The sequence below is a fragment of the Platichthys flesus genome, chromosome 8 (assembly GCF_949316205.1).
Source record: "Platichthys flesus chromosome 8, fPlaFle2.1, whole genome shotgun sequence".
NCBI lineage: Eukaryota > Metazoa > Chordata > Actinopteri > Pleuronectiformes > Pleuronectidae > Platichthys > Platichthys flesus.
This window is the reverse complement of record NC_084952.1, coordinates 26,748,859-26,809,806: the sequence shown is the minus strand read 5'-3', so window position 1 is coordinate 26,809,806 and position 60,948 is coordinate 26,748,859. Positions and strand designations below refer to the sequence as shown.

The window sequence follows — 60,948 nt, the reverse complement described above, 5'->3', positions numbered from 1 at the left end:
CTTCTGTTGTAAATAAAGTTGGTTTAAAAAAGCCTAGAGTAAATCATGTCGTAAATGGAGTCGGATGGGTTCTCTTTTTCTTACGAATTCTAATTCCCATCATTTATTAACCTCGTAAAAATGTTCATCAACGTCAATGTTAGGAAATTAGATTTTCTAACTTTTCTATTGGAGCCCATGTTTACATGTGTGAGGTGGAGCCGGATGTGACGTCAGCGCCTCTGTGTACAGCAGCTGATCGGAGCACTCCACGTCACCGTTCCTTATATTTTAACAGGGAATTGGGAGATCTTCTGCTCACCTCAAATAGCAGCGCATGTAGATATTCTCAACCTACACGAGGCCGGTTTGCTGCAGCTGATTTACCGCAGACCTACCTCTAATGCTAAGCTAAGTGGCTAGCCGTGACCGTCAGCAGGGTAGATGAGCCTAAGCACAGCTAGACAGTTAGGGGACGTCCCCAGCACCATGACTGCGTAAGCCGCTCAGAGACGTTTACAGAGCCAGACTGACCACTTGTCTTTTTACAACTTAGTGCAGCTCAGTTCGTCTTGAGACCATCTGGAACATGTGGCTCAAACTGTTCTTTCTGCTGCTCTACTTCATTGTGCTCTTCATGCTGGCCAGGATCTTTGAGGCGGTGGCCTGGTATGAAACGGGCACGTTTGCGACTCAGCTGGTCGATCCAGTGACTCTCAGTTATAAGCGGCTGAAGACCATTTTGGAGTGTCGGGGGATGGGCTACTCCGGACTGGTTGAGAAGGTGGACGTCAGCGATCTGGTGGAGAAGTCAGGTATTGGTCAGGGTCGCCAAACACCTCCTACACTCGTACCTAGATTCACATCGGTCAATTCATGATAGAAGCGCTTCACAAACGCTGTGACGTCTTTAACATGCGACGAATGCAAAAATGAAAAACAAAACAATAAAAATATTATATATACAGGGTTCCTATGGTCATGAAAAACCTGAAAAAGTCATGAAATTGTAAAATGTTTATGTCCAGGCCTGATAAACTGCTTGAAAAAATAATGGAAATTTTTTTATTATTATTTTAATGTCGTTCATTTACGCTGAGCATTAAATAGTTCATACGCTTTTAAAAGAAATACGCTCAAAATATAAGCAGGCATACGCTCTCATATTAACGGAAAAGTTGAGGAAGCGGTGAGGAAGCAGGCGGGATAAAAGTGAAGTGTAGATTTAACCATGCTTGGCTACAAATGGAAAAGTAAAAACTATTGTCTCTCATTCATTTGTGTAATTTAAGGTATATTGTATGATTGAGTCATGGAAATACGTTAGTCAAAATGCGTGTGAAACCTGTATACACTCCTGATCAAAATCTTAAGACCAGTTAAAAAATTGCATGCATTTGCATTTTGCACTGTTTGATCTTAGGAGGTTCTATGTAGAGCTTCAAAATGCAAAAAGAAGAAATGGGAACAAGAGACCAAAAGTTGTGAGCAGGCAATTTATTGAAAACAACAATTTAACTCAAAAGTTTAAGACCACAGCCTTTAAAAGCCAAAATCTGTGCAAAAATTTGGATTCCATGTCATTTCCTGTCAAGTAATCACACTTTGAAGGTCTCTTGATGGCAAAGGCAAAAAAGCTCACCGTCTTTGAACATGGTAGGATTGTTGAACTGCATAAACAAGGCCTCTCACAACGTGCCATCGCTGCTGAGGTTGGACGCAGTAAGACAGTCATTTTGCATTTCTTAAAAGATCCTCAAGGTTATCGAACAAAAAAATCAAGTGGTATACCCAAAAAAATCTCAACGGCGCTGAGACGGAGGATCCGAATGGCTGTCCGTCAAGACACGGGACGATCCTCGTCCCAAATTAAGGCCATTACTGGTGCTGACTGCAGCCCAATAACCATCAGACGGCATCTGCGAAGGAAGGGCTTCAAAAACAAGAAACATCTTCAAAGGCCACGTCTCCTTCAACGCCACAAAATTGCCCATTTAGACTTTGCAAGGGAGCACCAAACATGGGACATTCAAAGGTGGACGAAAATTTTATTCTCTGACGAGAACATTTTTTACCTTGATGGTCCTGATGGCTTCCAACGTTACTGGCATGACAAGGAGATGCCACCTGAGATGTTTTCTACGCGGCACAGTGGAGGGGGCGCCATCATGATCTAGGGTTCTTTTTCCTTCATTGGAATAATGGAGCTCCAGGTTGTGCAGGGGCGTCAAACACCAGCTGGCTATGTGGAGATGTTGCAGCGGGCATCCCTCATGAATGAGGGCCCTCGTCTGTGTTGTAACGACTTGGTTTTTCAGCAGGACAACGCTCCAATTCACAATGCCCATCTGACCAAGACTTTTTTCCAGGAGAATTACATCACTCTTTTGGACCATCCTGCGTGTTCCCCTGATCTTAATCCATTTGAGAACATTTGGGGATGGATGGCAAGGGAAGTTTACAAAAATGGATTTCAGTTCCAGACTGTGGATGCCCTTCGTGAAGCCATCTTCACCACTTGGTGCAACATTTGCACTAGCCTTTTGGAAACACTTGCATCAAGTATGCCAAAACGAATTTTTGAAGTGATCAACAATATTGGTGGAGCTACTTATTACTGAGTCAGTTTTTGACACTTTAATTTCTGTTTTAGGAGTTTTTTTTATTTTTTTAGCGGTGGTCTTGAATCAGCTGATGACCAGCCTACTTCAGGCCTATTCCTCCGTGAAACCAGGATATCGGTGCCCGGTTATTCAAACTCTTAATGATGGCAACCCTAACACTCTCTGACCGACTGACCGGCGCGGAGATATGCGGGTCCGGTCTGACCGGTCTAAACAGCCAGGCGGGAGACAATTTAGAATAGCGGTGCGCGGCGGCTACAGGGTCTGCTGCAGTGATGCCAACTTGGCAACTTTGTCGCTAAATCTGGCATTTTTCCAAATCCTCATGGCGACTTTTTTTGTGAAAAGCTACAAGTGACAAATCTAGCGACTTTTTCTGTCGATATTGGAGACTTTCTGTTTTTTTGTAAACTGACGTAAAAGCACGTATCGTTCTGCAGTTACTGTCCACAACGAGCAGCGAGGGCTGGCGCGAGCCCCTTCGGCGTCCCAACACATTCACAGGCGGTCAGTGTCCCAGTAGCCTTGCGCAGCAGTCCCAGCTGCAGTCAGTGCAGAGAGGAGACCCACACTCCGCGTCCTGCAGACTGCAAATGAATCGCGCGTGTGCAAAGCCGCCACTACTCCTGCCCTGGCTTACAGAGCGGGATGTAAGTATCAATGTATCTTCACTGTCACTGGAAAACATGAGTCATTGAGTTCAGTCTCTTCATCGATGCAGAGTCCACATCGTGATGCATCTAAGAATCAATCAATCAATCAATCAATCAAATTTTATTTGTATAGCCCATATTCACAAATTACAATTCATCTCATAGGGCTTTAACAGGGTGTGACATCCTCTGTCCTTAACCCTCAGCAAGAGTAAGGAAAAACTACAAAAAACCCTTTTAACAGGGTAAAAATATGTAGAAACCTCAGAGAGAGCCACATGTGAGGGATCCCTCTCCCAGGACGGACAGAAGTGCAATAGATGCCACGTGCAGGAGAACATCATCAATAATCAAAGTCTCTAGCAGCATTGATGAAGCACAGTCCATGCTCAGCAACCATCTAGACCACGATCCACCATCCAGACCAGACGCCACTTCAGTCCTCAGTCACCGTCCACCGCCGCCCACCAGGAGGACCCATCACAAGCCACCACTGCGGTCCTGGTCCACCGCCCGTGCCCAATGCCAACGCGACACAGGGTCCGCCACCAGCACCACGATCAGCCCACATGACTCAGAATCCGCCACACTGGATCCAACACCGCGACCCCCGGTGCGCGATCCACAAACCGTAATCCATGGTGCGGCCACAGAGGCCCTGGATCTGCGGGTGATAAAGCAAAGGGATTCCGGGGAAGGGGGATAGGGATGGAGAAGAGGAAGGAGAAGCTGGAAAGAGAAGCTCCGTGTGTCATGTGTCATAAAATAGAACAAGTAACGTTCTGGCGCACTAATTAGCTCTAACTATAAGCTTTATCAAAAAGAAAGGTTTTGAGCCTACTTTTAAACGAACAGATGGTGACTGCCTCCCGAACTGAAAGTGGTAGATTATTCCACAGCCGAGGGGCTTCTAGATGTTTCCAAACCTCTAGTGTGGAACGTGGTGAAACTAAACCCTTTCAGGGCCCTGAAAACTAAACCAAACTTATGATAAAAAATAACTTGCTCTGCCAGAGTGCCTCTTTTGGATAATTTTGCCGGTCCCAAGCCCAGAAAAAGGAAGAGGGTTGAACGTAGAGCTAGCAATTCCGCCCCACTTAACAGCCTTTTGATTAAATTTGATATTCTTACATTCGACAATACAGGACAAAATTGATTTGTGTATGTGGGTCTAGATACAGCATTAAAGTCATTTTGTTATTTTGAGAAGTGATGGCCTATTTTAATGGCAAGATACAAAATAAAAAACAATAATCAACAGAAGAATACGGAAGAGTATTGCATTCACTTGAAATATATATATATATATATATATATATAAAAACAAAGAACAGATTTTTTTTTCTCAAGCGAATGCAATACGCATCCGTAGAAGAAAGCAATTTTTTTGTTCTAAACCTATTTAGGGTGTTTTTTTGTCACTTTTTATACGTCCTACAGCGACCATTATCTTTAAGCAAATTAGGCGATGACGTCATTCAGCGACTTCTAGCGACTTTGAGGACAGCCAATAGCTACTTTCCTTACTGAGGAGTTGGCAACACTAGTCTGCTGCTGCCCTCCCTGCTTTTCCTCTCGCGCTGTTTTTTTCAACGCCAATCGCCATTCACACAACTCCTTCACTTTACTGCTGCTTGAGAGTGAGAGCCAGTCAGCTGGGCCACTGAATGCTTTGCGAGACTGAATCAACTCAATTATAGTAGTTTGGAGATTGTTTGACCCCATAATCGTAATCAAGATTACATTTCAATTAATCGAGCAGCCCTATTCAGGGGTTAACATTGTTGCCGCCAAATCCAATACGATTGAAGTAATTTGGACACCTTCTTCAAGCTTAATAATATAATAAGTGGTAGATTCTAGGCAGTGGGCCAATTCAAGTGCGTTTTCTGATTCCGCCTGTTTACATTGGTTGCATCGATGCTCCAAACATTTTTGCACCAGTGCATAATGTATGTGCTATGTATGTGTGTGCTGGTCCATGTTTGATTTCACAAATCAATTAGATATCGATTCACAAGGTCTTGAATGGATTTTCCCAATTCGTTTTATTCTGCAGAACACAAAGAGACATCAGAACAGATGTGAGCAGCTACATTCACTGGCTACCAGTGGCTGCCTGCATCCGCTTCAAAATATTAGTATCTGCTTGTTGCTCTTTCACTGCGAGCTAAACACTCATCAAAATCACAACTGTTTGCTGTCCTGGCTTCTAAATGGTGGAAAGAGCTCCCCATCGACTTCCGAACAGCAGAAAGTTTACACATCTTGCGCCGCAAACTAAAAATATAGCTCTTCCGACTCTACCTTGAATAAAATGAAATGAAAAAAAATATACCAACAACTTTGAAATAACAATTCAGTGGCACTTACTTATAGCACTTTGTAGTTTTGCTTTATTTTTGAAGAAATGTACTTTCTTAATTCTTGTTGTTCTTGGTTTGTACCCTCGGGGTTGAATGCACTTATTGTAAGTCTCTTTGGATAAAAGTGTAAGCTTAATGAAATGTAATAATTAGTAATAGTGAATGTAAATTACACTCACTAAATAATAAGCACTAGAGATTCATCTTTCTACAGCGAAGAACCTGTTTACCTTGACCCACAACTGTATTGCGGTGGCCAAAAGTTTTGAGACTGGCACAAATCTTCATTTTCACAAAGTCTGCTGCCTCAGTTTTTATGATGGCAATTTACATATACTCCAGAATGTTATGAAGAGTGATCAGATGAATTTCAATTAATTGCAAAGTCCCTCTTTGCCATGAAAATTTACTTTATCTCCCAAAAAATATTTCCGCTGCATTTCAGCCCTGCCACAAAAGGACCAGCTGACATCATGTCAGTGCTTCTCTTGTTAACACAGGGGAAAGTGTTGACCGGGACAAGTCTGGAGATCACTCTGTCATGCTGATTAAGACAGCAGTTCAATTGTTGTGAAGAAGGCATCAGGGCGCCTAAGAAAGTCCAGCAAATGCAAGGACCGTCTCCTAAAGTGGATTCAGCTGCAGGATCGGGGCACCACTATCGCAGAGCTTGCTCAGGAATGGCAGCAGGCAGGTGTGAGTGCATCTGAACGCACAGTGAGGCGAAACATTTTGGAGGATGGCTTGGTGTCAAGAAGGGCAGCAAAGAAGCCACTTTTCTCCGGGAACAACATCGGGGACAGACTGATATTCTGCCAAAGGTACAGGGATTGTACTGCTGTGGACTGGGGTAAAGTCATTTTCTTTGATGAATCCCCTTTCAGATTGTTTGGGGGCATCTGGAAAAAAGCTTATCCGGAGAAGAAAAGGTGAGCGCTACCATCAGTCCTGTGTCTTGCAAACAGCCAAGCATCCTGAGACCATTCATCTGTGGGGTTGCTTCTCAGCCAAGGGAGTGGGCTCACTCACAATTTTGCCTAAGAACACAGCCATGAATAAAGAATGGTACCAAAACATCCTCCGAGAGCAACTTCTCTCAACCATCCAACAACAGTTTGGTGACTAACAATGCCTTTTCCTGCATGATGGAGCACCTTGCCATAAGGCAAAAGTGATAACTAAATGGCTCGGGAAACAAAACATTGACATTTTGGGTCCATGGCTAGGAAACTCCCCAGACCTTAATCCCACTGAGAACTTGTGGTCAATCCTCAAGAGGCGGGTGGACAAACAAAACCCCACAAATTCTGACAAACAGCATTGATTATGCAAGAATGATGTGCCATCAGTCAGGATGTGGCCCAGAAGTTAATTGACAGCATGCCAGGTTGAATTGCAGAGGTCTTGACTCTTTGCATAAACTTGATGTAATTGTCAATAAAATCCTTTTGACGCTTATGAAATGCTTGTAATTATACTTCAATATACCATAGTAACATCATACAAAAAGATCTAAAAACACTGAAGCAACACACTTTCTGAAAACCAATACTTCATTCTCAAAACTTTTGGCCACGGCTGTATAAAAAATGTTGTTGATTATAAATAAATGTAGTTTAAAGTGCAATAAAGTTATCACTGAAACTATTTTACAACTCATGATTCTAAGGCGCACATCTGGTAAAAGGTCGCAGTAGCAACATGCATAGTATTGTAATTATACTTTGGTGAATGTGTTGTTGACATAATAGGCCTTTTTATATTTTGGTTTTAATCAAATCAATCATTGATAGTTATATATTTCTAAAGGGGCTATTGGCATGATATGTTCACCAGTTGTCAGTAACAACCCAAGTAATCCATACATACAAAGAAAACCTAACAAGTAAGTACTGAAATACAGTAATGTGTAATAAAATGGAATAAACCAGGGGAAAAGTATTGATCACATTAAGAAAGGGAGGGTCATAAGGCATGGAAAGCCAAGACACCAGCGGAATTCTATCAATAATTAGAAAGCAATCCTGCCCCTTGTCAGTGCAAATTTATATCAGCTCGTTTAGTCCAAACTGATGGCCAGTAAAGAGGTGTCTCATTACCAAGGTGTCACATAAGAAACATCTCATGATGGGTAAAAGCAAAGAGCTCTCTCAAGACCTTTGCAACCTTGTTGTTGCAAAACACACTGATGCCATTGTTTAAAGAAGGATTTATAAAGATCTGAATGTTCCAGTGAGCACTGTTGGAGCCATAATCTGGAAGTGGAAAGAACATATTTTCACCATAAACCGGCCACGGCCAAGTGCTCATCGCAAGGTTTCTGACGGAGGAGTGAAAATAATTATGAGAAGAGTTGTCCAAGAACCAAGGACCACTTGTGGAAAGCTTCAGAAAGACCTGGAATTAGCAGGTACAATTGTTAGTTTGTAACAATTAGTAATGCACTCAACCACCGTGGCCTGTATGCACGCTCACCATGCTGAAGAAAAAGCATTTTGAAGCTCGTTTAAACTTTGCTGCACAACATTTAGACTGTGAAATACTGGGAGAATATAGTCTGGTCAGATGAGACTAAAATCAAACTTTTTGGAGGCCATACACACCACGTTAGGCGGACAAATGGCACTGCAGATCACCCCAAAAGCACCAAACCAACAGTGAAATTTGGAGGTGGGAACATCATGTTGTGGGGCTGTTTTTCAGCATTGGGCACTGGCAAAGTCCTTGATAAAAATCTGCAGCCATCTACCAGGAAGAGGAAGATGAAACCAGGATGGACATTTCAGCTAGACAATGATCCCAAACACACAGCTAAGGAAACTCACAATTGGTTTCAGAGAAAGAAAATAAAGCTGCTAGAATGGCCCAGCCATCACCTGACTTGAATCCAATAGTTCATCTATGGAAAAAACTAAAGATCAAGTTCATAGAAGAGGCCCACGAAACCTTCAGGATTTGAACACTGTTTGTGTGGAAGAATGGGCCAAAATCACACCTGAGCAATGACTGCCATTACTTAATCCATACAGGAGGCATCTTGAAGCTGTCATTACCAATAAAAAGGCTTTTGTAGGAAGTATTAAATAAATTTCAGTAAGCGTGTTCATACAATTTTCCCTATGTCATTCCATTTTATTACACACTTTTGTTTGGATTCTTTTGTATGTATTGATTACTTGGGTTGTTACTGACATCTGGTGAAAATGTCTTGTCAATAGCACATTTAGAATAATTTTTACTGAGAAAAAAGGTGACGTGTTCAATAAGTGTTAACAGCAGTAAAGATTTGTTATAGAAGTCACAATTAATCCCGGTGGGCTACAAGTTGTAAAGTTCAAGCTGTTTACGATTGAGGTCAAATTGGTAAACACCTACCATTGAATGTTGTGACTGTTAAAGTTACTCCATTTACTAATTCTGAATTGAATAGTTTGGTCAGAAACATGCACAAACATTGTCATGTGAATGTTTTAAAGCAGCATGAAATTCTCTTTGAGTTCAGCTTCTCTCTTCTAATGCCCCTCTCACAGCAGACGGCACGCTCCCCTGCCCATCCAGAAAATGATCCTGTGCTCATGCTTATTTTTGATCAGGAAAGAAGGGAAGAACCTCAGCGAGTATACAAGAGTTCAGAAATGGTTATTGAAAGTGTTGTTCATATTCTCTGTGAATGCTGAACCGAACAAATCAGTTTACAAATGATGAACGTGAGTGTTGTTCACTCCAGTGATAGTTTGGTTTCTACCAGCTGGACTTTCTTTGTCCTCCTCCACTCTCCTGCTGACCTACTCTCACTTTAACTATTAAACACTCATCAGTTTGACTCGCTGCCACTCCTCCTGTGATGCGAGTTTCATTCTTAAGTGAGGTTTTCAGTCACAGCCTGGACCTCTGGCTCTGTGGTTTGCACACATTCTATTTTTAGTTTATTTAAAATAAATGTAAACTGTTACCAAACACGATCAAACAGAAAAAGGAACACTGTTGAATGCACTCTTTTTTTGCTTCGAAGTCTGTTAATGTTTAGGTTCTTTGAGAACTACGCCACAATAGTAAGGCCTGTCTTATTTATTTTAACTTTTTATTTATAACTTTAAAATAAAAAGTTTGCTAAATGTAACTTGATGGTTTTCCCCATTTTTGCATGCAAATAAAAAAAATGCGATCTCCATTACCTGAAGCATGAGGACTTATTCCTGTCTTGTGAATTTGAATAACAAATAATTATCTATCCATAAACCAAGTTAGTGATTTGATGGATGAATCAGACCCCTTACCTTAAGGGTGAGTCGCCCTACCCAGCCCCCACCCAACTAAGGTACAAGTCTAAGCAGAACTCTTTCCCCCCTGATATTTGTGAAGTAGAGTGTGATCATTTTTAACTCTATGCTCCAGGGAGGGAGACCTTATTAAGTACTAATAACCTTAATAGTTATACCAGTGTATACCATTATATAACAATAGTAGAGGAGCAAAACTACACAGAGGTAAACCAACATAATTCTAATAATATCACTTATTAGATTTTTTTTTGTGAAGAATATAGATCTCAATGTTTGTCCAAAGCAAAATTAATTCTACCAGACATTGAACTCCTATTAACATTGCTGTTGTTGTATTTATGTATTTTTTCTTAGTTTTCTTTTGTTGAAGAACTGACTCTAGGACTGTGTTTTGTTAATTAAATCTTACATCCTGAACAATGTTATTGATTCCATTTAAAAAGTCTTTCTAATGGAATTTTGCAGAAGCAACAAATAGTAATATAATATATAAATGATATTTTAATTTAACCCTCATTATTTCAAGTCTTTTAATCACTCACGTTCCAAATTGACAACCTACCTATTTTTTTATGACATCAAATGAATAGTTGATTGGAGTCAAAGAAGAATGGTTTGCATTGCCTTTTTAGGTTTGATATAAAATGGAAAGATAAATCTGTGGCCCTCCCCCCACAGGAGAGCTGACACAAGGGGAGCTGTACTCAGCCATCAAGAAAGAGAAGGAGCAGACGGAGCCAGGAGAACCCAGCAACACACATTTCAGTGGAGAGATGCACTTCTATGAATTAGTGGAAGACACTAAAGATGGGATCTGGCTGGTTCAGGTAAAAGTATGGGTGCATGATTAAGTGGACATAATTATGTAAAAATGATTAAATCTGATTGCCACTAATTAATCTTAATCTCTGTCTCTTAATATCTTGATTTTGATCATTCTAATAATATTCTGTTTAACTTTTCTGTCTGAAAGTTCACAGGTTTTATGGAGAATTATATACAAACATTCTAATGCTGTGAACCAGACCAACTGGGAATTTCATGCACTGTCATTACTGAATCCTCTTTCTTATTGAACTCTACTGTCAGTCTTTATTGAGCTGTACCCTCTTACTGAACTCCACAATCTTTTTCATTAAACACTTCTTCAGTCCTCATTTATTGATCCCTTCAATATTTCCTATTGATAACCACCACCATCTTTCTTATCAAAGTCTTGAGCATTGGCTTTTGATGACTACAGTTTATCACACTGAACACATGAACTCTGCTATCTTTCTTATTGAAAACCTTCTTTCCTATCAAACTCATGAGCTTTAGCTCTTTATTAGTGTTATTATTAAAACAAGCTTATTAAAAGTTGTGTTAAACTTGACAATATCTTACTTGATTTTCATAGATACGTCATAGTGGCAAGCCTTCAATTGGATGGATGCTGTGGAAGTTTAAAATTAGCTATTATCAACACATTGATAGGAGAATTAAACCTAATGAACTTCAGATGTGGGAAGCGTGAAGATAATGGCTTTGATTTCCAATTTTGAACAAGCTCCTTTTTTTGTCGGGAACAAATAGCTTGAACCCAGATTTGTAGCTTCTGGCTATATTAAGGTTCCTCTTCCGAAGAGGTAGAAAACATTATTTTGGGGTGTTTTTGTAATTATCTGTAATCTGCTGCTTTGGCTTAAATGACACCAGATTTAGCTGAAAACATTCATCTTTACTGTATATTATGTGCACAGGCTTCACAAGAAACATGAGCCCTATTAGTGAGCTGATAGCACTCTAATTAAGGACCATTAATGCAATTTGGAAAGGACATGTCTAGAGTTGGCATATCAGGATTTATGCACTGAAACCTTCCAATGGACCAGCCCTGGGGGAGACATTGTGAAAAAGTGTTAATAACATCAATGTAATGGTTCGGAGATGCCAGATTATGGCAAAAATACTTCACACGCCCATGTTTACAGATTTAATTGTGTACACTACCTGAGTGAACAGCATGGTTCAGCCGTGCCTCAGCAGTGTGACTGCTCTTTTTGAAGCACTCAAACGTATAACTGATCTTTATAATGACCTGCTAAATTCATATTCATTTTCATTGATAAAAAGGGTACTAATTCTTCTGCAACAATTATTTTAAAACATTGCCTTGTGTCATAATCTGCGGAAATAACTTCTATCATGTCTGCAAGAGTGTGTGTGTGTGTTTGTGCACTTGACTCTGTCGCTCTTTACTTTCATCAATGATGTCGGATAATAGATCTGGATCGTTCAGGTCACTTTAACCTGATGTCCTGGCTTTGTGTGTTGTGAGGCAGGTGAACAGCATGCACGTAACATGTTGGAACTTTTTTTATAATGTGTTTAAATATGTGTCTCAAACTTGTGAGCGATTCAAATAAACACCAAGTAAACTTCAACTTCTGTAGGGCTCCTAATAAATTATGGGTAGTGATTGGGTTTATTGTTAACATGTAAAGTGAGTGCAGGTGAGTGAGGGGGGAGGACATGCGACAGGGTAATACGGTACGATCTAAGGATACTGGGTCTACAATGTGCGTCTGCCCTGATCCTGCAGCTGTGGTGGTAATAGTTTTGCAGCAGTCTGCTCCTGTAGTAAGTTGAGTACATAGCCCAACTTTTACTTAAGGAAATACAGTTGTTATACCAGAAGCCTCACATTGCAGCTCTGCTGCAGACACGCAGCAGAATAGGAATAGTTTTATGTGAATTTCTTTGTTTTCATAATTGTAGGAAGCCGTATTTGAAATAAAATTTGTCGCCCAGCCTTATAAAAATTTGGAGGCTGTTTGTTAAAGACAGACATAGCGGAGAAGAGGAGAGTTCCTTCTGTAGGTTGGTTTTAATCGTCAATTCCCTGAGGAGCAGGGGCAAACGAGCAGCATTTAAAAATTATTTCTTCTGTAAAAATCAAGAGCAAGGAGCTATTATAGGCTAATAAGTTGAACAAACTGATATACTTTTTTGCAATCTCATGCCCTGGCCACACTGGCTGCAGTTGCGCTGAAAACAGCTGTGCCTCGGTTCTGCTGGATGTCGCAGTTGTCTGTTGTTTACACAATCTGTCAACGTGGGCGCCAAAATGAAAAGCAAGCCGTTCTGTGGCCGATCCGCAGGTAGTGTGGCCCGGGTGTCAGACTGACTCACTGTAAAGTGGCCTATCCTACATATTCATTTGTTCTACAGCTCAAGTTGATCCCTGCAGGTAAACCCACAAACAAGTAATGAATATATTATTCAACGTTATAGTAGACACTGGAATTAAAGTCTGTATGTATGCAGGCTGGACCCCTCTTTCAGAGTCAAACAGGATGGTGGATGTCATCATGATATTTGTTCAACAACGTGATGGCTGCCAGCCATTGTCAGTAAACCATCGTCCATCATGCCAACTCATCCTGACTAACTGTAAGATTAGGTTTTTTAAGATTTAGTGGGACTCTGAGTAGCACTGACAAAATGCAATGTATGCTGGATTTAACACAATGGTCTGTATTTATATAGTGCTTGTCTAGTCTTGATGACATTGAGTACATTCACCCATTCACACACATTCATACAGTGGATTAAGGAGCAGCACTTTTCTCTATGAGAAGCAGCAATTTGAGACTACCGACCTAATCCCTGAGCCACAGCTGCCCAACAATGCAAGCTGGTGATGTAGTAGAAGTTTTTCAATAAAACAATTTGAAGGTCTTGACCTTCAATGTTAAAGTTACAGTGTGTAAAATTCAGTGACATAAAGTGGTGGAGTTGCATGTTGCAGCTGATTAGCCCTCACCTCACCCTCCTCTTTCAAACATGAAAGAGAACCTGTGGTAACCTTCAGTTTTCAATATAACATTCAACAAACAAGGTTCTGAGACAAGTTGTCTTAGTAAATGTATTTGTAAAAGCTTTTTGCAGAAAGAATCACACAGGCAAGGTGGAGGTTGCAAGTGTGATGAAATGTGAAGTGTCTGTGCTCATATTTAAGTGTCTCTATGTGGGTTATCTCCTGACTCCAAAACACGCAGAGGGGGGTGTGTGAATGTATTGTTCTGTCGCTGGAATTTATCGTCTGATAAATTGTGACTAATAGGGTGCATCCTTAATGTGTTGGAGAGGAAATAGTATCATGTCTGGTTAGGGTGTTGTGTCAAAGACAAACACAGTTAAAACAGAGTAGAGCGAAAGGTCAGATGATAAGGTGATATTAGGATCAACTTCTGCAGGCATTAATATACAATGGGCTCTTCTGTAAGCATTAGACTAAAAAGTTATTAAGTAAACTTCCATTACACGTTATTATTCTGTTATATCTGACTATATCGAGGCTCCATCACAGTGCCTCCTAATTACAACAGGAGATTACAGCTGTTACATGTCTCCCTGTTTACAGGTTGACCATTACCACTTCGAATTTGAAAAGAAAAGCCTTAATGATGCTTCATTGTGAAATAATGCTCACAAAATGGACACTTCATGGAAACTTAGTCCTCTGCTGTAAAAATTTAAGTATTGGAAGTAGTCATAAATATTAAAGGGATGGTTCATCCAAAAATAAACATTCACTCATTATCTACTCACCATTATGCCGAAGTGTTTGAGTCCACAAAACACTTTTGGAGTTTCAGGGGTAAACAGTTTTGTAAACAGATATTAAATTGATTATTATATTAGTTTAGCAAAACAAATTATCATTAGAATAATTCAAAAATTGATCGTTAGATCAATTTAAAAACAGAATGTTAGATTAATCGATTGGTGCAGCCCTACACCTGAAACTCCAAAAGTGTTTTGTGGACTCAAACCCTTCACCCACCCTTCCATCGGCATAGTGGTGAGTAGATAATGAGTATATTTTCATTTTGGGTAAACTATCCCTTTAAGCAATTACAATTTTGAATCATAGACATAGTGCCACCTACAAGCTAAAGGAAGTTTAAAGGCTTAAATTACATATTACCTTAAATAGGTTATTCAGATCATTCTCATATTTAGTCTCTTCACTCTTTAGACCTTGATTGATTGAACAGTGTGGGTTCAGCAAGGTTGATAATTTGCATACATTCCATTAACAAAAACTGTTGAAGCTAAGCCCCAGATCCATCTGAAATGTTTGATAATAGTCAAGGCCTGAAGACATTGTGGAGTCAATTTGACTTTGCAAGACTTCTGACATAAAAAGCACTGACCATAATGGTCTTTTAAGTTTAAGTTCATTCTTTGGCAAAGAAGGTCAAACGGATCCTCAGCCATGAGGCAGGTCACCAGCAGACATCTTGTCAGGTCACACCAGGTACTGTTATCTGCTCATATATGATATGCATAAGCAGAGATAATAGTGTGGTTTCGTAAGCATGCATTAGCATATATAATACATAGTATAGTATAGTATGATATATAATTTTCCGTTACACTCTCTACAGGCCAAATTATAGCCTTGGTATTAGGACAAGGTAAATGGTGTGCATTTTATATAGCACTTTACTAGTCTTGATGAACACTCAAAGCACATTACAGTGCAGTATTTGCCACTCACACACATTCATACAGTGCTTCTATATGCAACACTGGGATTTAATTGCTGACCTTCTCGGTAGAGGACAACCTCTACACTTCTTACTATAGGCTCCACAACATAACTCTATCCGTTCTGTCTGATTTCAGATCAGAACAGATGTGTTTTCTCTCCATAGTCACAAAAGTACTTTCTTATTGTGAGAACTATTGTGCCAACTGTTGGCTTCCTCTATAATTGTTTAGGTCTAGATATCACAATATGAATTGCCTTGAGAGAATATATGTTATGAATTGGTGCTATACAGATAAAATTCCTTCAAGACTAACTGCTCACAAAACCTGCGTAAAAACTTGTGAGTAATTATATTACTGAAAGGGAGATAGATAACTTATTTGATCCTACCAAAAGATGGGCTGAATGCATTTTCCCACTTGTGTCATTAATTGAAGCATGAAAAAAGTACAAAGAAAACACAAAGAAAAAGAGTGTAGGGCTTGATCTTTTAGAAGTAATTTCATGTTCATTGACAGATTTGTTTTTATTACCTGATCCTGCCATGTTCCCAATTGTACCTGCAGGTCATTGCCCAGGACCGAGAGGCTCTGCTCAGTAAGTCCAACTGGGCTAAGACGGTGCAGAGAGTGTCTCAGTTTGGGATAAGAACTGGAACCTTCAACTGCTCTAATGACAACAGGTGAGCCGCAGGGTCTTCCTCAACAGTACTATCCATGTGAATGACTCATGCAATATGTAAATGATGTGCTTACTTACATCATACTAATAGTCTCAACCCTAGACTCAGACCTAATAAAACTTGAGATATTTCCAAGATTAATGGAATTTCCTCAGTAAACTGCAAAGTAATTTTTTACTAAATGGGAGAGGTACAGTATACTTAAAAAGTCTACTCACCCAAGGTTTTTGTGATGTAAAAAAATGAGACACATATAAATAAATATAAATCATGTTAACCTATAACTATTTTACCACTGTTATGGATTTAAGGTTTATCAGAATTTGCTATATTTATAGTTTACTGAAAACAATTCCAGAACAACCTTAGAATTGAACTTCAGAATCGATGTTTTTGATAAGAGAACCATTCAGAAAAAGTTTTTTAGAGACTTCAATGAATCATACACAACACATGAAGTATTAAGAAGTAATAGATAAAACTCAGGTTTTCAACCTCAACATAATATTTGTATTGATTTTTCTTTACTTTTTAGAAATTATATTAAAACAGTGTGATGTTTTTGTGTGTGACTGATCACAGGACTTTTTTACTACCTACCATAGTTTTTTTGAGGGGGGGTATTTCTATTTAAAAATTTCCGTGTGCTTCTTGCCGGGCTTTTCCCACCGCGGGACAGAGTGGCTGTGACATCATTGGGTTTTGTGGCACTGCTGGCGCAGCCCGAGGGAAGTTTATATAGGCTATTGTGTAGGGGAAGAGCTCTGTGTGTGGCTGGTCTATCAAGGAATGATGTGGACACAGCTATGCAATGGAGTTTTTCATTCATTACGAGTACGGATGAATTGTCACAAATTACTCGGATTGTACTCTTGCTCGTAAAGGTACATCATCCGTACTGTATACTTATTTCATACGATTATTCGGCTCAACTCTAACTTGTTGGATTATATTATAATCTTATCATCAATATTATCAGTGTTACAAAATGATTTTAAAATGACAATAATATCATTAATCGTAATAATTTCTTAGACAATATATTGTCTGACACAATGTGATGATCATCACCTAGTTATTAAATTACTAATGTAATGTAAAAGCAGTAACTGTAGTGACTTCAACTGTAGGTGCTTCTTTTTATTTTTGGACAACATGGCTGTAGTAACGAAAATGTTTTGGAATTTCTTTGAAAGATACAATAAACGTTGAACAGTCAGAGGTCAGCCAATTTTGTTTTCAATAATACAATTTTTTATTCAGACGCAGACACAGCTGGGGTTGCTGGAGTAACAAGTTTTTTTATTTGTGAAGCAAGACAAAGGAACAGGAACATATTGTGGGACATTGGTGCAATGTAATGGCATATGGCAAGTAGAGACTTTATTTATACAGCACCTATCAATAGCAGAATAAATGGCATTGTAAATTAACATTTAAATTCAAAGACAGAAAAATGTCAGCCATTGAAGGGAACCTAAAATGTCATGTTCACAGACACATTTCCCGATCTCGGTATTTCATGCTGGCCCGATTCAATGATTATTTAACAAATTAACGTGAACATGAGTTAACTGTTCTCGAAAAAATTATGCGCAACATGCACAACACTGTACACAGAGCCACTGCAGAGCCGCTGGTTGCCGCTCCCTGGCTACGGCGAAAAAACTATTTGTTTACTGACCCCCGTTAAAGTGATGCGGACGTCAAAACATTAGTTGCGCCTCACATGTCCCCCACCTGTTATGCCTTTGAGCCCCCCAGTTTGAGAATCACTGGGCTATAGGTCCAGGGGATGAAATGGGATTGGGCCTTAGTCTTTGAGCAATGACAGGCAAAATGACTGGCAAAATCTAACCGTTGCGCACACAAAACCAGGCCTGAAAAATGTGCATGTAACGTCTCATGTAAACATAATATTTAGAAAAAACTAACTTGACGGGAGAATCTGCACACTAGTATGCTAAATCTGACCCATTTTGGAGACAGGAAAATGATGATGCAGATATAAGCAGGTGAACTGAAGCAAGATTATTGATCGACTTCATCACTGACAGCGTAAATTGCACTTTCGCAACATGACTGTTCCAAAAGAACCTTCACTTACAGTAAATTACGTTCAGATACCATTAAACGGCAGAGATGTTTAAGGGACCATAGTGCGTAAAATACAATTCTGGGCTTGAACTATCCGTAAAGCTTGAAGGGGTTCAGTAGGTACACTCAGTGTATGATACAGTCCCTGCGCAGACTTTTTCACTCTGTCCATTCTAAGAAATATCTTATTGAACCATCGCGATTCGTACTTCCTCTCCGTTTGATAAAGCGCACTCAACACCGAAATAAGACTGCAGCGGGGAGGGATGCAAGGTAGAAAATCTGGCGTGCATATTCCTCCAAAAAATGTACTATTCAAGACCAGCGGTGATGCTTTATTTCTTTTGACATGTTGTGTCCGCATATTTATGTTTTGATGTAAAGCCTCTTTTCAAAATCCTTTACAAAATTTAATTCTGTTCAATTTTATAGATTAGGGACATCAAAGCTGTCTCTGAATTGAATTATCCTGCAGTTTTCGATTATCAAAACATGACAGGTGATAAAAAAAGTTCCCTCACATTCGGTGTTCAAGCGATTTAAGATGTACAGTCACTCACTGTATTATCTGCAGCAGATGTGTATTAGTTTATTTTCTTTATAAGTGACATCACTGCTGTGGCCCGAAAACAAACTGTTTTTCTTAAAGTCCACGCACTAACAAACACCTCAGTGTCAGAGAGTTTCGCTTCTTCTAGGCGCTTGATGCTGTGATTAAACAGAGAAACCAATTTGTCATTAGTCTAATTTACATATATACATATTTATTTAAATCGTGTCTTTTATTGTCAAATATTTGCAGGACCAAAGGATGCATGACTCCATGCATAGTACTTGTATTTATTTGAGTACAAGGGACTACTTTCATACAAGGAAGTTCTCACATTTATGGCCATATTCAAGGCATTGTTAGAACATTGTGATGCAGCAAGAGCTCCTCTGCAGCGTCATCGGAGCAGAACATATTGTTGAACTGAAGCTAAATATTGTGCACTGAACAGATGCTGTAAATATGAATTGATATTATTGTGAATATTGTGCATTGTATAGATAAGGTTGCACAACACACATCACTGCTCTAGTCTACATGGTTTAGGAATAAAAGTTCTTTAGCTATCAGCTCTTCATTGTTGCTGAGGAGGAGGTTGTTTTGGCACAATTTGTTCAGGCTTTTAATCCCCTCCAGGTAGGCCCTCTCATTGGGCCTCATTCCTTAATATGTGGGCAAAAATGTTCTTACTCCCAGCCCAAAAAGTGCATGCACAAAACCACCGCCGGATTCAGTACACATGCGCACCAGCACATTTTGTTCTTGTATATGTTTGTAAATCAGAATCTTTTAAATTGACAGGTTCGTGTCCACTATCAATCAATCAAATTTTATTTGTATAGCCCATATTCACAAATTACAATTCATCTCATAGGGCTTTAACAGGGTGTGACATCCTCTGTCCTTAACCCTCAGCAAGAGTAAGGAAAAACTACAAAAAACCCTTTTAACAGGGTAAAAATATGTAGAAACCTCAGAGAGAGCCACATGTGAGGGATCCCTCTCCCAGGACGGACAGAAGTGCAATAGATGCCAGGTGCAGGAGAACATCATCAATAATCAAAGTCTCTAGCAGCATTGATGAAGCACAGTCCATGCTCAGCAACCATCTAGACCACGGTCCACCATCCAGACCAGACGCCACTTCAGTCCTCAGTCACCGTCCACCGCCGCCCACCAGGAGGACCCATCACAAGCCACCACTGCGGTCCTGGTCCACCGCCCGTGCCCAATGCCAACGCGACACAGGGTCCGCCACCAGCACCACGATCAGCCCACATGACTCAGAATCCGCCACACTGGATCCAACACCGCGACCCCCGGTGCGCGATCCACAAACCGTAATCCATGGTGCGGCCACAGAGGCCCTGGATCTGCGGGTGATAAAGCAAAGGGATTCCGGGGAAGGGGGATAGGGATGGAGAAGAGGAAGGAGAAGCTGGAAAGAGAAGCTCCGTGTGTCATGTGTCATAAAATAGAACAAGTAACGTTCTGGCGCACTAATTAGCTCTAACTATAAGCTTTATCAAAAAGGAAGGTTTTGAGCCTACTTTTAAATGAACAGATGGTGACTGCCTCCCGAACTGAAAGTGGTAGATTATTCCACAGCCGAGGGGCTTGATGGCTAAAAGCTCTGGCTCCTACTCTACTTTTAGAGAATTTAGGGACGACAAGTAGGCTTGAATTCTGGGAGCGGAGTGCTCTAGTGGGTTTATAAGGTATTAACAGCTCTTTAAGGTATAAAGGCGCTATATTATTAAGGGCCTTGAAGGTGAGGAGGAGAATTTTAAATTCTATTCTAGATTTAACTGGAAGCCAGTGTAGCGATGCTAATATTGGAGAAATGTGCTCTCTTCTCTTTGTTCTCGTCAGGACACGTGCTGCGGCATTTTGGACAAGCTGTAGAGTCTTTAACGACTTCCTGCTGGAGCCTGATAATAATGAATTACAATAGTCCAGTTTCGATGTAACAAAGGCGTGGACTAGTTTTTCTGCATCTTTTTGTGAAAGGACATGTCTAATTTTTGAAATATTACGCAAGTGGAAAAAAGCGGTCCTAGAAATTTGTTTTAAGTGACTATTAAAGGATAAATCAGGATCGAAGATCACTCCCAAGTTCCTGACTGTTTCATTGGAAGCAAGGGCAATGTCGTCTAGCGCAGCTATATCATTAGATAATGCATCTCTAAGGTGTTTGGGGCCAAGTATTATAACCTCTGTTTTGTCTGAGTTTAATAAGAGAAAATTGCGGGTCATCCAGGTTTTTATGTCCTTGTTCGAAGTTTAGTTAATTGATTACTTTGTTCAGGTTTTATTGACAAATATAACTGGGTGTCATCCGCATAGCAGTGGAAATTTACCGAGTGTGTCCTGATAATGTCTCCTAGTGGAAGCATATATAATGAGAATAAAATTGGGCCGAGCACAGAGCCCTGTGGAACACCATGATTAACTTTGGTGCGCACAGATGACTCATCATTAATTTGCACAAATTGGGAGCGATCAGAAAAATACAATTTAAACCAGTTAAGGGCAGTTCCATTAATGTTAATTAACTGTTTTAGTCTTTGTAATAAAATTTGATGGTCAATTGTGTCGAATGCTGCACTGAGATCTAACAGAACGAGGACAGACACAAGTCCCTGATCTGAGGCTATTAAAAGGTCATTAGTGACTTTTGCCAAGGCTGTCTCTGTACTGTGATTGGCTCTAAACCCCGATTGAAAGTCTTCATATATATTATTTTCCTGGAGAAACTCACACAGCTGATTGGCTACCACTTTTTCTAAGATTTTAGAAATGAAGGAGAGGTTAGATATTGGTCTGTAATTGGCTAAAACCTCTGGGTCTAGGGTGGGTTTTTTGAGTAGGGGTTTGATGACAGCTATTTTAAAAGACTGTGGTACATAACCTGATGATAATGACAGATTGATAATGTTAAGTAACGAACTATCAATTAGGGGCAGAATGTCTTTAAGTAATTTGGTAGGAATGGGATCTAAGATACAGGTTGTTGGTTTAGAACCTGAGATTAATTTGGTAAACTGATCACGGGTGATCAGAGAGAAGCTGTCTAAGTAATGGGTAGGATTCTCAGCCGTTTCTGAGATCTCTGTTGTTGGGAGGGTATTAGTGCCAATTGAGGGCAGGAGATGGTTAATTTTATTTCTAATAGTTTGAATTTTATCATTAAAAAAGGTCATAAAGATATTGCTATTTAGGGATCGAGGAATACTGGGTTCGGTGGAGGTGTGACTCTCTGTCAGCCTGGCTACAGTGCTGAAGAGAAACCTGGGGTTATTTTTATTCTCTTCTATTAGTTTTGAATAGTAGGCGGCTCTTGCTTTGTGGAGAGCCTTTTTATATTCTTTAACACTATTCTTCCAGTCTATGAGGTTTTCAACATTGTTGCTGGAGCGCCACTTCCTTTCTAGTTTTCTTGATAATTGTTTTAACTCATTTGTCTGGGAATTATACCACGGAGCTAATTTACTATGTTTGACATTTTTCTTTTTTAGAGGCGCTATTGAGTCTAATGTTAATCGTAATGAGTCTGCAGAGCTATCGACAAGGTGAAATGTCTCTACACATCAGAGAGGCATTGTTCTGTAGAATAAGATGAGAAAAAAGCTTGTAAAAAAAACAAAGGCAATGCCAGAAATATAAATAGCTGGCCAAACAATCGGAATTGTCTTTAAAAATATTTTAAAATTGATGGATAAATGAATAGAATCAGGCTAGATGAAGAGATGAACAATCCTCAATCAGCATATATATATTAATATATCAATATATATTTATATATATCATCGAAACTTACCTGATGCTGGGAATTATCCGTGCATGTGATGGAGAAATGCACAGTGGAGGGTTGCAGCGTATGCTGCATTCCATACATCTTGAGAATAGATTTTTGAATGATGTTTTTAATGCTCCCGAACTGAAAGTGGGAGATGATTCCATAGGAGAGGAGCTTGATAGCTGAAACCTCCGGCTCCTACTCTGCTTTTAGAGACATTAGGGACGACAAGTAGGCTTGAATTGAGGGAGCCCAGTGTACTAATGGAGTGATTGGGTACTATCAGCGCTTAAAGGTATAATGGTGCCATATTATTAAGAGCTTTGTAGGAGAGGAGGAGAATTTTAAATTAAATTCCGAGTTTGAAAGGAGGCCATTGTACTGAAGCTAATACAGGACAGATGTGATCTCTTGTCTTGGTTCTTGTCAGGAAACAAGCTGCAGAGTCTCTAAAGACTTAATCCTGGTAATGATGTATTAATGATTATAAGGAATTACAATAATCAAGTCTTGATATAACTAGATGTAGATTGTTCTGCATCTTAGTAAGTAAAAGAAGGCAGTCCTTAAAATTTGTATCAAATTAGAATCATAGGATGAGTCGGGATCAAAGATAGCTTCCAGATTCCTGACAGTTTCACTGGAAGCAAGGGAAAGGCCATTTAGAGTTGCTAAGCATTAGATAATGCATTTCCAATGTGTTTCGGGCCAAGCATTTAAACCACTGTTTATCAGAGTTTTTCTAAAGGTTTTGATGCCTTTTAAACATGCTTGAAGTTAAGTTAATTTATTACATTGTTCTGGGCTTATTGACAATTATAACTTGGTGTCATCTGCATAGCATAGCAAATTTACAGTGTTTCCTAATAATTTTTCTAATGGAAGCATAAGATTAATACAAAATTGAACCGAGCACAAGAACCCTGTGATCAACTTTGGTGTGCACAGATGATTAATCATTCATTTGCACAAATTCAATTCAATCTGATAAATAAGAATTTTAAGTATTGCCCCTGAGATTTCTGTACTTGAGGATACTTTGGCATCAACTAAGGGCAGGATCAGGTAAATTACATTTTGAATAGTTACATAATGTGTGTCTAATGATCCTTTTGAATTCTGTTCACCAGGTCATGTATCAAGCGTGGCTGGCATCGCTCCACGCTCATCATGTCTGTTCCCCAGACTTCAGCGTCGAAGGGTAAAGTCATGCTAAAAGAATACAATGGCCATCATATTGAAAGTGAACACATCTTCCGCTGGATGACCTCGCATGTGGCTCATCGAATCAAAACCCTGCATCAGTCTGAGCAGCTGGTGGAAGAGTGGCGCTTTGACCATGCCCATCCAGTCAAGATGTTTCTGTTCGCCCATCTTTCCCAGCCCCCTGCCTTCTTCTCCTCGCTGTCCATCAAGTTCACTGGCAGGATTGAGTTTATCTTTGTGGATGTACGTCACTGGAGTAACAATAGCAGCCTTCCGGAGATCGGTGTGACACATAGCCCTGCCTACATCCTCAAGATGCCTGAGGGCATCTATCGCTATGGCAACAGGTGATGGTTGCAAGTTGACATGATAGTTATTATTTATTATAACAACATTAATGTCTGGGATTGTCTGTTTCTTATTTTTTCTCCCTGTTTCCCGTCTTTTCCACTCCTCATTATCCTGACCTGTAGTACGGGCGAGTTCCTGTCCTTGGCTGCCATGGACACTTTCCTGCGTTCAGTCCAGCCAGAGGTCAATGACCTGTTTGTACTTAGTCTGGTCCTCATCAACTTGCTGGCTTGGATGGATCTCTTCATTACACAGGTCACTACCTGCTTTTTGCATTAGACTCATCACTCTTTGATTTTAAAAAGAGGGAATTTACTGCACTGCACTCATTGCTTTTAGCTGCAGCTGTCATGAAGCCGGCTGCATACTTCTTTCAGGGGGTGACCCCATCTGAACTGAAACATTGTGGATCATTGTCTGAGTCCACCCCTACTTCACAAAACTTAATTACATCCTTTCCTGCCTCCCTCCAAAAGATATGAAAACTTAGATGACCAACATATAAAAAGAAATGAACCCAAGCCCATGTGCTGTTCAACACCCACATACAGATACAAGTATGCCAAGCTCAGACGGATGCAACGTTATCAGTCTTTACTTGGTACAGCAATGTTGAAGTGAACACTACCAGCTCAGTTCGATTTAAGTTATAACACTTACGCATACTTGTACCTGAGTGTACTGAGAAAAAAAACTCCATCTGTTTTTCTGATGGTGAGATGCAATCAGAGGATCAATCTTTTATCCAATGAAAATATGTCTGCTGAACACAAGAGCAAGTTTGGGTCACTGTACAAAGCAGGCTGAAGTTCATCTTTGCAATTAGAGATTTTACTCACAAAACACAACAACTGACAAACAAAGTCATTTTCTACAGCCTTGACAACCCAACAACATTAAGTAAAATGAAGAATACATGGTTGTTCCTTTTATCTAAGTTAAGGCTCAGAATATTTCTTTCACTACTGAACAGACATTTTAGACACAGAGCTTGAGAGAGAATAGAAATATACAGTTGGTTCTGTATTAACTCTCCAATTATTTTTTAATTAACATGTATTTCATTACCATGGACAGGGAGCAACAGTGAAACGATTTGTAGTTCTGATCCGAACACTTGGAACCTACAACTCCATACTGCTGGTGTCCTGGCTTCCTGTTCTGGTAAGAAACATCTACACCACACAGTTCTAACATTGACTTCTTTCTCTGTCAGCGGCATGAATGTTTTTTTCGTGTGTGAAAAGCCTGTTCCAGAAAGGTGCTTTAGCTAGCCTGAACCCAAACCTGAACACTTTAGGCACATTTTTTTTTTTGTCATGCATGCACACAGGCATTGGCTGGGCGTTTCATATTATACCACATAGGCACGTGCCGGATAGACCCCTAGTGGTGCTCAAGCACTGGCCCTTTTGCCCTGGATGAGAAAAGTGCCCTTCTGCTGGAGCCCAATTTTTTCTTCATTCATCAATATTTAAGAATAAAAATGTATTAGAGTTCTTGTGAGAATTTCGGCCCGACATGCTCCGCGGCGCTCACAAGCCCCCGCCGCGCCCCTCCCTCAGCCCCCTCCACTTGGTGCTCATGCAGTGCTGACTGAGCGCTAAACGGCTGTAACGTAGACGATGCAGACTCGCCTCGGTAAGATATCCTGTTATCTAGCTTGCTATATAAACATGTATATATACCTGTGCGCAGGATTCTAGATTCATTACAAAAATATGGTTTAAACCTTTTTAATGAGTTTAAAAGCGTAATGTTATCCTATTGCCTGACAAACGTCTTTTTTTTTTTTTTTTTTTTTTTTTACATATGGTTGCGGTTTTACACATTTACATACATTTACATACATATAACAACCTTCCCCAACCTGAATATATTGCAGTAAAAAATGACAGTAAATCATACAAATATCCCCAAAATTGCCACGTTATGATTTAAAGGGGACATATTATGAAAAATCCACTTTTGTAGTGCATCTACACGTTAATGTGGGTATCTGGCATGTCAACCGTCCCAAAAACTCTGGAAAAAATCAACTCCCGCGATTTGTTGTGGTTCCTCTATGTAAGAAACTATACGATAGAGTGCGTCGAATGGGAATACGACCAGAATTGACGTCATAGTCGGTCTACATGGCATAGCCCCCCCCCCCTGGAGGCGGAGATCTGGTGGAGGAGGAGACCGGGTTACGTTACGAGCCATAGCACGGGTGTTACCTGGGAAGCTAGCCGAGGGGGGACGCTAACCAGCCGGTGAGCAGGGTGAGAGGCGGAGATCTGGCCGAGAAGCAGAGCCTGTGGTCGGGGTAAGTCACGAACCCAAGCCCAAAACAGCATGGTTGGGTGAAACGGCTTTACCGCTTTACCGTATGAGGCTCTAGTAGACGCGGAACAAAAACCTGAGTGGCGGCTGGCTTCCCAGATGACGGCTCACTTTACTGCAGTCCCGGTCTCCAGCTGCATTGTAGCCGTGCTTTGGCGCTCGCTCAGAGGACAACCTCTCCTGTGATGCCCTGACGGCGAAGCAGAGGAGGAGGAGGGGGGGAGAGAGCTGCGCCTTATAACTTTTGTGGCCCGTACAGATTTGCTCCACGCTCCCCGAGCTGCACGCACCGGTGCCGGTCACCATTAGCTCGTTGCCACCACTGCTGCTCAATAAACTCATACCCGGGGTTTTAAGTGCATTTCTCCGCAAAGTATACACATACAATTATATAGTGTATACACACATATCTAATGCATGTATTTAAATAATGTACATCTTTATCAGAAGGTGTAGTATTTAGAAAATTGTAGCTTCAATGAAGAAACACAACAAACAGATACAGAAATATATGTGTAGGACAGTGACTTAAAATGATTTTAACAACCTTAATATGCTAAGGGGGGATTTGAGATGTGAGATTGAGTGTGTGTGTCGGGGGCGGGGCAGTGAGAAGGGGGATGGGTTGTTGGTGAGAGCGGGGGCGGGGACCCCAAGGAGCCATATCAACTGTGGTGAAATGGGCATAATATGTCCCCTTTAAACATAAATTTAAGACGGACAAAAACTTAAAATGAAAGTACTAATTTGAATAAATATATACATAAGTAAAATAAACTACAGTCACAAAGATGGTACAGAGTACAGCACACATTCCTCACAACAGATCAGTCACTTCACATTTCCAATGTCTCTTCAATTTCACAATTTTTTATAAAGTCCAAAAACATCTCCCAGATACGGTAAAGTATCTGGGAGATACTTGAGAATCTTTCTTGAGAATCTTTCTTCCTAACTATATGGCCTAGAGAGGGGCAACGAATATTCTTTCAAGACAGAGCGATTGAGCGCCTGGCCTGTAGAAGACACAGGTCAACCATTTGTCTTTCTCTATTGGACAGAGCATAATTGTTTGGATAGATGCTTAATATAAATAGCTTAGGATTTAGAGGTACTGGAGAAGAGGTAATTTGAGAGATATATTGTATCACCGAACTCCAAAATTTTTTAATCTCCTCACATTCCCACAAACAGTGGTATAGAGTACCTTGATGAATACTGCACTTATATTCGTATATAATATGAACGTATATATATGTACGTTCTCATACAATTATATTGTATTAATCTCAGTCGTGTGTTAATGGTTTGAGTAAGTCCCCTATCTACTGCTCTCTCTTACTTTCTGTCTATATGGTTTTCCACCAATAGGTTATATAATTGAGTAACCAGCACTTTGCTGGAATAAGTTTTTGTAGAAAATATCTCCAGTGTCGACATGGGGGGTTGTTGAACTGAATTCTTTAAACATGTAAGAATAAAACTTCTAGGTTGTAGATATTTAAAGAAGTGTTTCTGTGGTACATCGTATTTTTCTTTCATCTCGTCCAACGACAGAGTGTTTTCCTTATAGAGATCTAGTAGTTTAATTATGCCCTTACTTAAACATGCTTTAAACCCCATGTTATTCTTAGCTGGGCTAAAGTGTTCATTGCCCCAGATAGGTGAAAAACAGGACAACACTGGAAGATCTCCTAGATATTTATGCACTTCATGCCAGACAGTAATGGTGTTTTTCACAAAGGGATTATCTGTGTTTTTTCTTAGTTTCTTAAGGGGAGCAGAGTATAAAAAACTAGCCAGCGTCAAACCCTTTGAAGACAACATTTCAATTTGTAACCAGGGCTGAGCATCCTCTTTAGAAAACCAAAACACGGCGGCCCTTAATTGTGCAGACCAGTAGTACCACTGTAAATTTGGTAGTTGTAACCCTCCCCTATCATAAGGCAAGTATAGAAGCGAGAGTCTAAGTCGTGGCTTCCTGTTGTTCCAAATAAAGTCTCAAAGCAGCTTCCTTACTTTAGAGAAAAAAGAAGGTGGAGGAGCTAATGGGATTGATTGAAAAATGTATAAGAATTTAGGCAATATATTAATTTTAATTATATTTATTCTTCCTAGTATAGACAGAGGCAAAGTTGTCCATCTTTGGACATCTTCTGACAGGTTAGCTAACATGGGCTCATAGTTTGTTGCACAAAGGGTGTTTATCATAGGGGTTATTCTAATACCTAGATATTTAAAACCGTCTATAGCGTTTACAAACGGGTGAGAAACTGTTGGATTCCTTATCTCCTGTTCATTTAGGAACATAATAAAGGATTTATCTTTGTTCAATTTAAAACCAAAGAAGCTACCAAACTGGCTAATCAACCCTAATTCAATGGTATCATCTGCATACAATGCGGTATGATGTTCCAGATCCCCTGTCCTAATACCACAAATTGAAGGCTGTGATTTTAATGCTAGTGTTTCCATTGATATTCCAAAAGTAAAGGTGAAATTGGTGAGCCTTGTCTCGTGCCTCGAAAGAGTTTAAACGATTGTGAAATCAAATTATTTGTAGATACTACTGCAGATGAATCAACAAACTGAATTTCAACCCATCTACGAAAGTAATCACCGAACCCAAAACGCCTAAGCACCTCCAGGAGAAAGGGCCATTCAACTCTGTCAAATGCCTTCTCCGCGTCATGTGACAGGATGGCAGTGTAAGGGGCCCCCTCCCATACGTGAACTATGTTGAGAATTCTCCTCACATTGTGGAACCCCTGACGATTTTTAACAAAGCCATTTTGGTCTGTGTGTATCATGGGTGGTAGGGCGGTCTCAAGTCTCATAGCCAAGGCTTTAGCAATGATCTTTGCGTCAGAGTCCAAAAGTGAGATTGGTCTGTTGGAGCCACATTCTGTTGGCGGTTTACCTGGCTTCAGAATAAGCGTGATCAAGGCACTTCGTAGCGAAGGGGGAAGGTAACCCTGTTTAAAGGATTCTGCATACATATCTAACAAAGGAGCTATTCATTTTTCTTAAATAATTTATAAATATCGATTGGGATCCCATCGGGGCCTCAAATGTCTACGTTTTAATCAAAATAATGCAGTCCGAAGAAGACTGTGGTTTTGTTTGTTGATGTTTTTATTGCTGATACTTTCCCTGTCCTTTTGTTAACAGAAAAAATGGATACTTGATTTTTTATTTAGTATGAGTATCAGCACTTGGCCTGATCTTGGTTCACAGAAAAAGGGAAACTTGAAATTAAATTTAAAAAATTTTATTAGTGCTTTGTCGTTCATTTTAAATGGACAAAAAATAAATGTTTCTTTGTTTTTGTATCAAAAGTAACCTAATATGCAGCTATGTTTATTAAAAGACATTTTTGTTAGATTAATCGTTTGTCAAAATAGTCGTTAGTTGCAGGACATAGACGTTACTCATTACTCAGGACTGAAACTTTGTTGTGAAACTCCTACATTGGCCAACTGTCCTGATAAACTTGAACAAACATGAGGACGGTGTAACCGACTGTAATGTGTGGCTGGTCTCTCTATAAATGTATCCAAACATACAAGCATGACTTTCAGCTCTGCTCACCAGAGTGAATGTGCCAGAATGAGCTCACAGGAAGGAGACAGTGATGAAACAAAAGAAGAGTACCCAACTGGCCACTGAGATATACATTTTACTATGTTTTAACTGAGATGAAAGCTGCATTAATTATATGTGATCAGTAATCACTGATCGATCTCTCTCTCCAGGCCCTGCTCCAGTTGCCTCATCTGGACACTCTGTATGGTTACAGTTTGAAGCTGCTTCGTTATGCTGACACCACCACACTGGCCAGCCTGGTGAGAGCTGACTGGACCTTTTACTCATCCCACCCAGCCCTCTTCCTGTCTACGTACCTGGCCCATGGCCTACTGGTCGACTACTTTGAGAAGAAACGCCGCTGTGGTGTCAGGAGCCAAGAGGACAGCACCACAAACCTGGAGTGGCTGGCCAGTCTGTGGGAATGGTATACTTCTTTTCTGCTCCACCCGATTACATCGCTGCAGCACATCCCATCCGACCACTCAGACTGGGAAGATGATACAAACTTCTTGTTGGAGCGTTTGTCTTTCCCTGATCTCTGGCTTCACCCATTAATGAATGTGGACTACATTAAAGACCTCCCAACATGGCGGTTCAGTGCAGTGAGGCAGTGCAGGGGGGGGTGCTCTGGTGGACAGCAGCATGAAGAGACTGAAAGATTACTTGCAGACACAGGGGATTTTCCTCCCAGCACACTTCCCCATAAGACCAAAAGGTACAAGGGGTCACTGTGCAGTCAGGACAGCAGCATCCAGCTATGTGTGTACAGCAACATGGACCCTAGCAGCAACCATCAGTGTGTGTGTGACAGGGCAACAGAGGATGGTCACCTCACACCTCAGTCTGTTTCTAACCAGCATCTCTGTAATTGGCCAGGGTGGCCTTGTGATATGCTGCATTGCTCAGAATGTGTGGTGTGTCTTGAGAACTTTGTGAGTGAGGAGCTGCTGATGGGTCTTCCGTGTGGCCATGCCTTTCACCAAAAGTGCATTGTTGTGTGGTTGGCAACAGGCCGACACTGCTGCCCAGTGTGTCGCTGGACCAGCTTCAAGAAGAAGCTGCAGAGAGGTGCACAGCTTACCACTGCTGAAAACACTCTGCAGGACTGATGGTCTCCATGGCCCCATGTACTCCCACTGCTCACAGGTAGCTTGTCAACATCACAGCTTGCTTGGAATGAAGTTGAGGCATGGAGGCAGTGATGAGGGCTCACGTTGTCATGAACCATCAATTATCCTGTTTCCATTCCTATTTTTAAGATAATGTGCTGGCCATCACGGCAGACAGATGAAAGCCTATGAATGCTATGAAAGCCCAGTCATAGCGTTCTCTGTATAGAGAGTATAGTGATTCACACACTAATCACAGGTGTAGTCTTTGTAAACTGTGCAATAAAAATAAATACAAATTTTTCCTATTCCTATTCTGTTTTTAGGGCTGTGAGGACAGTAAAGAGTCTGTTCTACATAGAAATCATCAGAGTGACTACAGGCAAGAAACTAATTATCCATCCAACTGCAAACAGCAAACACTTTCTTCTCTCTTCCTACATCATGACCCACTGGAATTGCAGAAAGGCTCCGTGATATATGATCTTTGTTAATAATATTGGTACAAAAAAGACAAACTCCTCCCCCTGCTATTCAAACTACTGCCTTGCCCCCCCCCCCCAACAACTCTTTATCTTAGCAGGTTCCCGGCCATACCACTGTAATTACTCTTTACTTTTTAACTATGACTTATCACATTTCATAGTTTGTATCTCTAGTGCTTTTGAAATGCAGCATTTGAGCTGTGAATCATCCCTCTGAGAATCCAAGCTAATCAGTTTTTTTTATGTTTCCTGTTGATAGATATGCTCTCACAAGTCACAGTCATTTCATTCTGACTGACTTTCCTGTGCACTCATGCTTTCACTTTTCCTTTCCAAATCTTTATGCTGATTATTAGGTGCACAGTCAAGCTGTTGCTGACTTATGCAATCGCGTCTTGCTCTTGATCAGCTTGTTGCAGTAAAAAAGAGCCTGAGGGGCTGGTCACACATATGTAAATGTTGTGGGTCAAAGTTCAACCTTCACTCATATTTGGAAGGTTGAAATTCCTGACTGAAAAAGTTTGTCTAGAACCATATTTTTAAGCCTTGAGTTGGTGTATAACCTGCTGATATTTGAACATGACTGGGTACTCCTGCTCGTGCTACCTCTGCTAATGAGCTAATTATTTTTCTGTTTGGCACCAACAGATTTTACCATGCAGTTAAAAAAACTGAACAGATCTCAAGTTTCCATAAATGACTTATCAACTTTAAGGTGCGAAGTGTAATCTTTCAGCTCAATCCTGTCATCTTGCTGTGTGTGAAGGGAAAGATAATAAACATGATACATAGAACCGTAACACTCACTAAAAATAAAAGTGTTTCAGAACTTTCTGGTGTCATCCTTCAGGGTTGTCAGGGTCTCTAAAGAAGACATGGTCCAACAGATACAGTGCTGTGAAAAAGTATTTGCCCCCTATCTGGTTTCTTATCTAAATCTAAAGAAATTCAAAAAGAGATGAGAAACAAAGTAATTGGCATGTATCAGTCTGGAAAGGGTAACAAAGCCATTTCTAAGGCTTTGGGACTTCAGTGAACCACGGTGAGAGCCATTATCCACATATGGAGAAAACTTGGAACAGTGGTGAACCTTCCCAGGAGTGGCCAGCCAACCAAAATTACTCCAAGAGCACATCGACGACTCATCCAGGAGGTCATAAAAGACACAGAACAACATCCAAGGAACTGCAGGCCTCACTGTCCTCAGTTACGGTCAGTGTTCGTGAGTCAACAATAAGAAAGACTGGGCAAAAATTGCATCCATGGGAGAGTTCCAAGGCATAAGCCACTGCTGACCCACACAGCATTTCATAAAAACAACATCATACCAGTAGTTCAACATGGTGGTGGTAGTGTGATGGTCTGAGGCTGCTTAGCAGCTTAAGGACCTGGACGACTTGCAATTATTTATGGAACCATGAATTCTGCTCTCTACAAGGAAATCCTGAAGGAGAATGTCTGGCCATCAGTTTGTGACCATAAGCTCAAGCACATTTGGGTTATGCAGCACGACAATGATCCGAAACACACCAGCATTTCCACCTCTGAATGGCTGAAAAAAAAAAAATAAGGTTTTGGAGTGTCCTAGTCAAAGTCCGGACTTAAATCCAATTGAGATGCTGTGGCATGACCTTAAACAAGCCGTTTATACAAAAAAAAAATCTGGCTGAATTAAAACTATTCTGTAAAGAAGAGTGGGCCAAAATTCCTCAACAGCGATGTGAAAGACTCATTGCCAGTTATTGCAAATTCTTGATTGCAGTTGTAGCAAAACCAGTTATTAGGTTTAGGGGGACCAAAAGAAGGTTTGGATAGCTTTTTTCCCGTAATAAATGAAATCATCATTTAAAACTACATTTTGTATTTACTTGGGTTATCTTTGTCAAATATTAAAATTAGTTTGATGATCTGAATCATTTAAGTGTGACAAACATGCAAAAAAATTAAAAAAATCTGGAAGGGGGCAAATACTTTTTCACAGCACTGTACATCGAAGCACCGAGGAGCAAACAAAAGCTACCACCGAGGAGATCAGCCCTCACAATTTAGTTTATTAACTGTTTGTAACAAATAAAAAACATTGGTTAGGTTTAGGGGAACTGAATGTAATGTATTTTAGAGCACAAGCTCCGTTCTTCTATCATCTTCACTCACACACATTGTGTTATCCACAGCAGCGGCAGAGTATCAGTGTATTTTCTGTTTAAGTGACATCACTACTGTCCCATAAAATCGCTCTTCACCTCCACCTCAATAACAACACCTCGATGTCTTCCTCTCTTTCTCTCTCTCTCTCTTTGCAGGTATCTCTGACTCCAGCTACAGAATTAACACAACAACACCAACATTTGTTATTATTATTATTATTATTAGTAGTAATAGTAGTAGTATTGGTATTATTATATGAATTGTTGCTGCTACCATTAATAACATCTTTGGATCCATAATTTATTATACAACTATTGTTTTCATTATAACAACTAGTCACTGATGGTGAAATCAACTGTTCCGGATTTATCTCTCCTATGTCTCCTCCCCCTCCCCCTATATCTCTATCTTCTTTCCACTCTTTTCCACCCATTTCTCGTCTCCTCCCCATTTTTCCCTGCTCACCCCAACAGGTCGAGACAGATGGTCGCCCACACAGAGTCTGGTACTGTCAGAGGTTTCTGCATGTACGTTCCTGTTTCACTCCACTCGGTGGTGCTACTCAGTCGTTTACAGAGCAATTCTCTCTCTCTCTCTCTCTCTCTCTCTCTCTCTCTCTCTCTCTCTCTCTCTCTCTCTCTCTCTCTCTCTCTCTCTTCACTGTGATAATCGCTCCTCCGCCTGCACCGTGGGCATTTCGGTACAGGCGGATGAACGGACAGGGTGATTTACAGCTGGAGGATTTACGGATTATTATTCATGTTTGAATAACCTGTAACTTATTGTCGCCAGCAAGTACGGAGTCACCACACCGAGCCATGGCCCCGTTTACAAGACGGGTCCCCGGGCTTCACTGAGGGATGTGCCGGTACCAAGGCAGCATATAGGGGACAGTGTCACCGAAGCCTGCGCTGTCGCTTTTGGGACCTATTTCTCTGAGTTTGGTGGAGTTGATAAACTCAGTGTTATTCTTTACCTGTCTGTTTGGAATATGTTGCAACTGAAGTATATTTGGTTGACTTGAAAACTGATAGAAAACAGTGATTGTCAGAGCTCTGTTTAACATACCTGCTCAGTGGGAAATCGTTTGGACTTGTACTTTAGTTCTTGAATAGTTCAGCCATCCTGTTCACGTGCTGTTCCCATTATTTTGTCCAGCAGCTGCAGTTCCGCTGCTGACTGTTTGTACTCAGTGTGAGTATCAGTGTGGGTTATTCACAGTGCTGCTATGCAGACTGACTGGAGCCATGATCACACAGCCCCACTGTAACTCTGATTCTGAGGCACAGGCCTGGATTTCTTAAACAGAAAAAAAAACTTAAGCGTTGAGGAAAAGTGAGTCTCAATCCAGTGGGACAACTTGTGCAGAAGAGCAGATGTTACACAGCTTTGTGTATTCATGTGGATTATTCATGATGCTGCTATGCAGACAGAGTGGAGCCTTAGTAAACCTGTTGGTAATGTTAAAGTAATACTCGACTCTGCCACCCTCTAATTGCAGTTGAACAGCTAATGTTACACTGTTGGCAGCTGAAGATCTGGCTATAAGGTTGGATGTTTGCTTGGGACCAAACATTGTGTCTATAACAGAACGGTGTTTGACTTAGTAATGCTTTCACTAATTCCTACAGAAGGTGAACTTTCACAAAGATGACACACACTTTTATATGTTGAGTAAAAATTTCGGAATTGAAAGATTTAGTTTGACTGAAGTTTATACAAGTAGTTCAGTTTCACTTCCATTTTGCAGCCAAGAGTAGATTGGTGGTGTAAGTTAATTTCAGTTTACCTGGTTAGTTACAGTAATTGTTGAACAATGAAGAATCCCCATCAGCTGAGTAACACATGGAAGCGATCCCCTAACAAAGATCCAGCACTGATGCCTATGTCTTGCACAAACAAGAAGTTCAAGAGGAAGTCTAGGGAGCCTAAAAGACTTTTCAGCAGCCCTGAGCCTGAGAGGAGGGAGACCTACCAAGGGGACATGTCGGATGAGGACTTAGTAGATGACACCAAAACAGAGGCATGTAATGTCGGCACGTTGGCTCCATTGCAGAGACAGCTGATGATGTCTCAGGAGGCAACAGCAAGCACTACAGGAATTCTGTCAGGACTTCCAGGGGGCAACATGGCTCCAGCGCAGGGTGGTGCTATAGACATGAGAATTGGTATCAGCATGCCAGACATCACCTCTAAACTGTCCCAGTTACCTTCCCCTCCATTCTCTAACCAAGAGATCTCCCACTGGCCCACTGTCATCTCACAGCCTCTGTCCAACAGACTTAAACTGGGCCTTTGCTCTACTTTCCCTCTGTCAATGTCAACAAGCTGCAGCCACAGCCATTCACCTAGTCACCAGGCTTCCCCCCCGGAGCCCTCTCTGTCAGGCTATGCTTCAGCTCTGCCTGGCCCAAGGATTTTCCAGACCTCATTGTGTCAAGAACATGTGGAGCCCCAGGTGGAGTCACCTAAGGTGAATATGTGAAGTGGCATGAAAGGACAATTACAAAATAAATAGTTTCAACAAGTTAGTGCAATTAATTATCTTCCTATCCTCAGTATTAGTGTTTCATACTTTACTTTACTGAATTTTGGTGACCATTGACAACATCTACCAGTATGTGTGATTGAAAACGAATCAAATGTCTATTTGTGTATAGAATCCTCATTCCAGTGAACTTGAAGTTGTCTGACTGACCAATGTGCCTCCTTGTTTCATGGTTCTAAATTTTTCATTAATATTTATTGTGGTATGGTACAAGTGACAAAAGCCGATTGGTGAGGGTTTGGATAGATTATAAATAAAGTGATGTTCTGTAGTGTGTTGTTAAATTCATCACTTGTTGACTCATGTCTTCCCCACTCCAAGGAGTCTCCCAGGAAGGGCGCTGAACTGAGTTCTGATGGACCTCGGTGTTTTCCAGAGGTTAAAGCGATCCAGCAGACCAGGAGGCTTCTAGCGAATGCCAGGGAGCGGACCCGTGTCCATACCATCAGCGCTGCATTCGAAGCCTTGAGGAAGCAGGTCAGTCTCATAGTCCCCACTACAACATCTCAATCAACAAAGTGTGTACAAGCTCAAAACCATAATGTTACTACTATACACATAAGAACTGCACAGAATCACATACCAGTTGTTCTACATTTCTGTCACCATACTTATAGAGTCTGCAGAGCAGGAACTAAAACAGATGTCCTTTTCACTTGTATTACATTGCAGTCTCAATCAACCTTTCGTCTTAATAAAAAAAACTTCTCTAATCATGTTGTTTCACTTGTGATGCTGTCACCTGGATGTATAAGACCATTGTAGACAATGTTGTTGATCAATTAGCAGGGTTGTTTGAATAAAGGTGGTGAAAAGACTTGATTTGTCAGATATTAATGGTGATAGTTATGGATGTAATAATAGTGATAACAGTATACCACACAACAATATAATATTGACATAATAGTTGCATGTACATTAAAGAGTCATTGGGCCTCATGCAAGAGGATATGTGTAAGTGGTGCTTACTAGTGATTTAGGCTGTCCCTAACGGGGGGGCTGATTTAGCCCTCCCGACATTTGTGGGGACATTGACGATTTGGGGGCTGATCTAAACACAGTATCTTACCAAATTATTCTGTAGTGTGAGGGGTTTACAGACATAATCTTTAAATGTCACTGACATTAGAGTCAGATTTAGTTGATATTATCATAAATATCAAACATATTTGACCCGCAATATGAAATGTTGGGTGAGCTTACCATGAGGACATCTCCAGCCAGATTTTGAGTACTTGGCTGCCTGAAGAGTAAATAAGAGTTTTGTCTCTTGAACTAGGTGGACAATAAAAAAGGAGGGCAAACTTCTGTACTTGTGGCATCAGTATAAATGCAAGCTTTTTTCTTTTATTATAATGTTTTATTGCAAAGCATTGTAACATGTAGTGCTGTTAAGTAAATCATGGAATCTGCAATTTATTTTTAAACGTTGAAGTCAAGTGGCATTGAAAATAACAGGATGACGGCGCTCTTTGTCTCATGCTATCATCTCTCGTCGACACAAACACTCTGAGTCGATCAGATTGAGCATCAGCAGCACCAGTAGAAATCCAACCTGCATTTGCGGCAGCATTCAGGATAAACTAGATAATGTTATTCCCAGTCCAAAAATGTATCTATACACAGCATGGCAACAAACTTAAACTGAATAGTTAAAGATCTTTTTCGCTCTCTTTCTTGCTCAATAACAATTCTGCCACAATTATTATGGTTAAGCTCTAATGTCAAATGAAACGTGAGAATCCAATACTGGGAATTGTGGAGGTATGAGGTAAAGTGCATTGTCCACTAGTCCGAACTAATCAGTTAGTGGATCCCCCCCTGTCCCCTCCAGTCTGCATTACAAAGTGCCCATAGATAAGATACTTAACCCAACATTGCCTTGCTGTGCTGGCAGTGTGTGATAAAAAAAGTGCAGCATATAGAAGCACTGTATGAATATGTGTGTGAATGAAGAAGTTTTGCCAGAAATGGTAGAATACGTAAATAAGCATTTTGTATATCTAAGCAATCTTTTTGTAATAATAGTCCACGATCAGCTGCCATCACAATCCACCATCACAGATGAGGAAGAATCGTAAAAATAACTAAGCACAGAGAGATCTTTAGATGGACAAGTAGTCTAAATAAAAATCAGGTGCTACAGTTAATTTAAATTTTACTGGAATGCACAAGACATGTTCTAAGGCAAGCTGCAGGTGATCAGCTGGGTGAGATAGATGTGGGCCTTATTGGTCGTATATCCAAGGATACAAAACGAGGATAAAGTATACTAAAAACCATGCCAAAAAAAATTGTAATTTATTTTGAGGAAAAGAGATTCGTTTTTAGGTGTAATCAATGACAGGAGCGGAAGTTCACACTGTGGGGAGGTAGTTGTAGACCATTCTCCTTTTTTCCATTCCATTTAATTGAGTGTATGCAAATCAAACATGTAAAGACCTTCCTCATATCCCTCCTTTTATTCTCTATCCAGGTGCCATGTTACTCCTATGGGCAGAAGCTATCCAAGCTGGCTATATTGCGTATTGCCTGCAACTACATCCTGTCTCTGGCTCAGTTGACTGAACTGGACTACAGTTCAGACCACAGCAGTCTGAGCTTCTCTCAGTGTGTCGAGCAGTGTACCAGGACCCTGCAAGCCGAGGGAAGGAGCAAGAAGAGGAAAGTGAGACATAACATACATTTACAAATAATTACAGCTACCCAGAGAATAAAATTAACCAGAGCTGTCTCAAAAATCACTCACTACTCACTATATTTGCCGATAGACAAGTTAGAGCAGCATGAATTATTTAAATGTTTTGTTTTGTCAATGAGTTCACTATAAAGTCTCACATAGAACTCCATCAATACTCAACTGATTTTGGACACAAATCAGGTCTTTATTTCTAAGTGCCTTGTAAGTGTCAACGTGTGTGTGTGTGTGTGTGTGTCATTATGGCAAAATGGCTTTTAAACCTGATAAATACTAATATATCCACAGGATCAATTGAGTTAGTATAGCAACACACTATGCTGACAATGCTGTTTGTCTTGACTGATAAACTACTGTCTATAGAGGTTGCAATTCCTCTACAGATTTGCCTTATCTAATACTTCCAGTAGCTTACAGAGAAAATATCTTCTTTGTGTGGCAGAAAAATGTTAAATCAGAACCAGAACATAACTTGTTTGATCTCCGCTTTCCATTTTGTGAATAATACATTATTAGTATAATTATATAGTATCATAATTTTAAGTTTTACTACTTCTTTTGATAGGATCCAGAGCTACTTCAGAATCAGTCCTTTTTACATGTGATTTGTAAAAAGATCATAGTAAGCTCTGCAACGCAATCTATGGTGCAAGGTAAAGTTTGAAAATGTTATGTTCACCCTACCTAGTTTATCTGCATTGAAGCCATTGTATGATCATGATCAATCATTCAATTATTTGAAGATATAATTATCTTTTTTTCATAAAATGTAACTACATTTGCTTTATTACTTTTCACATGTCTGTTTTAATTACAATGGTGTTATTATTTTGCTTATATTGCATATTTCAAATGTCTTAAGTAATCGCTAAAATCTTCATGAGTTAAAAATGTTTCCAAATAAAAGACCTTATTCAGCTATATATAACTCACTTCAGAAAAGGACAAACATTGTTCTTTTACTTTGTTGACAAATTATTAAAGATATTGTAGGGTTCAGTAAACCAAGTCCAGCAGTTGGTTTTACAGAAATTTCAGAAAGAAGACATTCACCCTGTTGTCAGAGTAATACATTTCAAAGCTAAAAAGTGATAAATTGCAAGATTTTGACTTTTTTTGCTCTTATGAGACACACAGTAGAGTACTGTTTCTTACATCCACTTCCCAGCAACTCATGTAGACATGTTGCTCCATTAGATGTAAACTAGCTGTGGGCTTTACCCCTGCAAGCTGCTTCCCCTGTGTGTGTGTGTGTGTGTGTGTGTGTGTGTTGAGTGTGTGTGTGTGTGTGTGTGTGTGTGTGTGTGTGTGTGTGTGTGTGTGTGTGTGTGTGCGTGTGCGTGTGCATGTTTGTGTGTGTGTGTGAGTTGTCAAAGTCCCAGACACCAGATGTTTAGAGTGGAAGGGAAGTGGAGCTGGCGCCATGAAGGGCAGAGGGCAGCGAGAAAGCACGCAAATTTAAATTACACACACAAACACACACACACACACACACACTTGGCACATTCCCTAGCAGTCTCTCCAACATTCCCCTACTCTGCCACTCCAGGCCATCTGCTCCAACATACTTTGAAACAAGGAGGGGAAAAAACACAGTCATCATCAGGCTGTCAAGCAGCAGCAGCTGTTGGAAACACAGAGGGAACATGTGTGTATGTATGTGTCTGTGTGTGTGTGTGTGTGTGTGTTTGTGCATGTGTGTGTGAAGAGGGAAGGAAGAGTCTGCCAAGAATTAAATGTTTTTTTCCTATTCTCAGAGCCACTGAGTCTGTCAGCATTGTTAGATGGGAAAAGGACACTTTTGCTTCTTTGTGATTTTGCACTGAGGCCTGAGGTCACACAATCAGCAGGATAAATATCCTAAGGGGAACATGACTGGAGAAAAAATAATGTATTTGTCTTTAACACTGTTAGATGGTGAATCGTTGGGTTAGTGGCTGGAAATCTAGATAGAGGGATGGTTGAAGTGTTTGAGTCCACAAAACACATTTGAAGTCTCAGGGGTAAACAGCCTTGCATTCAGTTCCAATACAGTTGAAGTAATAGGTAATCAATTTTTAATACGTAAAATAACAACAGAAAAAAGAGAGAGAAACACAAAGTAAGTGATAGTCCTGGCTATAAGCTTTATCCAAAGGAACAAGCCTTTTAGCTGAAGTCTCTACCTCCCTTACAGACTGTAGGAACCACAAACCTATATTTAGGGATTAGAGTGATCTATTGGGATAATACGGTGCTATGTGCTCTTTAATAAATTATGGGGCTTGGGTATTCAGGGCTTTGTATGTGAGGAGCAGGATTCTCAATTCTATTTTGAATTACAGTAAATGCAAAGAAACTAAGACAAAGGTAATATGATTGCTCCTTAAAGTTCCTGTCAGCACTCATGCTGCATAATTTTTGACATCCTGATATTAAAGAATTACAATAAGCCAGTCTAGAGGTAGCAAAGGCATAGAGGTATTTCTCAGCATCCCTTGGAGACAGGATGTTTATAATTTTCATTATATTGCGGAGGTGGAAGAAAACTGTCCTTGAGAGTTGTTTAATGTGTTGGTCAAATTACATGTCCTGGTCAAGCAACTCCCAAGGTGCCTCACAGCAGAGCTAGTGACCAAGCTAATTCCATAAAAGGTGATTATCTGGTCAGACATTTTTTCTCTGAGGTGATGAGGGCCAAGCATTATGAATTGCGTCATCCAGGTCTTGATGTGTTTTAGAGATTTCTGAAGTTTTTCACAGTGATAAGATTGATCAGTCTTCATAGATAAGTGTAGCTGGTTTTCATCTTTGTTACAATGAAAATATATGTTATACGTTCTGATATAATTCGTTAAATGAAGTATATAGAAAGTGAAAAGTTCGCCAAGACAACCAGCTGCTCGTGAACGTTTTTGTTCACATACTTGCCGATGTACTACGCATGTTACTGGAGGATACCACTAGAGGGCACAACGGAGAAATCAGACCTAATATAACTTCTGGATTTGCATGATGGCAACATTGAACATGGCAAACCTCGCAGAGGTTACAATTTTCGTTAATTCTGAGATTACAGCAGAAAAAGAGGCAGCGGCATGATCGTAGATGGTATTAAAGGGCCTTAAATCAAGCACGGCATGACAATGGAGAGTATGTTTGTCTCTTTCTACAAATACGAGAAATTTATGATGAAAAATACCACCAGTATTTTTTCAAATGGCTGCCAGGACATCGATAATTTGCTCCGCCTGATTAGCACACTGATGATACGCCACACCTTCCCTATACTACCGCTACACTGCCCCTACCGGTCAAGTGCATATTGCATCTGGAGTACACGTAAATTTCTGAGGATGTGCACAACCAACGCTCCAAATGGATACAGGATACGCGAAGCAGCCATCATGCGAACACGTACAAGTAGTGAACAGCAGGTATATATCTGCCTTAGGTGCTTAAGATACTGAAGCCTGAATGGCCCCTCATAGGAAAAAGTGCTGCCCATAGATGCACTGTATGAATGTGGGTGAATGGGTGGATGGCAAAACTGTACTTTAAAGCGCCTTGAGTGGCCATCAAGACTAGAAAAGCGCTATACAAATACAGACCATTTGCCATTCTCTTAACTGTATTTGTTTTCAGGAGTCTGCTGTCGGACAAAATTAAGCCTGCTCATGGTTGTGTCCAGGTTTTTCTTTTGACTGTGTAGCTCATGAGCAAGATTCAGTTCATAAACTAATTCAAACTGACTTTCTTGCTATCTTGAGTATGTTGTGATGTGATGGGACAGTATGACTGAACATACACGTATTTTGTCTATTCCCGGGTCTTAGGGCACAAAGCTAATTTCATCTTCCATGTGATATAGACAAACAAGTAACAAATCATGAATATTACTTTTATTCATTGATGTATGCTTCATATTGAACGATAACTAATTAATGAAAGATTTAAAGGGTCCATATTGTGTAAAATAATTTTTCTGGGCTTATACTATCCGTAATTACTTGAAGGGGGTCAGTAGAGAAAACAGTAACTCCGCTGACTTTTTCACTCAGTCCATTCTAAGATATGTTTTATGGAAATGTCTTGTTTCGTACTTCCTCCCCCGTATGAGTCATTCAGGGTCACACTCGTCTCTCAGCCCAACCCAGCTGGTATCAGTCCAGCCTCCAAACCTACCACTACCACCCCTCCACAACAAACACAAAGAAACACTGCAGCGTGGCGGGATACAAGGAAGAGAATGTGTCTGTGCACATTCCTCCAAAGAACGTTATTGTTTGTGATGCGCTGTGTCGCTGTAATCAGTACTGACTAACATACACGTTGTAACTCCGTTGTGAAACTCCATACTGTAACTCTGGGACCTCACTCGTTCATTGGCCAACTGTCCTGCTAAAACTTGAACAAACATGAGGACGGTGTAACTGACTGTTCAGAAACATCCTGTTGTAACCGACCGTAAATCTGTGACTGGTCTCCTATAGATGTATCCAAACATACCAACGTGACTTTCTGCTGTGTTCAGCAGAGTGAATTGGCCATAATGAGACCGGTGATAGGCCTGGTCGCATGTTACCAATACCTCAAATCAAATCCTAGAAATATGTAAAATATGTGCCCTTTAATTCATTGCTCCACACAAATTAAATATTGCAGAGTTGTTAGTCCAGTTTGTGATCTTCATTTTAAAGTGATTTTATTTTGTTGACAGGTTGGCAGGATGCCAGAGGATTTGTGATGTTTTGAGATTCCCGTTACCAGAATCTTCTCGCCGCTGAGGATTGTGTCACTGCATCACACAACAAGCCTCGGCTCAACTGATCTGTTGTACTAGGCTTAACATATTAGTATGCAAGAGTAAAAAGGCCTTTTCCATGGTGAACAACAATAGCATTCACTACAGTGATGTAGAAAAGGAACCACAAGTATATTAACTGCTAAATGTGATACAATTTCTTGCCTTTATTATAATATAGAGGTGTACGCATTGTAAATTAAAAAATACAGTTCATTACTACTTATCTAATAAAATATATAACTTCACTATTACTTCCCAATAAATAAGTTAAAGTTGACTGTTTACATAAAGCTACACTTTGTACACTGAATGTTTTGATGTGTATCAAATGTTTTCGTTCCTGTATTGTATACTACTTTAATAAATACTAGTTAGTGTCTTGGTTCCTGATTATTGACATGTCTTTATTTGTGTTGTCATATAGACTTAATTCAGGAGTATTACAGTTGTCATATGGTAAATACAGCAGCCAATAATGTAAATGTATATGTGGAATGAGCATGCGTATACAAAAATTAAGTTCCTCCATAGAAGAATTGAGTTCCGGAGCAGGACTGTTGACCCACTTTGTAATTATAGTTTCCTAAATAATCTTAGGTCGGGCACTGGGTGCAGACATTCAGATTTTTTTAAACATGCTTTGCCTCAGTCTGAACACACCTTGAGAAGAGCCTGTGGAAATTAACAAACATCTTTCGCACCTATTGTTTCGCACCTATTGTAAGTAGAAAGCTACTTGCTTGGCAAGCAAGCAAGTAGCTTTCTTTGCACCCGTTTTTGTGTTAATACTAGACCGTATTGTTAAAATGCGTTTAGATTGAAGAAAACAATAGCCACAAAAAAATGTAATTCCAATCAAGTGACTATGAGATCTTTTTTCATCTTAAAATTTACACAAGTTAAAGGTGAGATATTATGCTTTTTCAATCTGTACCTATCCTCTAGTGGGCTGTATATGTTTTTTCTAATTGTAATCGGTGTGCATGGATCAAAATCCCAGAGTCTGCAGCAGAGGGAGCTTTTCTCTCCCACAGTAAACACTTCTCCTGAAGCTGCAAAATGCCTTGTCATCGATATTTCTGATGCGTCTGCAAATGTGCAACGTCACAACACTCTCTCTCAACAATACTACCCCAACCTGTTATTGTGTTCAAGGACTGCTTCCTGAATAGCTTGAAGTTCACTGCTGGCTTTTCCAAAGACTTTGTTCTGAAAAATGGTGCAGTTTCAATTTAGGCCAAACTGTACATGCTGCTAATACAGGAGAGTCTGGAAGTGTGAGAAGCAAAGGTACCATGGACACATATTATGTGTATTTGTGTTTGAGATTTAGTACTTGGAAATATTTTACAGCGCCAACACTCATCTGTGTACTATACCACATACGCATTTTACATTTTCATAAAAACAAGTCATGAAGCTTTTGGCGGTTATATAAGGTTGGAGATGAGTAACATCTTAGAGTTCAAATGCCTTTTTTTCTTCAAAAAAAAAATCCCTTATATCACTTCACATATCCTTTGTTATGGTGCCAAATAATGAATGTACGGTTGTAATGGGCTACTTTTCTAATTTGCAATGTTACTCAAGGTTCAGTTGCAATGCGCAGAACAACATAAGAGTCCTCAAGGGTTTAGAGAAGCTGAGCGACAACCATCAAATATCTCAGCTGGAGGCGTTCCACAACCTGATTCTATGCTTTTACCAAAGAATGTAATTTTCCCATTCATGGGAATGCTGTCCAGGTAATAAACTTTATTTATTACCTATTTATATGTTTATTTCAATATCTCAATGACGTTCACTATAATTGTATAGCAGTGGCAGGTTTTTACTCCCCCTGCCTTATTTAACCTATTATTCTCTGATGGTATGTGGCAGGTGGTGGGTGGAGACTCTCACAGTTTGAAGGACCAGGATCCAGTGTTCTTCCTATAAAAGCCTGTCCTCCTGGCTGAGGCTCTTTCTCTCACTCGCCTGACTTTCATGCATAGTCTTGCTTTGTTCTCGTCCGTTTAGCATCACCTCCACATCATACAACGCTTCACTCATGCATCCCATACCCTCACAACTGATTCCACTAATGAACACACCTAAATGCCTTCTTAGTTTGTGTTTCATTCATTCAGATCATTTTATTAAATAAATAACTTTTCTGGATTTCAACCAGCGTCTCCCTCTCTTTTGTCACAGTTTCTGAGCAGGGTCGTGACACAGGCTTTGAGTGGCACACATCTTTAAATCTGGGCACAGAAATAAGGAACTATCTGCACCACTGGCCGATCAGCTCACTCCGTATATCCAGGTGGAAGATGCTGCAACGACAGCGTACCATGACCCTGGTAGATCGGTCAGCTATAGTATAATGTATATGAGATACAATGCAAAGTGTCCCGGTTTATTGTGATATATGAAGCCACACAAACATTTGCAAAACAAAACTTTTACATAGACCAACACAGGTGTGATTTTAAACCTCTTATTTAAAAAAAAATATATATAATATTGGATCTGTACTTGTCTTCTCAGTGAAGAACAGAGACATCCAGAATACAGAATTTGGCTCTACAGGTTGGGCAGGGGACCTTGCTGGACAACCAGGTCTCAGGTCTTTGCTGATCTTGGCGGCTGGCGAACCATCGACCCAGACAGGACAGACACCACATGGGTCTGCACATGCACAGCTGGCAGTCTGACTCATTAAAGGGTCCTGTAACATATAGCAGTCATGCAGTCAGATCAAGTAAAAAAAAAAACACTTTCCCAAAATGACCTAATCCAGTCTCATTGTCAAACTGGTCCTCAAAAAGAAAGAAAGAAAGTACAAGAATGGGGAAAAAATAACACACACACACACACACACACACACACACACACACACACACCTTCTGTTTGGCAGTGTCTGACCAACTTGGTGTTTGCTGAAACCTGCATACAGCCAATACAGGGCTCCATCTCCTGCATATGGAGAGAACACATTCATTTTACATTTTAATTGAAATGAACAGAGTGACACAACTTGAATTATCATCACAGGAGCATAAACAGCAGTGTACCTGTCCAATAGGAAGTGTGTATGGCTCATTAAGGTCCACCTGTGCTCTGAATGTTTCCAGGAAGAGTTCACTGATAGTTTGGTGGATCACTACATTGGCAGAGTTTCTGATGGGAGCATGGAGTTTTTCTCGGAGCTCTGCATACTCTGTAGAGTTAAGCCTGGAAACAGTGGGAAAGTGCTTTTGTCTGACATTGCACATGCAAGACCACTGTTGATTTTGAGCTTCTAAAAACACACCTGATATCAAAGTGTCTGATGGCAGGGTTGATGCTGTCCACTCTTAAAGTCAAGATCTGTGCAGGGGAGGATGAGTCTGGACTCAGTTGGTGCTGCCTGGACTCAGTCACTGTCACATGACATTCATTCTGTAAGGCCATGTACACGTGATAGGTGGTAACCTGGAGATGGACAAAAGGCTTCAGACATATTGATGAATGTAAATTGATTTTTTTTCATACTGATGTATAATACCTTCAAAATTAAAACATGAAATGGCAATGCTACACAAGGCAAGATGGTGGATCATGCTCATCATCACACACTGCTCAAAAAAAGTTGAAATACATTCAATACATTATGTTAGTTGTTGAGAACCAAATTAGGGACAAAATAACAACATAATTGTCATTGTCAGAAAGATTTGCTTCTTCTTCTCATTGCTTGATGCCATGATTCACCCTCTCACAGGTGACTGCTCACATCCTCGCCCATCCAGAAAACTCTCCTGCGTGCATGCATATTTTTGTATCAGGAGAGAAGGGAAGAGGGGGGGGGGGGGTGGCTGTTGCAGCGGTCTGATGGACAGCTAGCAGGTCAGGAGTAAGTTTTGCGCCATCTAGTGTTTAAACTAAGAAGTGCAATACAGTGGGCAATAGTCAATTATATTTATAGACTTTGATAAGGGCAAATTAAAAATGGATGGCTGTCTGCAGATGGCCTATGAGTCGTAGTTTTTATCACCCTTGCTCTAGGGCAACTACAAACTAACATCTAAAGTGCCGAATTGATTGACGGAAGTGGGCGTTGCCTACTTTTGCATTATTGCGGGATTTCTATGACATATTTTAAGCTAGAAACATAACAATTGGTTTATACATTAAAAATAATGTAAAAGTAAAGCTCAAGAAATTCGAGCCAGATCTGTCTCATGATGGTGCAATTAGATTTGACAGGCCACGCCCCTCATCTAGTTTGTTCGACTGACTTTAAATCTCACACACAGGTCCAGCTCAATGTCTTCAACAGGAAAGCCCCTTGGACCATAACTTGGGCCATGATGGATTTTTGCTAAATTGCACACATTTTAAAACAGTAATGTCACATCACCTTTCTATTTATTTTTTCCAATCAACACCAAATTCTGTATAAAGCATTGTGAGAATGAGATACACGTGTCTATTATAAATGATCAGGATTAGTAAAAAAATCATGCACGTTATTAACCATAAACTTTGCCAAGTAAAAGAACCCTCAATTTCAGTTGTCAGGACAGAGCTGCTCAAGAATTGCTCTAAAACGAAGCCTGTGCAAGTCCTCACCTCTTGATGTGATGCAAGTTAGGAACTGCATTTTATTATAGCCAAGCCAAATAAAAGTTGAATTTTAAAGTAACTAATGGACCCTATTAATGAAGGTGGTCATACATCCAAACAGAATATACTATATCGTTTTTTTAACTCACCTTTAGCACCCAGCTGTCAGTTACAATGACTCTGGCTCCTGGTGCCCCTGTGGCAAACTTATCTATCCGTCTGAACTCCGTGTTTATGCTGGATGCAACAGACCAGTCGGAGTAAGGTGGCCGTTCTTGGGCTTGCAGGCCACGGCTGATTGGATGATTGTGCCAGTGATGTTGGGACCAGTAGATGACGATTGTCCAGCTTGTCAACTGGAGGCAGATAGAGAGGAGGAAAAATGCTCTCCAGCTGTCATTAACCTGGTGAAATAACAGACATGTAAATATTAGACATAATTTTGTACCTTAAAGTTGCTCCTCATTTCCACAGGAAAATGTCAAGCAGATATACCTCACACAGGGATGTGTCACAACATTAATACCGGCGCATTTATTTAGACAACAATTATCAATGACTTTGACAAATCAGTGAGATTAATAAATGCATAAAGTATTCCTCTGACCAGAGAGGACTGACTCAGTCCCAAATGAAAACAAAATCTGGAGAAAATATGGCTTGACTTTAAGAGATTTAATGCTAATTCATAGACACAATACCAATCAGTTTGGGTTCATTCAGACCAGCAGTGCACCTCCTTCACTCTGTAAAACATTGAGCTGAATATAGCAGTTTTCAGACATGACCTCTGGATAATATGCGCAGAGTCCAGGGTCCAGTTTTTATCGAGCGGTTGCCTGTCACACCTGTACAGAGCAGCAGGAGATTCCCTGTTAAGATGCTTTCACAACAACACAGAAATCTCCAGTGTGTTCAGGTACGATGGTGCAGCATACAGAGGCAAAAAAGTAACAAATTAAGTCTGCTGCGGAGAACACGTTTTTGCTTACAGTTAAACGCTGTCGGCAGCCCCTCACCAAAAGCTCTTCTTTGTATATGACTCTGCTTTTTCATCCTGAGATAATTCTTTTACTTTTTTGCGTCTGCCGCATGTTAGCCCCACTCAGTCGGGGTTAATCCAGCAGGGAATTTATGCTGTGTTTTTATAAGGGGACTGGCTAGAGAAAGTTCAGAGGAAGTTCAGAGGCTCGCAATCAGACATTTGCATTCACACTTACAGCCCCTTCGTAGAATGTCCGATATGTCTGAAATCAGCTTAGAGCAGTCTATGTTTCAGAGGAAGTCTTTCAGGGATAAACAAACTAATTTAGCTGAAATATTAGAGTGATGGATGATGTAATAGGTTTATTGATGAACTGAAAGAATCGGGAATACTTTCTGTGAGTCTACTGAGATACACAGGCACAAGACAGTGGCCATTCAAAGAGGGTTTCCATAATGTTTCGTCTTACAAAGACATCAATCAATGAAAGAGGAATTTTGGGACAGTGTTGTATAGCATAGTGCATGTAACCGGCATATGTATATAAACTCCTAAAGTGTTTTGCAGTCACACAAACCTGGTGAAAGTATCCCAATTTTTTCTCCGGAGCAGCAACACACATCCCAAGGTAGTAACCTGAAGATATGAATAACATAGAAATAAGCAAAAAGCCCAATGACATGAGCACCCGCTCAAAATCATACCAACTAGTCAAATCTACATTTTGAGTGCACCTGTATAAAAACTTGAACTGGCCCAGAGCTGGAGGATATGAGGGACTTCAGTCTGTATTCTCAAACTCCGACCTTGTTACAGTGCTAGACTTACATGAAAAAGTGCAAAGAAATATTTGGTGTCCAGCACAAACAATTTTAATATATTGTAAGACTTTTTGACCGTTATTGATCCTTCTCTGAAGAAATCTAAAATTGACACAACAACACAAGAAAGCATGCAGCGCTAGGGGGAAATGTAGTTATAAATAAAAATAGAAATAGAATCTAGAACAAATAACATAAATTGTAAAACTATATACCTTAGTAGGCTGTTTTATAAATGAGCAATATAAAGATAAAAGTTGTATAATTCTGCAGTCTGCAGTCTGGGGTGGCCCTTAATACTCACAGAGAGGATGCAGGAAGTCTTCCGGACTTTTTCCAGCATAAGCGATAGGTAAATGGTCTGTAATTACATTTGCACTTTTCTAGTCTTGATAACCACCCAAGGACTTTAAAGTACAATTTTGCCATCCACCCTTTTAAACACACATCCTTACAGAGCCATTATATGCAGCACTTTCTCCAGCACACATCATAAATGCTCTGCCGGTCGTTCTTTTGTCCCCTCCACTTCACTGCAGGCTATTTTCATTACAGTTTCTCATTCCACTTCACACCTCTCTGTAATGTTCTGATGCAGCGTCCCCTTAATCCTGTCCCCGTGGGTTTTAAATGAATAAATAAAGATGTAATTGCTGCCATGAAAGCTTCAGTATAAACTATGCATGAAAGAGAGAGACTGTCATGCTTTACCTAATGGTAGGGCGGAATGGACCAGCACGGTGACACTGGTCCTCCTTATGTGGAACTGGACAAATGCCACATCCTCGCTCCCCAGCCAGGACGAGAACAGGTTCTGGATGGTCAAACCGGCCGAGCGGAACTCGTTGGGTGTAAACATGAAGCAGAGACAGAAAACGATGTAGGCCAAAGTAAAACTCAACTCCGGACTCTCCATACTTGGTCTGTTTATTGCTGTCTACCGCCTCACGACCGGACTGTTTACTTTTCCTCAACTGGATGAAGAAATCAACATTTCCGCTTACGTTAAAGGAGTCTTCTTCTTCTTTTGTAGGCGGTTGGCATCTAGCATTTAACGCACATTACCGCCACCTGCTGGGGTGTGGGTCAGACCATCAAATAGAGAGGAAAAAAACCTGAATCATCTTCATTAATCCGGTTTCCCCCCAAAAAATGTAAACCCTTGATTACAGTTTTGAGATGTATAAGTCCTTCTCCTAATTCCTCAGTTTTTTCTTTAACTTTTCTCTACTTATTTTTATATATAGTGTCATGCTTGTGACAGTGCCCTATCAGAGATGCCAAGTTTGATCGTCATGCTCAAAAATCTGAAACAACCTAGTTTAACAAATGCGGAGTCCATTTTTTTTCTTTGTTGAAGTGTATATAAATACATTACAAACCAAATAAGACATTTAACGGTTAACAGTTCTTAAAAAATCAGACCTCGGAGAAGCATAATGTCACGAACAAAAAATATATGGGGCATAGGGAATATATGAAAAAGAAATGGATACGAAATTAGAAAGATCTGTAACAAAACAAAAACAACACAAACCTTTCGTTTATTTTAGGGGGTTCTCAGCAACACTTCCTTCTGAAATATATAATGCAAAAATAATTTCCAAAAGTCATGAGTAATATTTCTGAAATGCAAACCAAAAATAAAATTTTCTTTTGTCAAGAAAAAAACAGGTTCTCCAAACATACGAAATAAATATCTCTTCCGACGACACCTTAGTAAACAAATATATATTCTGTTTTGTTGCACCTATATGGCACTTACAAGAGGCACTTTTTTAAAACCATTGCATATAATTTCAAATTGTACTTACTTGATTCTTTTTCTTGGTTTGTACCATCATGGTTGATTGCACTTATTGTAAATCGCTTTGGTTTGCTTAAAAGCGTCAGCTAAATAAAATGGAAAAGTAATGTAACCAGTAATGTATATCTTCATCAAAAAAAGCATAACTAAAATTTCATTTTAAAATTAAATGTCTACAGCTTACTTGCCTTTTGGGAAGTATCACAGAATAACCTGGTTAGATGAATCTTGAAATGCCTTGGTTTCCTTTAGAAAATTCAACCATTAATGCAGGTGTCTCTTTGAGACCACAAGTTCACATAGAATTTACATTTGTTAAATTTTTCTGAAGTATTATCTTTTGTAATATGTATGCCCAGATAATGAATGGTTGATCTATCAGGGATGTTCTGAATTGTCATCAGAGGGGAGTTATGAATTGGAAGTAGTTTACATTTATTAAAGTTTTAATTTCAAGCCAGATGCCTCTGAGATAAAATCAATCGTGATTTTGGGAATTTGTTTGATACCTTTATGAATTAAGAATCTTGGGGATGTGACTTGTTGCAAGGCATTGTTCTCTTAGTATCCTTATCAAGTGGTTTGATTTAATGAATAAATTTGTCTTCTAAACCAAGTCTTTCCAAAGAATGACGCATTAATTGTGTTCAATCATGTCGAAAGCGTACTCTTTTTTTTTACACTTGAAGTCATACAGTATATTGAGTTTAATTGATTGTCCTTTTATAAAACCCAATTGTGTGTCTGAGATTATTGGTGAGATGCCTGTCTTTAATCTGTTGGCATCGATAAACCTTAAACAGGTTTCACAATAGTTGGAAGAATGTGGGTTTTAATTATTTATTTTATAGTAAGGAAAATAATGTCTTTACGATATTCCCAAAAATGTCTAGATATTGACTTTTAAAGCATCTTAACCCAGAAACTTGTCCATGAAAAGAATTTCATAGCTTTTTCCACCTGTATCATACTAATATATGCATCAGATACACTTTGGAAGCCCTCATCTACCTCATGGTATCATTCCTTAACAGTGAACCGTTGTTGATTCAACGTTTATCTGCTATCTGGGACAGCAGATTTCCTTTGCATTCTATAGTGTCTCTTTTCACAAGGAAAAGAGACACTATTTATTTCAAGCACAAGTCTAATTTTGTGTACCATATTTACTTCGTTCATCAGTTTTGCTGAGTCTGGTATATCTCATCAATACAAATGGAAGATGACAAAGTTATCCATTAATCAGTTTGAGCATGAATACCAGGATTAGTAAAGATTTTTTTTAGATATTATTGCCAGCCATTACTCATTTAATTTCTATAAATATTTAATACATTTACTATATGCTTACAGGTGAGATTCAAATGCGTTTACTATGATACCTATTAAAGGTTCTGTGCATATAGAATTTAGTGATATCTAGTGGTGAAGCTGCATATTGCAGCTGAATACCCCACACCGCAGCCTCCCCTTCCAAAAATGATAGAGAACCTTTGGTAGCTTTCAGTCGTCAAAGTTAAAACTCTCTTTAGAAACTGTTTAGTTTGTCCAGTCTGGGATACTGTAAAAAACAATGGGGCCACCGTAGAGAGGTCCCAATGTAGATATAAAGTATTTCAATAAAAGACCCATTCAAGAGTAAAGAAAACTACAATTTGTTCAATCTAGTAGATCACACACTAGTGAAAGTATCAATAGGATTATTTTAAATTTAACTTCCCTTCACCTAAATCATACCCACTGAACCTTGGAATAATGCTGTTGTATCAAAAGAGTGCCATGCATATTACGATAAGCCAACACTATGTAACTTCGGTTACTAAGTGATGTTACTCAAGTTAATATTTTTCTCTCAGAGGAATGCTGATTATTTTTTTTAACTAAGTACTTGTGTGACAGTACTTTTGCTACTAGCGAAATATATTTACTTCTTTCAGTTTTTATCTGAATTCCCTTTGAATTATTGGGATGCTAACTGAATTATTTCCATAATAATGAGACTCATTAACGATCATTTTCTTTTTACTTTTCTATTCCTATATTATAGAATAAAATTATAGAATATCTATTGAAGGGCGGCTGTGACTGAGGGTAGCGTGTGTCGAGTAATCGAGATTGATTTTTATGAAGCGCGTATCGAGGCTTGTGTTGATGACGTATGCGATGCAATTTAAGCCTCACGAGCCGGCCGAGCACGTCACTGATTCAGGAGAGGGTTCGCGGGTTTGGTGTGCAATTCAAAATAAAAGGGGCCTCGAAACGCAATGGATTCCCCCCCACACTTGTCTTGGGACTTTATTGTGCGTTTGCTTTCAATATATTCTGAGTATTGGAGGGAGAATAGGAATTTATTTCCTAACTTGTACGAACTTGCGGTATCTTTTCTTTGTACCCCAGCCTTATCTGTGCGCTGTGAAATGATCGTTTCTAAAGCAGGCGAAATTATTTCTAAAAAATTAAACCCAGCACTGTTGAGAAGCTGTTGTTTTTGTAAATAAAAATAAATTAACTGTCATCCATTTTGTACGTGTACATGTATTTGCATCACAAACATCATTCATTATTTTATTCAATTCAAAGCTTCACACACCGAAGCCATGGTTTCATTATAATTGCATTACATTTAATTACCACTTGATGACGCAGTAGAGCAAATGAAGCACCATGAAGCTTCGGCCCATGAGCGAACCAATTGGATGGAAAGCTTCAAAGCTTCATGTACCTTCATCTCGCCATCACTAGCTGAGGGGTAGAGTGGTCGTCCTCCAACCTGAAGGTCGGCAGTTCGCAGTCTTTCACATCTGCTTGCCGAAGTGTCCTGCGGCAAGATGCTGAACCCCGACCTGCCCCCCATGGAACAACAAAGTGTTGCTAATAGATGCACTGTATGAATGTGTGGGTGAATGGGTGAATGTAAAACTGTACTTTAAAGAGCTTTAAGTGGTCATCAAGACTAGAAAAGGGCCATATAAATACAAAACCATTTACCATTTCCTACATCTCCTTGCATCTTAAAAAACTTCAAAACGGAGTTCCTGTTTCTTAATAAATTATTATATCATTCATGTACAGACTATATTCAATTTAAAAATGAAAGCAAAACGTAAAAATAACAATAATAATAATAGGGTCTTCAATAAGATGCAAATATTTATTGGTATAAAACCTACTAAAATTAAGAGTTTTATTATACGAACACGAGTGTTCATTGAGATGTAAATATTTACAGGTAAAGACAAAATCAAGATATTGGCAATATCTACAATACAATTATAACCTATTAACAGCTCATTTCTCCAACCTGTGAAAGAGAGGGTAAATTACCGTAGCTGAAAATATGAGTCATTGCTATAGGGCAGATTGCCGTTTTTGTATTCTTTATGTCACTTGGTTATTCGGAGAAAACAGGAAGTTTTTGCAGCCCAAAAAGTTTTCCTCCAACTTTTAAGGGTTTTTCATGCCCTTCACACTTGTATCAGGCAGATTTCCCCCAGCTAACGGTTTGACTAGTGGGCAGAGTTGAAGGGTTACATTGGCATTGGATGGCATTAGCTTGGCGCCCAGCTCAACTGTGAGGTACCTTGGACTTATGTTTGACCAGGACATATCAATTGACTCACACATAAAAGTCTCTACGACAGCCTTCTTCCTGTGCAATATGAGAATAAGAAACATCTGAGAACGTTGTCAATGTTTTTGTTAGCTCTAGATCAGGGGTGCCCACACTTTACAGGCTTGTGACCTACTCTTGAAATGACCAGCTCAACAAGATCTACCGACCAAATAATGATGGTATCCACCACCACCGTGCAACCCCCCCCCCCAAAATCATAGTAGCTGATATGGTCCAAAATACTCTAGACACACAAACACCAAGCAGACAATCAATCTTGAAATAAAATTATTGTCCTTGACTGTTGATAGTCCCCTTAAAACTTAACTTTCAGCAAAGCCAAAACTACATTTCCGATAATAACTATGTATGTCTTGAGTCAACACAGAACTCTACTCCCTTGGAAAGATAGCTGAAGCTACATCTGGACATTCACTAATGACAGACCACAACGTAGCCTCTTTAAGTCCATATCTGCCTCATGATCCTTCCAATTCCTAAGTGAGAGTACAATAGTCATTAAAAGCAAAAAGCGATCTTCGGTTGTCATTTATCATCACAGGAAGGTTCCATGCATGGCATAAGGTGTCAACACTCTCCTTTTCATTAGGGAGTTCAGAGCTCCCTTTGAGCTTTAACACACAATTAGGCGATGTAGACACAATCTAAAGGAATCTAAATCATGTTAGAATAAAAATCATGAGGTGAGCAGAAACAAACACAAGCTGAATTTTTTTCCGTAGATCTAAATCTGGACAGTCCCTGATTATTATGGTTGCAGTTTCAGTTATGCCTCCACACAGGATGTGAACAACTTGGCTAAAACCTGTCAGTGCTGGGACTCCATGCTAAAATTGTATAGAAAAGAGACATCCATAGGTATGTATAATCATATTGTAATTAGGTTTTAATTAGATATTTTATAAGGTGCAGCATGAACACATATTATTCGACTTTATTAAAGGTTATTGAAGACATCAGACGAAAGCGTTTCACTTCCTTTGGTGAACCCAGTGTATAGGTGAACCTTTAAGATGACGAGAGTGTAAGGGAGAATAAAACCGTAGGGTGGCAGTAATGCAACACCGTGGAGGCCAATTGCCGTAAAACCTCAGAGAAGAAGAGCTAACGCGCATCTTGATTTGCATTTGTTTTTGCTTCTTCCGGTCACCTGACCCGCTTGATTGTTCACCGACGCGGGTCTTTCAGTGTTGGAAAGCGATAGTAACCACAGAAGCCTTTCTCAAAGACTGCGGACACATTTTACTGATACTGATTATTATATTCAACATGTCTGCATGGACTGAAGGAAGACGACGCGATGCTCACAGCAGCCAAGACGACGAAAGGTACGCTTTAATGTAGTTTTAGCCGCTGTAAGCACTATCACTACGAGCTGCCATCGTGCCTGCCCCTTTGTTAGGTTCCCAAAAAGGAACTCGTCTCGCCTGAGAACGTGTTAGTAATGTCAGATGATGTAACTTGTTCTGTACCTCTGTCTGTGAAGCACCAGCCTTTGTGTTAGCTGCTTGTAGTGACTGAGCTAGTAGCCATGTAGTAGCAACCAGAGTTTTGTTTGCGGAGAAATTATGGATGTAGCGGTAAACGATGAAAGGAGTACATATGTTCGCCGCACTGAAGGAACGACCATACGAAACGGAGCGAAGTGGACGAAGTCCGTGCGTAGCCGATAGTATTCATTCGGGACACAACTACAGTCGTTGTGGTTATCAGGCTTCACAGGCCCCAAACAGAGTCTGTGGGACGAAGGAGGCACACACAGACGTTCAGAACAATCGGAAGGGGTTGGCGGGAGACCTTCTCAACACTTCCGCCCCCTGGGATTCGAGTGCCCCCCTATTCAGACCCTTACGGTACACATTTAAACGGCCTAGAGCAGCTGACAAGAGCCATCACAAGGCACTTGAGGCACATCAAGTTCGAGACCTTCTATCTAAATCATAGAGAAATCCAACATTTGTCACAATCAGCAAGTACTCAATGAATAGCGTGAGAATAAGACAGGAGCTGTTTCCGATTTAAAACAATCCTCTCTCTCTCTCTCTCTCTCTCTCTCTCTCTCTCTCTCTCTCTCTCTCTCTCTCTCTCTCTCTCTATATCTATCTATGAGAGCTGGAACACCGGCTGCTGTTCAGCCGCGGAGGTCGAGATGCTTTTCTCTCTGTGTTTTTGTCCCCGCGTATTCGCACGCTTCACAGCAGATAAGACAGAGAAATTATCTTTCAGCTACGTTTCAATGTTTAATAACACTAAAAAGTGCTATATACCTTTGCATATGACACGAACATATATTTGCATGTAGCCTACTTTAATACATTCATTTGTTTTTATAAGGTTTTTATAATATTACATATTTTGAAGATGCACATTTTCACACTGGTATTTATTCATATACTCAGGACTTTTTTTATACAAAACAGAACCCTCAGAAAGGCTCTAGTTATATTAAAGGCTGTAGTTGTATTAAAAGTTGTACAACTGACAACCGCGATTCACACCCGTTTTTGATAAACAGTATCAATTTTGAAAAACAACATCAAGTTAGGCGCCCCACACCTGTAACTTGAAGTGAATTGACGTCTAATACTATCTACTCTTTATAGCTGATACTACCATTTCTTCCTTAAAGGGGACATATTATCACAATTGAACTTTGTTTAGTACTTCTACACGTTAATTTTGGTATCTGGCATGTCTACTGGCCCAAACAACTCCCGTGATTTTTTTATGGTTCCTCTAGGTCAGAAACGTCATAATTGAGTGACTGAGAATGAGCTTCCTTATCATTATCTCATCACAATGAAATGGGTGTCTCTTACATAACGACCACGCGCCTACATGACACACATTACCTTTCAGTAAGGGGTAGATGAAAGCGCACAAGCAGCCGACAGCGGACACACAAGCCGCGGAGCTTAGGACGGACAGGGCGATCACGGACCAACGTCTGGGACCGTGCCGGTGGGGGAGCGTTCGATCCGCAGCCCCTGACCCGACCCTTCCGCCGGGTCCCACGGGGAAGGAGCCTGGATGTTCCATTTCTTTAAAAACCGCTGCAGAGCTGAGTCAGATAACACTTTACTTTACAGATGGAACTTGACTTATCTAGCAGGGGGGTGGGGGGAGCTTTGATCGAACTTTGATGTGGGATAAAATATATTTCTTCCATTTAAACGCCTGTATTCGAAATACATTCTTGCTTGTTTAAATCCAGCTTTTTCTTATGTCTTCCCTGCATAGGATCACGGTCCCGCCTCGGGGATCCCACTGCAGGAAGAGAGGGATCGATGGAAACCTGCGGGCCAACAAAGAGGCAGAAGGTAATGACAGGGAAAACAGCAAGCACACTGACGGCAAGTGCAGATACTCCGGAAACAGACAAGCCAGGTAAGATTTTATGCCTACAATAGAAGAACAAAATCTTATTTGTGGAACCTCAGTTATATTTTCATATTGATGAATATATTTTCGAAGAAAACCAACACCTTTTAGACTTCAACATTTATGTAATTTATTATTTAGTGAATATCTTGAAAAATGTTTCTTAAAATCTGTTCTCTTTTTTATTTAAATGACATTTCAAAGTGTTATATTTTTCATTTATATTGTATGTAAAGAACTTTGAGCTGCATTTCTTGTATGAAAGGTGCTATACAAATAAATGAAAAACAATTATTATGCATGAAGCTTTAAGGTTTATCAGTCATGTGGTCCTAAGCTCCAACATAATGTTGAAACTGTAACTCTGCAGGAATGGAAAAAGCTTTAGAGCGACATATCTGTCTATACAGGAAAAAATAAAATTTAGATCCATTTTTTTTTAATAAAAAATGAAAGACCACGGATCCACAAATAACCATATTAGCTGTTAAACTGCCTGTTGTGCTTATGCTAACATGTATGGTCTTATGTTTCCTCCCTAGTTTCACCACTCCAGAGAGTGCAGGCCCAGTGTCTCGCTGTGGTAGACAGGCTGACTGGGGTAGCCAGGTGGAGAATGATGAGATGAGGAGGGACGTACAGAGAGACATACAGCGGTAGCCTTCCTTCTTTTGTTCAGTGATTTTAACTTATTGGTTTAAAGCACTACTGTTACTGAGTTCTAAGCATCACTGACATGTGCATTGTGTTCAGTTACAGGAGGAAGATACTTGGTGCTGAGGTCACCCAGAGAGAGAGAAAGACCTCCTCTGGCTCTTCTGGGAGGTATGTGGTATATGTATATGTACAAGGTGGTGGTTTTACCGACGTTAAGTGCGAGTTGTAACTCAGTCAGAAAGTGAATAAAAGTGTCTGTGTCGTGGTTTCCATATGTCTCAGGTTCTTCAGCCCATTAGGACTAAATGCAGACTCAAACAGAACCAGCAGCTTTTCCAAACTTCTCTGTTTTAGAAGCAAAAAAACTCAAGTCCTTATGACAGGCGTAAAACGTAGCAGATGTTTCAGAATGAAGATACTCGAGATGTACAGTCCTGAATTCGGAAGCAGGCTGCTATTTAGTGGTTCCATTCACAACGAAAACATGTCTTAATGTGCTCAAACCTATCTGCTGCAGCTGTGACTCCAGAGAGGGAGAAAACATCGAGACAGATGAGGCTGTGTTGTTACGGCGACAGAAACAGATCAACTATGGCAAGAACACATTGGCCTATGACAGATACATCAAGGAAGTTCCTAAGTAAGTTCACACAAACATACATATACCCTCAATTAACACAACTCTGAAGCTATCATGAACACAGCTCTATGAAAGTAAAAAATAGTAAGGATCATTTAAAAAAATTCTCATTATAAATAGGTTGTTGTTCAGGAAGTAGAAAGTCTACTAACCAGAGGGTTCTGGTTCTATAGCTTCTCCATTCAGTGTGCTGAAGTGTTCTTGGATCCGAAATCAGCCAAATTCTTTTATAAATATCAACAGCTCAGAGTGATGAAGTTAAATCGGGACTAACGTGATCACTAGAGGTTTCCACAGCAGAAATCTTTTTTTTTATTTTACTCAGGAGTGTTTTTTAAGTAGTTCCTTAATCATTGGTCCTTGATGTTAACAGTTATGAAAGCATATTTTCAACCGCAGTCTGGTAAAGACTAAAAACCTGAATCAGATCAGTATTTGGTATGATATCCCCTTGTCTGTGATTTTTAGATCAGTTCTCTGTGGGGATCAGACACAGTAATCTTTGTGCAGAGAGGATTACTGCAGAATGAATTGGTGGTCTAACTGCTCTTAAAAGTTTTGTGTTCAATAAATGAGTAAAATTGTGAAGCCTATTTGTTTCCAATGTATCC

At 40.0% G+C, this 60,948-nt stretch overlaps 4 protein-coding genes across 8 annotated transcripts in view; 3 read left to right on the top strand and 1 right to left on the bottom strand.

The window, feature by feature from the left end:
• Positions 1-214: 214 nt before the first annotated feature.
• rnf103 (ring finger protein 103) lies at positions 215-32,471 on the top strand. Its single transcript, XM_062393405.1, has 7 exons — positions 215-794; positions 10,584-10,732; positions 16,017-16,132; positions 23,709-24,131; positions 24,258-24,390; positions 25,213-25,299; positions 30,216-32,471. Exons 1-7 carry the CDS (start codon positions 569-571, stop codon positions 31,155-31,157), a joined length of 2,076 nt encoding a protein of 691 aa, XP_062249389.1. The 5' UTR covers positions 215-568; the 3' UTR covers positions 31,158-32,471.
• Positions 32,472-34,449: 1,978 nt separating this feature from the next.
• On the top strand, positions 34,450-44,213 carry atoh8 (atonal bHLH transcription factor 8). Its single transcript, XM_062393437.1, has 4 exons — positions 34,450-36,263; positions 36,660-36,815; positions 38,815-39,006; positions 43,736-44,213. The coding sequence occupies exons 1-4, from the start codon at positions 35,607-35,609 to the stop codon at positions 43,760-43,762; spliced, it is 1,032 nt and encodes a 343-aa protein (XP_062249421.1). The 5' UTR covers positions 34,450-35,606; the 3' UTR covers positions 43,763-44,213.
• A 1,993-nt stretch (positions 44,214-46,206) lies between these two features.
• Positions 46,207-51,210, bottom strand: tmem129 (transmembrane protein 129, E3 ubiquitin protein ligase). Of its 4 annotated transcripts, XM_062393432.1 has the most exons (8): positions 50,930-51,070; positions 50,132-50,220; positions 49,975-50,033; positions 48,562-48,816; positions 47,118-47,296; positions 46,879-47,038; positions 46,708-46,780; positions 46,207-46,532 (listed from the first exon to the last, which is right to left on the bottom strand). In XM_062393432.1, the coding sequence occupies exons 3-8, from the start codon at positions 50,017-50,019 to the stop codon at positions 46,348-46,350; spliced, it is 897 nt and encodes a 298-aa protein (XP_062249416.1). In that variant the 5' UTR covers positions 50,020-50,033; positions 50,132-50,220; positions 50,930-51,070; the 3' UTR covers positions 46,207-46,347. The 4 variants fall into 4 exon arrangements, with proteins under 4 accessions (XP_062249416.1, XP_062249413.1, XP_062249414.1 ...); XM_062393429.1 differs by lacking the exon at positions 50,132-50,220 and having other exon boundaries at positions 50,930-51,210; XM_062393430.1 differs by lacking the exon at positions 50,132-50,220 and having other exon boundaries at positions 47,118-47,278; positions 50,930-51,209.
• A 5,582-nt stretch (positions 51,211-56,792) lies between these two features.
• The window catches only part of slbp (stem-loop histone mRNA binding protein), a 6,059-nt gene continuing 1,903 nt past the window's right edge, over positions 56,793-60,948 (top strand). The window contains exons 1-5 of one of the 2 annotated variants that reach the window (XM_062393447.1): positions 56,793-56,987; positions 58,900-59,046; positions 59,583-59,696; positions 59,800-59,865; positions 60,215-60,337. In XM_062393447.1, coding sequence (XP_062249431.1) covers positions 56,929-56,987; positions 58,900-59,046; positions 59,583-59,696; positions 59,800-59,865; positions 60,215-60,337 — 509 coding nt within the window. In that variant the 5' untranslated portion in view covers positions 56,793-56,928. Of the gene's footprint in view, positions 56,988-58,899; positions 59,047-59,582; positions 59,697-59,793; positions 59,866-60,214; positions 60,338-60,948 lie in introns of both variants that reach the window. The other variant, XM_062393446.1, reaches the window with a different exon arrangement.

Coding starts and splice junctions, on each gene's coding strand:
- rnf103 (XM_062393405.1), top strand. CDS start 569: ATGTGGCTCAAACTGTTCTTTCTGCTGCTCTACTTCATTGTGCTCTTC. Junction 10,733..16,016: donor ATGGGATCTGGCTGGTTCAG/GTAAAAGTATGG, acceptor TTGTACCTGCAG/GTCATTGCCCAGGACCGAGA. Junction 24,132..24,257: donor ATCTATCGCTATGGCAACAG/GTGATGGTTGCA, acceptor CCTGACCTGTAG/TACGGGCGAGTTCCTGTCCT.
- tmem129 (XM_062393429.1), bottom strand. CDS start 51,134: ATGGAGAGTCCGGAGTTGAGTTTTACTTTGGCCTACATCGTTTTCTGT. Junction 47,297..48,561: donor CTGACAGCTGGGTGCTAAAG/GTGAGTTAAAAA, acceptor ATATGTCTGAAG/CCTTTTGTCCATCTCCAGGT. Junction 47,039..47,117: donor ATCAGACACTTTGATATCAG/GTGTGTTTTTAG, acceptor CACTGTTTCCAG/GCTTAACTCTACAGAGTATG.
- atoh8 (XM_062393437.1), top strand. CDS start 35,607: ATGAAGAATCCCCATCAGCTGAGTAACACATGGAAGCGATCCCCTAAC. Junction 36,264..36,659: donor CCCAGGTGGAGTCACCTAAG/GTGAATATGTGA, acceptor CCCCACTCCAAG/GAGTCTCCCAGGAAGGGCGC. Junction 36,816..38,814: donor TCGAAGCCTTGAGGAAGCAG/GTCAGTCTCATA, acceptor TTCTCTATCCAG/GTGCCATGTTACTCCTATGG.